At 31.6% G+C, this 60,021-nt stretch overlaps 4 protein-coding genes and 1 long non-coding RNA gene across 10 annotated transcripts in view; 4 read left to right on the top strand and 1 right to left on the bottom strand.

The window, feature by feature from the left end:
- The first annotated feature begins 15,476 nt into the window (after window positions 1–15,476).
- LOC123192710 (calmodulin-binding transcription activator 1-like) lies at window positions 15,477–19,817 on the top strand. The gene is made up of 15 exons (XM_044605355.1): window positions 15,477–15,632; window positions 15,726–15,848; window positions 15,931–16,046; window positions 16,167–16,255; window positions 16,526–16,568; window positions 16,800–17,010; window positions 17,093–17,194; window positions 17,277–17,381; window positions 17,464–17,565; window positions 17,648–17,752; window positions 17,835–17,936; window positions 18,019–18,123; window positions 18,195–18,302; window positions 18,385–18,492; window positions 19,657–19,817. The coding sequence occupies exons 1-15, from the start codon at window positions 15,596–15,598 to the stop codon at window positions 19,710–19,712; spliced, it is 1,512 nt and encodes a 503-aa protein (XP_044461290.1). The 5' UTR covers window positions 15,477–15,595; the 3' UTR covers window positions 19,713–19,817.
- Window positions 19,818–26,481: 6,664 nt separating this feature from the next.
- LOC123230370 lies at window positions 26,482–27,759 on the top strand. The gene is made up of 3 exons (XR_006505085.1): window positions 26,482–26,645; window positions 26,766–26,854; window positions 27,378–27,759. It is a non-coding gene; the product is annotated as an uncharacterized LOC123230370 (long non-coding RNA).
- A 13,802-nt stretch (window positions 27,760–41,561) lies between these two features.
- On the top strand, window positions 41,562–44,303 carry LOC123230301 (calmodulin-binding transcription activator 1-like). Of its 4 annotated transcripts, none has more exons than XM_044656468.1 (9): window positions 41,562–41,674; window positions 41,768–41,890; window positions 41,973–42,088; window positions 42,209–42,297; window positions 42,709–42,751; window positions 42,982–43,060; window positions 43,143–43,250; window positions 43,396–43,440; window positions 44,168–44,303. In XM_044656468.1, the coding sequence occupies exons 1-9, from the start codon at window positions 41,638–41,640 to the stop codon at window positions 44,221–44,223; spliced, it is 696 nt and encodes a 231-aa protein (XP_044512403.1). In that variant the 5' UTR covers window positions 41,562–41,637; the 3' UTR covers window positions 44,224–44,303. The 4 variants fall into 4 exon arrangements, 2 of the variants coding, with proteins under 2 accessions (XP_044512403.1, XP_044512402.1); XM_044656467.1 differs by having other exon boundaries at window positions 43,140–43,250; XR_006505067.1 differs by having other exon boundaries at window positions 43,333–43,440; window positions 44,168–44,182.
- A 4,081-nt stretch (window positions 44,304–48,384) lies between these two features.
- LOC123193728 lies at window positions 48,385–50,416 on the top strand. Its single transcript, XM_044606813.1, has 7 exons — window positions 48,385–48,551; window positions 48,708–48,821; window positions 49,138–49,243; window positions 49,345–49,460; window positions 49,551–49,697; window positions 49,767–49,975; window positions 50,060–50,416. Exons 1-7 carry the CDS (start codon window positions 48,390–48,392, stop codon window positions 50,262–50,264), a joined length of 1,059 nt encoding a protein of 352 aa, XP_044462748.1. The 5' UTR covers window positions 48,385–48,389; the 3' UTR covers window positions 50,265–50,416.
- Window positions 50,417–56,533: 6,117 nt separating this feature from the next.
- The window catches only part of LOC123193066 (protein SUPPRESSOR OF GENE SILENCING 3-like), a 3,615-nt gene continuing 127 nt past the window's right edge, over window positions 56,534–60,021 (bottom strand). Inside the window, exons 1-7 of one of the 3 annotated variants that reach the window (XM_044605853.1) lie at window positions 59,910–60,021; window positions 59,152–59,224; window positions 58,186–59,059; window positions 57,748–58,042; window positions 57,272–57,516; window positions 57,028–57,185; window positions 56,534–56,938 (exon numbers count right to left, since the gene is read on the bottom strand). The exon at window positions 59,910–60,021 is cut by the window's right edge and continues 127 nt beyond it. In XM_044605853.1, coding sequence (XP_044461788.1) covers window positions 56,734–56,938; window positions 57,028–57,185; window positions 57,272–57,516; window positions 57,748–58,042; window positions 58,186–59,049 — 1,767 coding nt within the window. In that variant the 5' untranslated portion in view covers window positions 59,050–59,059; window positions 59,152–59,224; window positions 59,910–60,021 and the 3' untranslated portion in view covers window positions 56,534–56,733. The remainder of the gene's footprint in view (window positions 56,939–57,027; window positions 57,186–57,271; window positions 57,517–57,747; window positions 58,043–58,185; window positions 59,060–59,151; window positions 59,225–59,909) is intronic. The other 2 variants (XM_044605851.1, XM_044605852.1) reach the window with 2 other exon arrangements.

Raw genomic sequence — 60,021 nt, 5'->3', positions numbered from 1 at the left:
AAAATATATATATTTGTAATCTCATTTAATAATTTATAATGCTAAACAGTTATTTAAAAAATCATATATGAGTTATGTTACCTGTTTAAAAGAGAAATAAATAAAAGTATATATAAAAGTAAAAAATAATATTGTGTCATACCATAAAAAAATCTAAACTTTGAATATGAATTTGCTTATTATCTTATTACATATATTGAAAAAGACATATTTAATACTATTTTCATCTTTTAATAAAGCAATTATGTAAGTTTTCAAAATATCAAGAATCGTTAAAGAAAATTATAAAGATAATAACTATGTATAATTTTAAATTTGAAATCTCGGATTAAATTATTTTTTGGCATATAATATATAACATATTAATAAATATATTTATTCCTTTTGTAAGTTGATTTTATTTTAAAATTAATTAGTTTAATATTTTGTCTTCATTAACTAAATTCTCTAGCTATGCCCTAAGTGTTAGTGTGTCATAAATGAGCTGCTTGTTTCATGCTTCTTAAACTTGAGCTCAAGCTCGTATTCTGTGTAATAAATACTCAAGCTCATGCTCATGCTCATTTATTGGTTGATCAAATTGAGTACGATTGTATCAAACTGATAAACAAACTCAAAGTCAATTCAATTCAAATCCAATCTAATCATGAACATGTTAGTAAAGGTGTAGTTATAGAGTAATCAATATAGTCACTTGACCTCGGTGGTTATTTTAATTGGCAATTAAACTCATTAAACATATAGTTGTGACCATGTTAAATAATTTATAATATTAGAGAATATATATGAGTCATGTGACACCTTTAAAAGGGAAACAAATAAAAAAAATATATAAAAGTAAAAAATATATTTTATCATACCATAAAAACTTCAGTAATATTTTAATTAACATATTGTTCTATCATATATATTGAGAGAAATATAAAAAAAAAATTATTATTTTATAGTTAAAATTTTATATTAATTTTTTTTTATTTTTGCTCATATAACCATATTTATTTCTTTACAAATTAACTTTATTGTAAATTTAGTTTAATATTTTGTCACTACTAAATAAATTTTTTATTACACCCAGAGTATTGGGCTATATGTCATAACTCTCATATCGAACTATATCTTGTTTGATCACTCAGGAACCATTCTTTCGAATTCCTGTTTGGTGTGACTATACTAAACTCGATGGAAGCATTTAATACTGAAAACAATATTTGAAGTTGTATAATAGGTTAATTGGATTAGATCGAATATAGAGATTTGGTACCTTGGTCATGTGAATTATCTCTCAATTTTATTACACCAAACTATATCTTAGTTGAGCTTTACTACAATTTGGCACCCTACTATAGGTTAAACATCCTACTATGGGCATACCCTACGATGGGGGTGTAGGGAATGTTTACTTATGGTGCCTCCTCGTATCGACCTTATGACATCTAGCATGCATGCATCTCGAGCCTAACTCACTTGGCTCACTCTCGTTTCCACCTAAAATGTATCTCTTGCCATTTTATTTCTTAACTCTTAAGAACGTGGGATATTACTACATACCTAGAATATTTATACTATCACTCGGGATGACCCTTAAATCTTTAGTCTAATTCTCTTGCTCTTTTCTTTCTTTTGTAGTATATACACGGGTATGTACATCTTGACACATGGGGGTGTGTCTAATTGCTTCATTCATACATGACTATTTCCCCATGGCTTCTACACGTGTATCACTATTTATGGACACACAGGTGTGTCCCTTCAGATTTTCCTATTCTCATCTTGACCACACTATTTCTCAAGGATATTCTGGTCATTTCACCTAACACACAATCATTCTAATACTACACACAAAGTTCATGTGTCATAGTTGACTGCTAACTGATCACCTATGTTCAATAGTTGTTGGAATACCAAGGTAACCTGACCTAAATTCTAGGGATCGCATATATAGTCGTGTGTTCCATACCACACAATTATGTGGCGAACTTAGAAAACACATCGAGAGCTCTAATCTTTGATCTCTAATAGCATTTTTGGCTATTTTATCAATCCAACATAGTTTTTCTTCCATAAGAAAGCATTTTATACCTCACAAATTCCACATTCACATTAGGAACAAGATTGTTAAACCAAAAGAAAACTAAGGGACATAAAGTAACCCTAACATATAAAGAGGCAATTCATGGTAATAACAAAGCATAAGAACACAATACTTCAATCCTCAGATTATGTTGTCTTTTACATCATTACACAGAACATAATAATGTCGTATGCATCATCCAAAACCAAAGTGCATCTAATATCATTAAAATCACACTTATGTAGCCATTCTTTATGCAAATCATACAATCCAACAATTCAATCTCAACATAATTCAACACAAGATTATAAACCCATTCTCTATGCCATCCATAATCATATAACATCATCATACAACCTCAACATGCATAAAAAAGAAATGGTAGGTCTTACTTACCTTGAATTCGCAACGAGCAGAACACACTAGCAGACCTTCTTCTTTCTTCTCTTTCCTTTACCATGTCGTTGGAATCCAACTGCTAGAATTGTTGATGGAAAGTTGGATGATCAAATTAGAATTCTTTTTCTCTCTCTTTGAAAGGCATGTGCATTTGTTTAGGGATAAAAATCTCTAAAATGCAACGAACGTGCCTTATATAAAAACTGAAGTCACGTTCAATACACATGGGCATATGTCAAAGGCACACAGGTGTATGCCTCTTAAGTTTGAATTTTACACCGAATCATCTTATCCGGTTGAAGAGACAATGACACACAAGTATAACTTTACTATGCACAGTCATGTGTCACCCAGAACTCATACTTTGACTTTCAAAGTATATTAACCCATACAAAAAGACTATTTTACCCTAAAGACATACCTGTGAGTGTTACAAACCCACATATAGAGAAATCCAACATAGGAACCACCAAACAAAAGCCCACAGAGGCAACAAGCCAATAACCCACACAAACTCCTCGCCTAAACATAACCACCCAAAAGAACACCCGACAAAGCCCAACCAAAGAGCCTAAAACATCATGCACCATACAACTTGCCCAAATGCAACCACTAAAGAGTTGCCAGTAAGATAACTTAAAAAAAAAACACTGTTCTAATGCACAACTTGTAAAAAACAAAGATTAACACTTTGACACCTCACCAAAACATGACATCGTAAGAAGAAGCAAAAGACCTCCCTCTATGAGAAATCACTATCGAACCTAAAACAGGCAAACACACTGACCTAGAAAACAAAGGAACACTAGAACTCCTCAGCAAAAAAGGCCAAAATAAGGACAACACCAAGAATACACAAACCACAACCACCAAATATAAACGCCACCCATGTAGACCCAAAATCAAGAGAAGGGCCAACCAGAAAACTGACTACCAAAAGGAAAAATAGAATAGTAGAAATAGGTAGGAGTTAGTTAAGTGAGGGAAGAGAGAGGGGGAGAGGGGAGACGGAAAGAAGAAGTGGGAGGTGCAAGATGGGGAGAAGAAGGGGGAAGAGAGACACAACTAAAAGATAGATAACACTCCACTCACTAGGATGAGCAACGAATGGAGCAGGAAGGGAAAGATTGAAAGGTGCTTGTTTTCCTACTTTACTTTATACTTTATATTCTTTTTTTCTCTTTCATAACAATTACCCTACTTTTTTTGAAAAATATAATGCCCGTGCCGAGAGATTTGGAAGATGACTAGAATTTAGACAGTTGTTTTACGTCTGTTGAGTTGTATATGAGTTATATCTCTAAATTAGGAAGCAAATAATTAGGGTGATTGTATTTTTGTAAACTAGAAAAGTACATATACTCTTTTCTAAAGTAGGATTTAGAATTTCATATAAATATTAATGTAAATTCACTCTTTTGATATATAGAATATTTTTCTCAAGGTTTTTCACATGGTATCAGAGCCAATATTAGGCTTCTAAAATTTTTTTCGATAATCTTGATTTATTTTCCAACTAAAGTTCACGTTATTTTTTAGCTTTTTTTTTTCAACCACCATGCTCCTGCCATTCTTCGGTGGTCGTGTCTATACTATTGTGATCGAAACGACTTTACCGATAATCCCCTGAAAAAAGAGTCATCATCTGTCGACAAACTTTTGGATAGCCTTCATCGTCAATCTGCTTCTCTAGCGAGCATGCGTCGACACCGTCTCTTCCAATCCATTTAGAAGACATCGGCGAGTCAGTCTGTAGTGACTTCATTGTCATCGATCACTGGAATTGGTTACACGTGTTGATTTTTTCTGCTTCAGATCATCATCTCTAATATACTTTTTTGGTATGCGTTAGCCTATACTGTCGATATTGTTAAACTCAACAGAATCTGATGAGTAATCACCTCATAGTCTCTTTACCATCCGTCACTGTCATTGTTGTCGAAAAAAATCAAACAGTGTTGAATTTGCTATTTCTTATTAATGGTCAGTTAATGATCTTCGAAATTAGGTGCATTTACTCTATTTCTCTCCCTTCTTATTATTACTATTGAAAAGTTATTAGGAAGTGCCAATTATATGTCATGGGATGCATCTATAGAATTATGGTTCATAGGACAAGGTTTAAAAGACCATTTGACCGTTCGAGCTACTAATTTAAAAGAAACTGATATTGATAAGGCTAGTTGGGTCAAAATTGATGCATTATTGTGTAGTTTGTTATGACAATCTATTGATCCATCTCTCTACCCTATTTACAAGGCTTATAGAACATGTGTTGATATCTGGAATCAAGCCAAATTGTTCTACACTAATGATATTCAAAGGTTATATTCGGTTGTCTCTAATATGGTTAATCTAAAACAACAAGATATGAGTATACCAAACTTTCTAGGGTGGATGTCATATTTAAAAGCTAAATTTAATGTTATTCTACCTGTCAGGAAGACTGTAGTTGAGGATTTGACATAACGCGACAAGTTCTTTATGGTTTTAACTCTCACTGCAATCAATCCAAACCTTGCTCCTGTTAGAGATCAAATCCCAGGAAGTGACACCATTCCAATGTTAGATGATGTATTTGTTCATCTGCTCAAAGTTTCCTCTACCACATGACCCTCATTTACCAACTCTGCTGCCCTAGTCTCTCCATCTCTGAACCATTCTAGAGAGTCAAGTGACCATGGGAGTAGAAGTGGTCGTCCAAGATGCAGGTACTATAACAAATGGGGACATACTTGAGAAATATGTTATAAGCTACATGGGAGACCTATACACAATGTCAATGTTGCATAATCAGTCCCTCAATCAGCCCTTCTTGATCATAATCCATAAATTTCAGCAAAACAACCTCAATCAGTTTCCCAGTCAGTTGCTCTCACTAGAGCTGATTACCAAGAATACCTTCAGTACCAGGTGACGAAACAATCATCTCAATCCTCTGTTGCTTCCTTCGCACAGTCTGGTAATTCGATTATTTAGTTATCACAATCCTCCACTTTAGGACCTTGGGTCCTAGATTCAGATGCCTCGAATCATATTTCTAGTAACTCTAGTTTATTTTCACATTTTAATCATTCCAAATCCTTTTCTTCTGTCACACTAGCGGATGACACAAAATCTATAGTTAAAGTCGTAGGACTTGCTAATTCATTACCTAATCTATCTTTAGATTTTGTTTTGTATCTTCCTAATTGCCCATTTAATCTCGTTTTAGTTAGTAAATTAACACGAGCCTTGAATTGTTCCTTTACATTACTAATGATGCCTTTGTTATATAGGATCAAAGTTCGGGCAAGACGATTGGCACAGGACGTAATTTACAAGGGCTTTATCACTTGTCACTTTCTTCTTCCGTTGCTTGCACTGTTATTGAGTCTCTAACTCTTCTCTACAATCGTTTGGGGCATCTTAGTTTATCCAAGCTTTAGAATATGGTCTCTCGTTTATCGAGTTTGTCATCTTTTGAGTATGAGTCTTATCAACTTGGGAAACAGTCTCATAATTCCTTCCCAAGGCGTGTCAATAATCAAGCTTCATCTCCTTTTGAGTTAGTTCACTCCGATGTGTGGGGTCTTTGTCAAGTCAAGTCTACTTTAAATTTTCAATATTTTGTGACATTTATTGATGATTATTGGCGTTGCACGTGGATATTTTTAATGAAAAGTCATTTTGAGTTATTTTCTCATTTTCAATCATTTTGTGCCGAAGTTAAAACACAATTTAATTCCTTTATACACACATTACGTAGTGATAATGCAAGTAAATATTTTTCCACTTCTTTCACAAATTTCATGTCTTCATAAGGGACTTTTCATCAGTCTTCTTGTGCTTATACCCCATAATAAAATGGGGTTGTTGAGCATAAAAATAGACACATTATTATTACATTTACATGTTCTTATACATTTTTGGGCTGATGTAGTTCTCACTGTTTGTTATCTTATTAATCGGATGCCCTCATCAGTATTGCAAAATCAGATTCCGTATTTAATTCTCTTTCCTACTGGCTCTTTATACATTATTCCTCCACGTGTCTTTGGTTGCACATGTTTTGTACATAACCTTTCCCCAAGTCTTGATAAACTATCTACTTGGTCTATCAAATGTATATTTCTTGGTTACTCTCATCTCCAGAAAGGTTACAAATGTTACTCTCCTACGACACATCGTTACTTTATATCCACTAATGTTACTTTCTTCGAGTCCTCTCTTTACTTCTTTTCATCTGAAATCTAATCTCCTGTCACTGAGAGTCTTCCATTACCTACTTTTATTCCTACTTTTGATGTATGTCCTACAGTCACCCCATAATCTACACTCACACAAGATCTAGAACCTGTTTCCTCGATCGTTGACTTTTTTGTAGGTACTGATGTCACTTATATTGCTCCAACGGCTCATGTTGACTAACTTCATGTTCCTGCATCTAACCCGACTGAGGTCATTATTGCCAATGGCTTGTAAGTATACGAGTCAATCAAGTAATATAGAAAGATGTCGGTCCCACAGAGATTGGTTGTTGCATACTAGCGTGTTTTGTAGTTTAAATTAGCTAGAGAAATAGAAATGCTATGGATTGGGATTGAATTAAAAATAATAAAATAAAACAACTAACTAAATCGAAATTAACAAAGGAAAATAATTACCTAGCAAATTAAAAGTGAAATACCAATTATAGAGAAGCCTAGGGTTTATGATTTCACTATCAATTACTCAAAAATCAGTAACGAATCCAATTAAAATCGATGATAAGATGAATTGTTGATGGATGATTATCCTATTTTACCTAATTCCTCTCTCAAGGTTAATTAGGAGTGTTAAGATTAAAAGCTTACCTACTTTCGTGGTATGTTGTTAATCAAAACCAATTAATTTCTATGACAATCAATTTGCCCACAAAAGATTTATATTTATCTCTAAATAAAATTCTAGGTTTAGTAAAGACATGAACTAATTAAGTATGTATTTCTCAATATCACACTCCAATCTACGAACTAGCATGGCATTGGGCCCTAACACCAAGCAAGAAGTTAAAATCACAATTACTAAATCAAACATTCATCATCATTAATTAAAAATCAAAACCCATTACATAATCCTTGAGAATTTATAGATTCATCATAAACCCTAGCAAAGGAAATTAGTTATTCATGGCTATAAAGTTCAAACTACAAGATAAAGTTGGAGAGAGAGACATTTTGAATCAATAAAAGAAGATAATAAGAGAGATAAGAAAAACTCTAAGGTCTTCAAATCTTGATTCTCTTGAGTCTTCTATCTTTAATCTTGGATCTTCCATCTTCTACTTGTTTCTTGAAGCTTTCTCTATCTAAAAATCCTTTGAGCTGCTGTATATTTTTGTTTTCCCTTTCGTTCCCCCTTTGGAGAAGATGTAGTTTTCTTTTTATACCTATCACTTAACCCTACTTTCTGTTTTTTTTTTTTATTTACGCCCAGTAATTATGGGCACCAATTATGACCATAAGACTGCCCATAATTACTCTCTGTCTCCTGATGTAAACCCTCCTCATTTACTTCTTTAAGCTTTCATTTTCACTCTAAAAGGGGCTTGAATGACTCCAAATCATCTACAAATATCATTCAAAGAACAAAATAAGATCAAGCCATCAAGATTAAATAAAACTTAAAGGATTTGACAAAATGGACCAAAATTCACTTTAAAACTATACTATTATAACCCTATTTGTGTGTATTTCATACACATATCAGCCCTACCTCCAAATGCCCAATTTCCTATTGTTATTCATAAAGCTGTAAAATTCTCTCATAACCCTAAAACTATTTATACCTTTCTTAGTTATCACCGTTTATCCTCACCATATTATGCATTTGTGTCTTCTTTATCCTCCATTTTAGTTCCTAAATATGTTAGTGAGGCTCTTTCTAATCCAGGTTAGAGACAAGCAATGGTGGATGAAATAACTGCGTTACATCATAATAGTACTTGGGAATTGGTTAAATTACCTCTGAGTCACTCCACTATTAGTTGTCGTTGGGTTTATACAGTCAAGACTGGTCCTCATGGTACTATTGATTGTCTCAAGGCCCTGTTGGTTGTTAAAAGTTATACTTTGGTCTATGGTTTGGATTATGGTGACACATTCTCTCGAGTGGCCAAGATGTCCTTCATTCGATTATTCTTATTTATGGTTGCCATTCGTCATTGACCTTTGTTTCAGTTAGACATAAAAAATATCTTTCTTCATAGTGAGCTTCAGGAGGAGATACTGTAGGATCGAATGGCCTAAGAGGGGGGTGAATTAGGCAATTTTAAAACTATCTTTACCAAATTTGAGAATTAAAACAATTTATTCAAATCAAATAATGTTGCCTATTTTTAATCCAATTTATGAAAATAATTAAAATATTTCAAATAATCAATACAATCAAAATAACATAACATAAAGTATAAGTTTAAGAGAAGAGAAAATCAAACACGCGATGTATAGTGGTTCGGCTCAACCCGGCCTATGTCCACTTCTCCAAGCTTTCTCCCTTGGAGTATTCCACTAATTCTTGGTTGACTAAAACCTCAACCAAGCTTTTCTTCACAACCAAAATAGCTTCCAAGGTGCTATTAACCTTTACAAATGTTAAAGCTCAATTTCTCTCACTAGAAATTTGCTAATCTCTCCAAGAGTGAACTTCACTTTTTTATAGTATGAATTTTGGTACGAAATTGAAATATGATCTCTCTCAAAGAGTGTATATGAAAGTTAAAGCTTAGTACAACCCAATGCAAATGGAATTACAAAGTGTATGGGCAAAGGTTTTGATTAGAGAAAAGAATTTGCAAGTAAATAGCTCAAAACTAATTTGCTCTCAAATATGTGAAAGTTCTCGATGGCAAAAGTTATTTTCGAACGAATTTGATTGGGTTTATATAGGGGAAAATGAGGAAATTTACCGTTGTACACAAAGATAGCCGTTTTAGTTTTCCAAAAAATGCACAATTCGATCGATCGAATGGAATTCGATCAATCGGATGTGACGTGACACTTCCGTGGAGCTTACGTGGCACTAGCCGTTGGAAAAATTCAAACCAACATTTGGTCGACCGAATTTAATTCGGTTGATCAAATTTCTGAAGCCAAAAACATGGCTTCTAGACAATTCGGAAGCTAATTCAGTCGGTCAAATTTGGTCGACCAAATTTTATTATATTTTACCTCCTAAATTTTTAAAAATCATAATTTGACCCCTAAAACTTTGAAAAGTGACAATTTAACCCATTTTTGAAATTTCTTTCAAAACCAACTTTAAGATATGAAAATATAGTTCACAAAACTTCATCATTTTAAATGAATTAATAAACTTTGGTTGGCTTAACCCAACAAGTTTGAAAAATGACATTTTAACCCAAAATGTGAAAGATATAAAAATGAGTTTTCAAGTGAGCTATCCCATGTAAATAAATATTCTAATCAAAACAAATGCTCCAAATTACAAATATAACTACCTAAACTTGAGTTTTACTTCAAATCTTCAAGAATTCTTCACTTGAGTCTTGTCTTTTATTTTCATCTTGAAACTCCTTCAAGTGCATTTGATAAATTCTTGCAATCTAAGCTCACACTCAAGTAAAATCATTAGTTAATATAATTAGGGACATATTAGTTTGTTATCATCAAAATAAGAGCATAATGACTTATTGAGTCAACAGATATATATGGAGCAACCGTCTGGTTTTGTTACTTAGAAGGAGTCTGATTTTGTTTGTAAACTTCAACACTCACTATACAGTCTAAAATAATCTCCACGTGTTCGGTTTGGACGTTTTAATATAGTTATTCAAGAATTTGGTATGACTCGATGTGAGTCGGATCATTCTGTATTTTACAGACACACGTCGTGAGGAAATTGCATTTATCTGGTTGTTTATGTCGACAATATTATTATCATTGGTGATGATTATGAGGGTATCGATCAATTAAAACAACATCTATTTAATCATTTCTAGACCAAGGACTTGGGAACACTTAAATACTTTATTGGGATAGAAGTTGCTTAGTCTAAGACAGGTATTATTATTTCTCAGAGGAAGTATGTCTTAGATATCTTAGAGGATACAGGGATGTTGGATTATAAACCTATTGATTCTCCTATGGACCCTAATACTAGACTTGTGTCAGGACAAGAGGAGCCACTTGTAGACCTTGGGAAATATCAGAGGTTAGTAGGTAAACTCAATTATCTGACTATCACAAGACCAGATATCTTTTTTCCAGTTAGTATTGTTAGTCAATTCCTCCAATCTCCGTGCAATTCTCATTGGGATACAGGTATTCAAATCCTGAGGTATATTAAGAGAGCACCAAGAAAATGATTACTCTATGAAGACAAAGGCCATACTCAGATTATTGGATATTTTGATACTGATTGGGCAAGATCTCCTTTTGATAGACGCTCGACTTCTAGATATTGTATTCTTGTCGGTGGTAACTTGGTTTCATGGAAAAGTAAAAAGCAAGATGTTGTGGCTAGATCAAGTGTAAAGGCATAATATCGTGCTATGACATTGGCTACCTGTCAACTTGTATGGTTGAAACAATTGGTTCAGGAGTTAAAATTTGCCGATATATCATAGATGAAACTACTTTGTGATAACCAGGCAGCACTTCGTATTGCTTCTAATCCAGTATTCCATGAAAGAACGAAACATGTAGAAATAAACTGTCATTTCATTCGAGAAAAAATTTTATCACGGTGTATAACTACCAACCATGTTAGCTCCAATGATCAGCTTGCAGATATCCTTACTAAGTCTCTTAGGAGTCCTCGTATTGAATTCATTTGTAACAAGCTTGGTGCATATGATTTGTATTCTCCAGTTTGAGGGGGAGTGTTGAGTTGTATATGAGTTGTATCTCTAAATTAGAAAGCAAATAATTAGGGTGATTGTATTTTTGTAAACTATGAAAGTACATATACTCTTTCTTAAAGTAGGATTTAGAATTTCATATAAATATTGATGTAAATTCACTCTTTTGATATATAGAATATTTTTCTCAAGGTTTTTCACATTCTAGAAATTCTACCCATCTTTGTCCTCAACTATAAATCCAACAATCGGTTTCTTCTCAAATTTATAGATAATTTTATTAAATATATAACCTGATTGTTAGAATAAATTGCATTTTCCAACCCAAAGTTTGGTCTAATGCATATTCTAACCCTTAATAGCATAAATAACAGTTTTCTACCCATAATGGAATCTTTTTTACCATAAACAGTACAATAAAATATACAATTATTATAATACCTTTTCTATATTAATTTTTGTTATTATTTATTTATATGATTGTGAAATATTTTTATTTTGTAATAAATTTTTCAATTACTTTTTATTGACCCTTTTCAATTTATTGGGTTTCCGGGATTTTTTGGGTTTTTTTGAATTTTTTTTTTGTCCAATTGTTTTTAATTCATCTATATATATATATTTTAACTTGGTGTCAATAGTTACTACGTCTATGATTGCCTAAGATGCAAATGCTTCAAACTATCGTTTTGATCATTTTTCCTAGATCTTTTGATCCCCCTTCTACTCTTTAATCATCACCACAATTTCTACCATTGTATCTTTTTCACTAAGTTCACTATACAAAAATGTTATAGTCTGACGAGTTTCCCATGGATGAGACCTCTACATCGCGTTTGACACCACTGCGCCTATCGATCACAAAAACCAATTCGTCAACCCAACTCAAAAACCTTAAGCCCCCAATTCTTCATCCAAATTTTGCACCACCAAAATCTCCCACTAGGCCTCAAAAGTTGCATTGCAATCACTCATCGATCTTCTTCTATGGAGAAGAAATTGAGTGAAGGCAGTCGAAGGTGGCGTTGTTTCAATCCTTGTTAATCTTCTCTTACAGAAATTTGATAGGAAGGATTTCGAGCTCATTTCTAACCACAATTGATTTTCTTTGTCAATGGATGAAAGGAAGAGTTTAATTGTTGAAGCAAGATGTGGGAATGATAATAGTGTTGAGTTATGCTAATTATTTGTACACATAGTATCATCCATAATTATTATACAATATATAGTTGTACAATATATATTATTAAATTTGATAATACAAATATTTTATGTTTATATAAGGTTGATAAAATTTGGTTTAATATATGATTATAAACCTTATTTTATATTGTCAGTAATATAAATTATATATTTTATTGATTATTCAAGTTTATTATTTGTACTATGTTATGAAATGTTATATACATAAATTTTGAAATAATATTTATTTGATAAGATATTTATCTCTCAATTATCAATTTTATGGAGTCTTAGACTCTTGACATTACGCAGTTGTAAAACTAAATGAAAAAATTTTGATACTTTATTTAAAATTTAATTAATTATAATATAAAATTGATATAATAGTATATTTATATGTATGGTAGTGGCTATAAATTACTTTATGTTAACAAGATCAATTGAAAATTGCATTTTATATATATATATATATTGAAATTGGTAATCATTATAAGTATATATAATAACATTGAAATAATAATTATTCAATAAAATGAGTACAACTATGTACATAAACAATAACATGTCAATATGTAATTGAGTGATTTTGAATTAACGACAAAATAACATCTAATTATATGATGATATATTATTGTTTGTACATAAAGTTGTACTTATTATTTATACACATAGATAAAATCTTAGAGCAAATTATTTTTTAGCTTATAAATATATAACATCTTAATGACTATATTTATCACTTTTGTAAGTTGATTTTATTGCAAAATTAATTAGTTCAATGTTTTGTCTGCATTAACTAAATTTTGTTGGGTATGCCCTATGTGTTAGTGTGTCATAAATGAACTGTTCATTTTCTATTCAGGTTTAAGCTCGAGCTCATATTTTTGTGTAATACAAGTTCAAACTCAAGTTCATATTCATTTATTAGTTGATCAAATTGAGCATGATTGAACCGAATTGATAAATGAATTTGAGTTAATTCGATTTGAATCTAATCTAATAATGAACATCTTAGTAAGGGGTGTAATTGTAGAGTAATTAGTAAAATCACTCGTATATATATTAAAGATTATATATAAGTCATATGACACTATTAAAAGAGAAACAAATAAAAGTGAAAATTGATATTATATCATACCATAAAAATTATGAGTATAATATTTTAACTTACATATTGTTTTATTATATATTAAAAGAAATATATTTAATACTATTTTATTGAAACAATAGAAAAAATATTGAAGAAATTATAGATGTAATAACTTAGGAAATTAAATTAAATGGCCTAAATTCATTCGTTAAAAGCAAAAATGCCCAATTATACTGTTCACCAGAGGCACTGTTTACAAATTATTTTTTTATATAAATTTTGTTATTTTTTTATTTGCACTCATAATTACTTATTAAAAAAATTTATCAAATATATTTTTAAAAAATATGGTTTATGATTTAATTTAATTTAACAATTATACAAACAAGACACTGTTTATTTGTGAATTCCAAACAACTTTTTTTGACAATTTATCCAGTTTTACAATAAAAAAATAGTAAAAGAGATTAATTTATCATTTATTATCATATTTTATTCAAGTTGATATTGAGATTTATACGATTAAAAGATTATTTAGTTGGTTTTTATGTTAGAATTTTCATATTTGTACAATTGATTATTGAGTATTTTGAATAAATTTGTTAAGAGTTTTGTGTTAGAATAGGTATAGATTTGATTGTTATTGTTTTGAATATATTATTTTCGGATAATTAATTTAAAAGTAATTAAGTGTACAAATAAAGAAAATAACAAAATTTATATGAAAAAATAAAGAAAATAACAGTACCTAATCGGGTGAACAGTGCAATTCGGGGAATAGTGAGCAGTGCCTCGGGTGAGCAGTATAATTAGACATTTTTGCTTGATATAAATAATATTGAATATTTTTGCTTTTAGCAAGTTTAATTTAATTTTCCTAATATCTTTTATTATTCTAATTATTATTTTTTTCTTATATAAAAGGGCATCTTACTTATTATTATATCTATTACTTCAGAAATTAATTTTATTGTAAAATAAATGAGTTTGATGTGTCATTGCATTATATTTTTATTGAGTCAATTTGGACTATTCAATTGCACATCAATTAATATATAAACCAACATTCTTTTGAGATTCACAATTCTACCCCGGGTTCACTGTTCACGCGAGATTCCACCTTCTGCACCTGAGCGCACTGTTCACGCGATACTTCACATTCGTCGCGTAAGTGTTAACGCGATGTTCGTCGTTAATTAATTTAAAAGAACTTATACGTTAAAATTTGCCGCCGTTACGTGTCCTGGTTATGAGCTCAGTACATTGCGCACCCAAGAAATTAATTTTATTGTAAAATAAATGAGTTTGATGTATTATTGCTCTTGCATAAGGTAGATTTTTTCATCATATGGAAGACAAATCGAAAACTTGCGTGGGAATGCATTCAATGATTTGGTGGTTCCCACATGTGAATATAATTTTCCCCTCCAACCAAGAAATGAGTCATTTTAGGCCGGCAATATTAACTTTGGGTGGCCTTGGAAAATTGTTTTATCTCATGGACTGGAGGCGGCAAATTTCCCCTGCTCTCTTCATTTGTAAGAGATGTCCATATATTTGATTATTAATTCGACTCCAGCCTTTCATCTTTTCTTCATATTTCTTTCAATCCTCTTTTTTGTTATATAAATTTTATAACAATTAATGTATAAACCAAGATTATTTTACCCCCTCTTCTTTCAAAGTTCACAATTCTACCCGTGATTCACTGTTCACGCGAGGCACTGTTCACGCGACACTTCACAATTGTCGCGTCCCCAGGAATGGACCTAATTGGGCAGGTGTTAACGCGATGTTCGTCGTTAATTAATTTAAAAGAACTTACATGTTAAAATTTGCCGCCCTTACGTCTCCTTGTTATGAGCTCAGTGCATTGCGCACCCAAACTTTCCTTCTCTAAAATTTCTTTCCATGTTACCACTCTTTCTTCTCTTTCTAAATCCACATTGTAAAGAAAGCACTTTGTTTCTATAACTTCTGTCTCATTTCTCTTCATTTTAACTCCTCTGTTATGGAGCTTCCAGCGACAGGCGTTCCTTTAAGATTAAGTAAGTATTCTTAATAACAAACGAGCTCCATGGTTGAGAAAATTTGAATTGTTTTGTTGGTTTAAATGACGTTGATTCATTGCATTTATACAGCTGCTGAACAAGTACGGGAACAGGCTCGACAACGATGGTTTCATACAACTGAATTATGTGAAATATTTGCAAAGCATGACACCCTTAATATACATATATCTCAACCACAACAAAGGCCGACAAGTATTGTTTCATTTTAGACTCATTTCAAACTTTTTATATATATTTTGTTAGTTTGTTAATTTGCATGCATTTCTATTTTCAGATGGTGCATTTTTTGCAATTACCATGCAAAAGCTTCGGGAGTTTAGGAAAGATGGACATGTCTGGGCTAAAAAGAAGGACGGTAAAACGATTCAGGAATCTCATGAGAACCTCAAGGTTTTTGTCATAATTTGAATTATATTTGAAAGAGATTTTAATGTGCATAGGCATTCATTTTTGTAGAATTTATATTCAAAGCTATTAATTTAGTAGATTAACAAGTTTGAATTCTTTCAGGTTAACGGTGTTGGGGTGTTGAACTGTTTGTACGCATACGGAGAAAAAGAGAACAATTTTCAGAGACGTATATATCGGATGATTAAAAAGTAAGACATTTTTCTTGGAAGATATTGTTGATGTATGCTCTGTGAAATTAACAAAAATATTTATGCTTACTTCTTTGGCAGTCTGATCTCTGTCCCTTATACCATTACCCCATCTACAGCATTTCAGTTTTCCTTTTTTTTTTTTAAGTTGATTTGGAAGTAAATGCTTCCGGTTGATTGAGTTCACTTTTTGCCTTTAATTTTGAATGAAAGTACAAATTCTTTCTAGACTGATTTCGGTGGCAAGCTAATTGAATGCTTTTGATGCAGGGAACATCCAGATATAGTTCTTTTTCATTACCGAAAAGACCAGGTTAGCTCAGATCATACTTTTCAATTGCTGTAGTTAGTCTGTTACTTATAATGAGATAAGGTTGATCCAGGCATTGTGTTAAGCATTTGATGTTGATTTCATTATAGATGTTGTGACTGTTGTTTGTAGGCCATACCCTTAAATCATGCTCCTTGACCCTTGCATATTGTCGTTATTGATAGTGAGCCATATTTTGAGTTTTTTTTATTTTATATTTTTCAATGAAAGAAGAATCAGGAAAACAGTAAAATTTGGAGACGTGGCATAAAACCCATCAAATTAAACCCTCAGTCCATCCAAGAACCTGAAAAAGTTATACCCACTTTGGCTGTGACGGGTTTTTCCTCTGACATTGTTGCTCATAGCAGTAACCAATTGTCTTTGCTTCCACGGACTGCAAATACAAGCAACCTGAACATTCAGGAAAATGTTGAATCTGCAGGTACGTTGTTGTAGCTTCTTTATGTTCTCAGGTTTTACTCAATAATCATGAATCACAAGTGTCATAAAATTGGTTATAGCAGGTTGTTCCTCCGGCATTGTCAATCATGACAACTACCAATTGTCCTTGGCTCTAAAAACTGCAGGCAGCCAGAACAGCATCCAGGCTAATGGTCAACCTTCAGGTGAATTGTTGTAGCTTCTATATTCATAGCTTTAAGTTTATAATAATGAATCATTGGTGTCATGTAATTTTGGTGATAGCAGGTACTTCCTTTGGCATTGTCAACCATGAAAACTACCAATTGTCTTTGCCTCCTCAAACTGCAAATACAAGCAACCTGAACATTCAGGAAAATGTTGAATCTGCAGGTACGTTGTTGTAGCTTCTTTATGTTCTCAGGTTTTACTCAATAATCATGAATCACAAGTGTCATAAAATTGGTTATAGCAGGTTGTTCCTCCGGCATTGTCAATCATGACAACTACCAATTGTCCTTGGCTCTAAAAACTGCAGGCAGCCAGAACAGCATCCAGGCTAATGGTCAACCTTCAGGTGAATTGTTGTAGCTTCTATATTCATAGCTTTAAGTTTATAATAATGAATCATTGGTGTCATGTAATTTTGGTGATAGCAGGTACTTCCTTTGGCATTGTCAACCATGAAAACTACCAATTGTCTTTGCCTCCTCAAACTGCAAATACAAGCAACCTGAACATTCAGGAAAATGTTGAATCTGCAGGTACGTTGTTGTAGCTTCTTTATGTTCTCAGGTTTTACTCAATAATCATGAATCACAAGTGTCATAAAATTGGTTATAGCAGGTTGTTCCTCCGGCATTGTCAATCATGACAACTACCAATTGTCCTTGGCTCTAAAAACTGCAGGCAGCCAGAACAGCATCCAGGCTAATGGTCAACCTTCAGGTGAATTGTTGTAGCTTCTATATTCATAGCTTTAAGTTTATAATAATGAATCATTGGTGTCATGTAATTTTGGTGATAGCAGGTACTTCCTTTGGCATTGTCAACCATGAAAACTACCAATTGTCTTTGCCTCCTCAAACTGCAAATACAAGCAACCTGAACATTCAGGAAAATGTTGAATCTGCAGGTACATTATTGTAGCTTCTTTATGTTCTCAGGTTTCATGAATCAGTAGTGTCATGCAATTGGTTATAGCAGGTTGTTTCTCTGGCATTGTCAATCATGACAACTACCAATTGTCCTTGGCTCCAAAAACTGCAGATACGGGCAACCAGAACAGCATCCAGGCTAATGCTCAACCTTCAGGTGAATTGCTGCAGCTTCTTTATTCATAGCTTTTAGTTTATAATAATGAATCCTTGGTGTCATGTAATTTTGGTGATAGCAGGTTCTTCCTTTGGCATTGTCAACCATGAAAACTACCAACTGTCTTTGCCTCCGAGCACTACAGATTCAAGTAACCAGAGCAACATTCAGGGAAATGCTGAATCTGCAGGTGCTATATTTGTTGTCGCTTCTTTTATGTTTTTAGTGCTTTTAGTTTGTAATTTTGTGTTGAGGAAGGTGAAGAGAGCTACTACTAAATTGGGAAAATTAGATTTAGTATTGTGAAGCCTAATTCTATGCCCGCTCGGTTTTCTTTCTCATTGAAGGCCCATTTATTGGAAAAGTCATATTTAGCCCTATCAAATTAATTAGTATCCCCACTTTTTGAGATTTTTTTATTTGACAAGAACTTCACTGAAAATCATCACTAATAATTTCTTGATACAGTCACACTTTATTTTATGATTCGGCTTAAGTTTTGGTTTTAAGTTTTTAACCTTTTATTTCTAACATAAACCGAAACTATATTTTAAATATTTCTTTTTTAATGAAAATATATAAAACAAATTAATCACACAAAAGAAAAAACTCTAAATTGAGAGAAGAAAACATTTGTTTCAATTTGAATTAGGGAAAAATTGGAGTAAACTAAGAAATCTAATTAAGTTTTAAAATGAGAGAAAATGGTATAAACAAAAACTAGTTTGAAATTGAAGAACACATAAAAAAGAAAAAACCATAATTAAGTTTGAAAACGGAAAAATATGTGATACAAACAAACAAAAAAGTAATTAAACGTAATCAAATATAATTTAAACAACTCTTTGTTTTTAGAATAAAGATGAATTTAGTACTGAGAGACATTGATTGGTTTGATAGAGACTAAAAAGTGTTGAATATCAATGTAATTAGTCAACACTCCAAAGGCTATGCAGACATAGCCACTAGAAGGGGTTGGATGAATCTGTCCAATATATAAATGAGGTATTGACCGAAGTTTACTTATATTTAGACTAAGCAACTATCAAAGGCAAAGAATTTTCAGTCAAAAATCACTTGTTGGTAAATCAAATTTTGCTTAAAATAGGTACAAAGGCTAGTATAAAGTGTTTAATGTTTTTATTTAGAGAAATAGTCATCTAGATATATAAAATCTTAAAAGATTAAACATATGAGATGTCACAGGCTTATATAGTACATATATCAAGGATGTCGAAGATAAAGGAATAGTAGTGGAATGTCAAGAATTATCATGTATTGATTGTGGTGTCTTGATTGGTTACTTATCAAGTGTTTCTACACTCTCGTGTTCCTTGTGTTGTTTTGCATGTAGGAGATGATGTTGGATTGCGGGGGATTAATGGGTCAACCATCAGGAGATTTGCATGAGGAGTGCTTTACTTTTTATTTCAGATTATGATGTCATATTTTCACTGTTGAACTGTTTTATGTATTTAAGATTATGCACACTTTGGATTATGTTTATGGATTGTATGGATGATGGTTGTTGGAAGTTTTTGGACATGTCATTCTATAATTTTGTAAAACAATAAGCGTACTTGGATTTTGGTTCGTTCGTTAGATCATTCGAATAAACTCCGAGAATCAATGCTAGTCATTTCCACGACCCCATTTGCTTGAGTATTGCACTCCAATGATCGACGCTAGTCATTTCCACAACCCTATTCAAATACACACACAACAACAAAGGTTGGAAAGGTTCTAAGCAAGTAAAGCCCAAAGGAACACCAGGGATAGTCCAATCAAAAAGGGTCTGAAATCGGATAGTAGAGGAGACAAGACCGTCAAAAGGCAATGACAGAGAAGAATTAGCAGCAACAACACCTAAAGAAATTTCAAGGAAAAGAGAGCTTGGCAACCCATCAGAATTAGCGGAGACAACCATGGCTAAGGAGGGAAAGAAAGAGCCACACACCAAAGAACTTAACTAAGGAGAAACCACCCTGAGTAGAGAGATAGAAATACTGAGTAACTTAAGCAACACACCCTATAAGAAAACCACCACCACGCTAGTAAGAGCCAAAAATCTACCCACTTTAATTCATCTTATCAAAACTAAACACCTAGACTGAAACCAACTAAACAAGATACTAGCCCATACAAGAAGGCTCAAAGAAACACACCCACCTATAGAGAAACCCAACACAAGAACCACTAGACAAAAGCCTACAGAGGCAATAAGCCAACAACCCACACAAACTTCCTGCCCAAACACAACTACCTAAAAGAGTGCCTAACAAAGCCTAGCCAAAGAGCCTAAAAAACCACACACCAAACAACTTGCCTAAGCCTAATTCAACTCAGCCACTCACAAGTCACCAGTAAGACAACTTGAAAAAAAAAAAACCATGCACCAACGCACAGAATACAAAAACCAACATCTAACACTTTGCCAACTAGCTAAAGGAGAAAAAACCCAATGTCGTAAGCAAGAGCAAGAGACCACCCTTTACAAGAAACCACCACCAGACCTAGAGCAAGCAGATACACCAACCTAGAAAACAAAGGGACACTAGAACCTCTTTAATAAAAGAGACCGAAACAAGGACAACACCAGGCACATGCCCACGACCACCAAGTCTAAAAACCACCCATGCAGACCTAGAATCAAGAGGAGGGCCAACCAGAAAATCAACTACCAAGAGGAAAATCAGAACAGTAAGAAGAGGCATAAGTCAACCAAGTTAGGGAAGAGGGAGGGGGGAAAAGGGAAGACAGGGAGAAGAAGAGGCAAGAGAGATCAACCAATGTGCAGATGACACTCTAGTCACTAGGATAGGGGACAAAGGAAGCAGAAGAGGAAGGATTGAAAGGTGCTCGTTTTCTTACTTTACTTTTTTACTCTATATTCTTATTTTCTTTTTTCATAACAATTACCTTACTTTTTTTGAAAAATATAATACTTGTGCCAAAGAAATTTGGAAAATGAATAAAATTTAGACAGATGCTTTATGCCTTTTAGAAATTCTATCCATCTTTGTCCTCAACTATAAATCAAATTAACAATTAGGTTCTTCTAAAATTTATAAATAATTCTATCAAATATATAGCATCATTTATTAGAATAAATTGCATTTTCCCACCCAAGGTTTGGTCTAATGCATTCTCTAACCCTTAATAGTATAAATAACGCTTTTTTACTCATAATGAAATCTCTAGTACCATAAATAATACAATAAAATATGCAATTATTATAATACCCTTTCTATAGTGATTTTTGTTATCATTTATTTATATGCTTGTGAAATACTTTTATTAAGTAATAAATTTTCCAATTACTTCTTATAGGCCCCTTTCAATTTATTGGGTTTTGGGGATTTGTTAAGTTTTTTTTTGTCCAAATGATTGTAATTAATTTGTATATATATACATATGTTTTACTTGGTGTCAATAGCTACCATGTCTCTGGTTACCTAAGATGCAAATGCTTCAAACCATCGTTTTGATCATTTTTCCAAGACCTTTTGATCCCCCTTCTACTATTTAATCATCACTACAATTTCTACCACTGTATCTTTATCATGAAGTTCACTCTACTAAAATTATAGTCTGATGAGTTCCTAGTAGATGAGACCTCCACATCACGTATGACACCATCGTACCCATCAGTCGCCAAAAACCAATTCTTCAACCTAACTCAAAAACCATAAGCCCCCAATTCTTCATCCAAATCATTCAAATTTTGCGCCACCAAATCTCCCATTAGGCCTGAAAAGTTGCATTGCAACCACTCATCAATCTTCTTCTATAGAGAAGAAATTAAATTAAGGCAGTCAAAGTTGGCGTTGTTTTGATCCTTATTGATCTTCTCTTGGAGAAATTTGATAGGAGGGACTTTGACTTCATTCTATCAATAATTGATTTTCTTTGTCAATGCATGAAAGCAAGAACTTAATTGTTAAAGCCTGATGTAAGAATGACAATAGTATTGAAGAAGATACTTATGATTTTTCAGGTGACAAATGATTGTATAGTGAGAATTTTGTTATCCATTTTAAGGCTCTTCACCATCACTAATGTTTTTCAAGAGATGTTGTAGATTGGCGTTGTTGTGAATTTGTGTTTGGTGCTTTTAAGTTCAATGTAGCATCAACATGAAAGACAAAGCTATAGAAATATTGAAAATGCATGCTCTCACATTGGGTCGACCATGAATTTTTAATATTAGGAGAAAAAAACCAAACCATTTAAAAATGACCTCGTTATCATATTATTCGACAACTAAAATGAAAATAATAAGAACATTTTAATATATATATATATATACAAATGCAAAAATGCTTTCTAGAAGCATTTCTCGAAAGAATAGGGAAGACAAAGGCAAAATTTAATTGAAATAAGCCCCTCATTTAAGCAGAGTTAAAGGTATATATAATTCAATTCAAATTGTAGAATCAGATCAAATCATTTAAAATTACAGTTTAATTTGATTTGGTTAGTAAAATGATTTGATTTAGGTCAATAAATTTTTGAAAAATAATTTTCAATTTAGGTTGTAGTTTTGGCGATTTTCAAATTAAATCAAATCGTAAACCGTATTTTTTTAAAATACATATATAATTACATTTAATGTTATTTTTTAATAAGTAATTAAGTGTACAATTGTATTTTTGTATTTATTTTATCATTTTTTATATGTATATTATATATATATAAAATATTTATTGTACATATTTATATTATACTCTAGAAAACTATAATTCAATTAATTTTATAATATATATTTAAAAGTGAATGATTTTAATAAATTTAAACTGTAATCCAAATCAAACTAAATTATATTTTTTTAATTGATTTGATTTTGTTTGAAAATTAAAATGATTTAATTTGAAAATTTTTGAAACCAGTTTTTAAAATTTTCTTCGAAAAGGCTTTCAAAGTATACCAAATCAAACTATACATATCTTTAAGTGGAGTTTTGCCGTAAAGCGTGGTCATGAATTCAGCCTCTTTGAAACTCTATTTGGTGTTAATATAGTCCGTCTACCCAATCTTCTCATCATATCATCTTAACAAAGAGCAATCTAAAATTCAGGGATCATAATTGAGGGAATAATGTCACTTTCACTCGCCCTTTATTTCTCTTTTTCAAGTTGTTTTCTTTCTTTTTTTTCACAACACAACAAAGGTGTATAGAAACCAGGCATGGGAAAATTGTTTCCATCCTGTTCAAAAATATATTTCAATATGAATCCGATCCACGTAGTTAATCATATTGAAGTTTACTATACTTAAGAGTTGGATTGAGTCTTGATCCAACAAAATGGTTAGTTTGCAGGTCAATCAATCTACCCAGTTGGGTAAATTGTTAATATCAATATGAAATAATTACAAGTTTAAAATAGATTTTACGCATATCAATATGACAGTTGAATTGATTTGAATTAACAATTGAATCATGATTGGATATGATTCATTTGATTTACAGTTAAATCAATCTGATATAATGATTAAAATTAATTTTAATCATGATTTATATCAAATTTGTTACCGATTCTCCGTTGAATTGATCAATCTGATTTAATTACTAAAACATTAATTAAATATCCTCCTTTTAACTCAACTCATTCATTATATGTGATATAAACATGTTAAAATATGACTTTCCCTATGAATTTGACTTGTTTACCACTTTTTATTTATTATTTTGTATAAAAATAACAATAAAATTATATACACTTATAATGATAATTCCAATTTGAGTACTAATATATCACTGAAAAATTAAGAATATAAATAACACTTAATCATATAATAATAAATTATTATTAATACCTTAATTGATAATTATTATAAATATACATAACATCACTCAAATAATAATTATTCAATAAAACTATATATACAAATAATAAATATAATTTTATACACAAATAATAATATGTGATCATATGATTGAATGATTTTGAATTAAAAATAAAATAATATCCAATTATATGATGACAAATCATTATTTATGTATACAGTTATACTCATTATTTATACACATAGTATCATTCATAATTATTATACAATACATAGTTGTACAACATATATTATTAAATTTAATAATACAAATATTTTATGTTTATGTAAGGTTGACAAAATTTGGTTTAATATATGATTATAAACTTTATTTCTATATTGTTGTAATATAATCCATATATTTTATTGATTGTTCAAGTTTATTATTTGTACTATCTTATGAAATGTTATATACTTAAATTTTTAAATAATATTTTATTTGATAAGATATTTATCTCTCAATTATCAATTTTATGGAGCCTTAGACTCTTGACATTAAGCATTTGTAAAACTAAATAAAAAAATTTTGGTACTTTATTTAAAATTTAATTAATTATGATATAAAATTGATATAATAGTATATTTATATAATAGCATAATACAGGCTCAAGCTCATGCTGAAGCTTATGCTCGTTTATCGGCTGATCATATGGAGCATGAATTAACCGAATTGATGAACAAACTCGAGTTAATTCGAAACGAATCCAACATAATTATGAACATGTTAGTAAGGGATGTAGTTGTAGAGTAACCAGTGGAATCAGTTAAACCCCAATAGTTATTTTAATTGACAATTAAAACCATTAAACATATATTTGTGACCTATTAGATAATTTATAATACTAGAGATTAGATATTACTCATGTGGTACCATTAAAAAAAGAAACAAATAAAAAAATATATGAAAGTAAAAAATGATATTACATCCTGCCATAAAAATTCTGGGTATAATATTTTAATTTACATATTATTGTATTTTATATATATTGAGAAAAATATGTATGATACCATTTTATTCAAATAATTATACAATATTTTTAGACTATGAAAAATCATTGAGGAAATTATAGAAGTAATAATTTTTATTATTTTATACTTAAATTAATATCCAATGTCACAACAGTTAACTCCAGCCCTTTTCAAATTTCGAATCCAAAAGTATCCAATGCCACACCAGTCCATCCCACCCCGCACCACCCCCCACCCCCCCCCCCCCCCCCCCCACCACCCCGCACCACCCCCCCCCCCCCCCCCCCCCAAGTTTTATGAGTTCTTAAAATCATACCTGTAAAGTTTGAAAAACCCAAAATCTCATCCATAAACTAACTTCTATTAAAAGAGGTAAAAATAAAATTATTATTTCATTAATAATATTAAAAAAATATTAAATTTATTATGTTTTCTCTCCATAATTTTAAAATCTAATACTTTTACTTCTACCTAAAGTTTTTCAAAAGTAACATTCTCCCCCTAAATCCTAGGGTTTTTTTTTTTCAGAGGCTCTCCAATCACCTGAGAAAATGCTTCAACCCACAAATTGCCAACCACCTTTCATCTCTTCGAAGGTTTTAAAAGACGTGTCTTTATCGATTCTAGAAGAATTGACAAAAACAAGTCTTCGTCAACTCCATCAATTCTTCTGAAATTGACGAAAACGCATCCTCGTCGCTTCTTCTTGCGTCAGAGAGTAAAGATCTGGTGGTTAGAGATTGTGGGTTGAAGCATTGTCGTCGGTGGTCAGAAAGCATATGGAAAATAATCTCTAAGTTTTGGAAGATAAAATGTTACTTTTAAAAGTTAGAAAACTTTACGGAATGGTGAAGTTATTAGTTTTTAAAACTTAGAGGGAGAAAATAGAATACATTTTATATTTTTTTTAATATTATTAGTAAAATAATGATTCTATCTTTACATCTAACAAAAAATTTAAAAGCAATTGACTCGTGGATAGGATTTTGGGTTTTACAAAACCCACGGGAATGACTTTTAGAACGTACTTAAACTTAGGCGGGAAATAGTCTTTTCGCCTTATTATAATTATCCCCTCTTCTCTTTAAATTCACAATTCTACCCCTGTATCGCACTGTTCACCCGGGTTTCGTTTTTTATTTTGGTTAACTGTTCACACGATGTTTGTCGTCACTCAATCTCTCTAAAATAATTAAATATAAACTAAGATGATTATTATTATTATTATCACTGTTTACGCGATGCCGCTTACCTTCATAAAATTTGCCAGGTTAATGATCATCTCCTCCTTCAAAGTCTATTACTCTCTGGTTATGAGCTCAGGACAACTGAATTATGTGAAATATTTGCAAAGCATAAAACCCTTAATATACATATAGCAAAAATATTAAGGGTTTTATGCTTTGCAAATATTTCGCATAATTCAGTTGTACTGAGCTAATAACCAGAGAGAGTAATAGAGTAGACGTGTCTGTCTTTCTTAAACTCTCTAAGCCTTTGGCTAAAAAGGACGGTAAAACAATTCAAGAATCTCATGAGTACCTCCAGGTTTTTGCAGTAGTTTGAATTGGATTTGAAAGAGATTTTAATATGCGTAGGCATTCATTTTTATGGAATTTATATTCAATGCTGTCAATTCAGTAGACTAACAAGTTTGAATTCTTTCAGGATGACTGTGTAGAGATGTTGAACTGTTTGTCTGCATATGGAGAAACAGAGAACAATTTTCAGAGACGTATATACAGGATGATAAAAAAGTAAGACATTTTTCTCGGAAGATATTGTTTCTGTTTTCCCTCTGGTTTCGTTTTACTGCAACTTTTTTTCTATAATAAATTTGCTTCTGATCCCACTTCAGGAAAAAAATAAAGAAATTGAAAGTGTTTCTTTTTAAATTTAGTTTTCCGTCGTCGACTCGAATTTATGATTGCCCCTCTCGATCTTTAGTTTAGAAGCATGTTGATGTATGCTCTGTAAAATTAACAAAAATATTTATGCTTGCTGCTTTGGCAATCTGATCTCTGTCCCTTACACCATTACCCATCAACATGCTAATGCTTAACCAAAACAGCGGATACAGGCAACCAAAACAGCAGCCAGGCTAATGCTTAACCTTAGGTGAATTGTTGTAGCTTCTTATTCATAGCCTTTAGTTTATAATAATGAATCACTGGCGTCATGTAATTTTCGTGATAGCAAATTCTTCCTTTGGCATTGTCAACCATGAAAACCACCAATTGCCTTTGCCGCTTTTAGGACTTATGTGTATGTATCATGTAGGGGGAAAAGTAAGCAAAGGAAGAAAGCAAGTGCCAATGACCCTTGACTGCCAGGGAGAGGTGCAGTTGGCTAATCCTCACATTCCTGAACCACAAAGCACAACACTCACACGTGGCAATACAGAAAGAAAGGAGGCCGCTGACGTACAAAAGCAGTGCGCAGAGGAGAGGCAAGGGCATCAGAGAACTTCGGAACAGAATGAAAAGGATTGAAGGAGAGTGCAGGCTTATCGATCGCCTTGCTTGATTTACCATTTCTAATCTAAGTAATAGGAGTAACAATAGTCATTTCCAGTTTTCCAGAACTGAACTGAATTTGTATTGCTGAATACTTTGTCATTTTACATTCAGTACTCAATATAGTATTACAATTTCCAGAATCAGTCTTATTACATAAACAGCCCTATTGATCTGTGCGTCTTGAAATATTGCTGCTTTGTTTTGAGATTTGCTGGAATTGTTGTATGTGTGTGTGTTGCTGCTGGTTGAGGAGGAACTGCAGGAAATGAATTCTTGAGAGTTCAGGAAGGCTCTGCAGATTGGGAGAAAACCAGGTACCTATCAGTTGGGAAACATGGGAGGAAAGATGGAAAATGTAAATGGGCAACTGGAGAGTGTTGAGAGTGGGATGGAGTCGGTAAGGGAATACCTCCGGGAGGTGAGCGAACTACTGGTCACCAGAGATGGTGGCGCAACTGACAAGGGAAAGGCGCCAATGGAACCACATCCATCACCGTCCCTGTCGTCGTCGGTGAGGGAGGTTACACCCCCGCCACCCGTAAATAATACTGAGACGAATCAGGAGAAGAGACACAAGGAGATGTGGTTGGCAATTACGTTGCCAAAAACCGACGCGACCTTATTCCCGCAAAGTAGAGCTACTGTTGTTAACGAGGGAGGATCCCTTGGGCTGGTCTTACACCTAAAAATGGTTCAAGTTCACTGAAATAAAAAATAATTCGATCTGATTCAAAACGAGTTTAATTCAAATTTATGGCTCAAATCAATGGTTTGAATTTTTTGGCCTAGTTCCGTTTGAATCATTGTTTGAATTCTAGCTCATTAGCAAAACTACATTGTTTTCCTTGAATAATAAGCAAAATTATCGATTTGAGCTATGAATTCTAACAAAAACAAGCTGTAAATTCGAACCACCAATAAACCAAGCCATGAATTCAAACCGCTAATGCAAACTATGAATTCAAATCAAATTTGTCCTTAACCCAATCAAAAATTCAAACCACTAATGTGCGCTATAAATTTGAACCGAACCAAGCCATGAATTTGAACCACCAATTTAAACCATGAATTCGAGTCTAACACAAGCCTAATTGAATTAAGCACCTTCTAGATCGAGTTTGACTCGATTTAGAAAACGAGTCAAATCTTTCTATTCAAATTCAAATTAAACGAATTCAACCCAAGTTGAATTGTGTTAAACCCACTTCCAAGACTAAGGTTGCTCGATTTGGATCCAACCTTACCTCAATGGCTCTACCATTATTTAGCAATCAAGTACTGAAAACTTAAAAAATAAATACCATTAATCCTTGAGTAAAGAAAATAATATAAAAGAAAAAATGCAATAACACAAGTAATTTTTTAAGTGGAAAAACCTTTTTCAATGTAAAAGGAACAAAAAAACAAAAAAAAAAAAAAACATGGGTATCTAACATTTGACTTAAATATAAATAATTAAAATGTTTACATCAGTCATAACCTACAAAAATTGTTCATAGAAATTGAAAGATCAATCACAATTCTATTACAAGAAAAATAAATAGAAGTTTACAAAAAATTTGATTAAATTTACCATAGTCGATCTTTGGGTTTTATAAAGCCAAATCCACTTATTAAATCAAAAATTAATTGTCCAAATTAAAGATTCACACATTTCATTGTATACTAATAAAAAAATCAAGTTAGAATAGCAAATTTAAATATTTGAATATTTGAATATCAATTATTTAGTTTAATAAGATTTTTTTAAAGAGTAATATTATGCATACCTACTTTGAATACACAAATGGATATACACTTATATGTGTTTATTAGAATTGTACCCTAGAACCAATCGAGTTTTGTGTATTTGTAGTTGAATATTCATTTATTTATTATTATTATTATTAAAGGGTTTTATCATTTATTCATATTTTTATTTTAATAATATGTTCATGAAAATGATATGTCCTTAGAATAGTAGAACTGTGACAAAGAAATCAAATGACTGATCATGAGAATCCTATACACACATTCTAATGGTTCATTATAAAAATGTCTATAATCCTGATATTACATTAATCAAGGACACAAGTAATGATTATAAGATTATTATAGTGTTGAGTGACCCTACTTAAAGATGGCAACAATTCCTATGTGTTGAAGCTATTAGCTAACGGTTTGGTACAACACATAGATGTACATTGTAGACGTATTCACTAGACATACCTGAATAAGGATTTCTATATAAATGGTTACTCTAGTGTACATGGAATAAATCCTCTAACTCACGGGTGTTTATTATCTTTTGACTTGAGGTCACCATACCATCTTGTACAAAGACGTTATGGTTTGACAGCACCAGACGTGCCACTGTAAAAAAGATAACCATAAAGGTAATTGTTGGCCATACCAAAATTTGTATGAAGATTGTGGTGGATCAATAAATAATTCATTACTCCTAAGCACAAGAGTAGATATCCCTAATGGGAATATTAAAAGACATCAATGACTTATTAAAATTGTGGCCACAGTAGAACTGGGTCAAAGTTGGTCCAGATTATTCATTCATTAGTAGGCATTAGTTCATATCAAGGATTTACTAAGATAGACACACTTTTGTGTCTCAGTCTTGAGAGATGTCAATTGATAAAAGGATCATATTACATGTAACTATGACATCGAAAAGCCTTTAAAATTGTTTTTTGACACTTTATTGACCAGGTGGCCATGATGTCTTGCTAGAAGTTAATGTTGGTTTATGTTTGAATTCTATACGAATCCAGACACTACTAGCTCAATAGATAGCTTATAGGTCACACACATATATGCAGTTGTTTTGGACTCAAGAAGCATAAGATTATCCAAGATGAATCCGATGTAGATACTAGATAAAGGGTTTTGAGTCTTAAGAGGTCTTAGGGACTAATATGTAATAACCCTAAAGTTTATGGGTTGTGGAAAAATTTTGATTGAAGTGGGCTTATCCATTTGGATTGAAATGGCTCAATTAGCCTTTTTCAAGAGGACAAATGAGCATTCCTCCTGCGGGATCGGTCATTCGTGTTTACTCGGATTTGGATATTTTATCCAAAATCTTATCCACATGTGCAACAAGTTTTGGGATTTGCGGATTATAAATGAGATAAGATAAAAAGTGGAATGACCATTCATCATGGATTTTATTTAAGGAAGTGCATGATCATAACATTTCTTCTTCATTCCCTCAACCAAATTACATAGAGAAAATTTATGCCCTTTAAACGCCCGCCTTTCAGATGTCCTAATAAACCAGTATGAATATCTTCCAAACTCCATTATGTCCAAGCTCTACGTGGATACTTGAGTTCCTCGCTACCTTGGTTAGAGAGCGTGTTCTTTGCCACATAAAGATTGGCGAAGCCTACAAACATTGGTATGGTCTTCTTCAACTATGTTAGGTTGATTATGCATGTTCATGTAATAACTTGTGTATAATGGGATCCGGTTTTGGAGCATTCTTGCTTATTTAAAAATTTTTTAAATTGTTCTTCCATTGTCATGGCCAGTTTTCGATCATTGAAGTGTTCAAATAATGATATCAAAGTCTCTATTAAGTAATGTATTCATGAATTATTTATAATGTATGATTAGTTGGTTGTCTATTTTATATATGTTGAATTGAGACTAATCTTGTACCATTGTAAATATGGTTTGCAATTCATGTTGTTGCATGTATTGTTGATGATCATTTGAACGTAAATGTGTTGTATTATTGAGTTTTGCTACTTTGATTTTGCTTGTTTATTTGCTTTTTTTTGGTATATGATTTTTACGTCCAATTGATGTCTTTCGATTTTGTTTTTATGCATGAAATCGCTTTCATTTTGTGTTGTAGCACATTGTGAAGGTTGTTGTTGGAATGGATTGGCTTTTTATGCCATTTTGTAACATTCCAACATGAGCTTGTTGGATTTTGGGAAGATTTTTTTACGAATGTTTCATGACATAACCTAGAAAATGGGTTGAGAACGAACGTTCATGCAATGGTGAACGTCCGTTCCTCAACTCACTGGACAGCTCAACCAAGCGTTTGGCCTTCTTGTTCGTGAAAATTTTACAAAAGAGCGAATGTGTCTTTTCGTTGAACGATTCTTCCTAGTTAAAATTTTTCTCATGCATCATCTCGTTCGTTTGTTGTTCGTGTTCATATTCTTATTCATGGCTCCGGAATTTTACTAAATTTCAAATGAAAAGTGAGGCACAACCATGTGTGTACCCAACACATCTATGTATGATGAAAATTACAGATTTTGCCCAGTTTGTTTGACATGGACCAAACTATAATTTTTCAAAGTTTTGGGTTGAATTGAAATATGTAAAAATTGAGAGAGTGAATTGTAATTTGACACTTGGATAAAATAATTAAAATTATTGTTAATTTTGATTATGGATGTATGTATAGATGTATATTCATGGTGTCCGGTGTACAATTACAAACCTATGGATACTTATTTTTCGGTATGAATGTTTATAATATTCTTTTTTGAAATAGGACATGTGTGTCCTGCCTTTTCTATCATTCTAGATGTATTTCTCTTTTCACTTAACTCTCTTTGAATGTAACTCAAGATTTATGAAATTTTATAAAAGTGTAGATTTTATATTAGGTTTGTGTTTTTTTTAATTAGAAAAAAAATGTAATTAGCATTAAGCTAAAAAGTATGACCTAGGTTGGTCTATCAAGTTCCTTTTGGCTCGAGGACTTGACATTAGATTAAGTTGTATACCGGCTCATTTACTTTACATTGTAGAAATGCATCTTTAGGTTTTATTTTACTTTAAAATATTACCTCACATGCAGACTAAAATTGGTGAGCCTTAATTTAAAATCCCTCATAAATATTAAGTCAAATTAAATAATCTAGCACCTTCCAATACAATAATTTGATTAAGCCCCTGTTCGTTTCAACCTTGTCTGCCAAAGCAAAAGGTGAAGTAATACTAGGTAGAAAATAAAATGTTGGTTACATTAGGTCCAACTTAACTAATATACTTTACTTGTTCGTCAGAGCAAATGTTAGGTTTATTAGAGGTAGAATAGGGATAACATTTGTCGATGCGTGGTGGTATATAGAATCCACTCCATTGTTACCAAGAGTCACAATTTAGGTCACATAATTTGTTAGGGACTTGAGATTATAAACAATTTAGGTCGATGCGTGGTGGTATTTACATGACTATTTCCTCGTGGCTTCTACACATGTATCACTATTTATAGACACACAAGTGTGTGTCCCTTCAGATATTATTTTCACTTTCCTTCCCTATTCTCATCTCGACCACATTACTTCTTAAAGATATTCTGGTCATTTCACCTGACACACGATCATGCTAATGTTACACACAAAGTTCACGTGTCATAGTTGATTGCTAACTGATCACCTATGTTCAATAGTTATTGGAATACCAAGGTAACCTGACCTGAATTTAGGGGATCACACAGATAGTCATGTGTTCCATACCACACAATAATGTGGTGAATCAGAAAACACATCGAGAGCCCTAATCCTTGATCCCTAATTGCATCTCTGCCTATTTTATTAATCCAACATAGTTTTTACTTCCATAAGAAAGCATCTTATGCCTCACAAATTCCACATTCACATTAGGAACAAGATTGTTGAACCAAAAGAAAACTAAGGGACACACAAAGTAACCCTAACATATAAAGAGGCAATTCCTGGTAATAACAAAGCATAAGAACACAATACTTCAATCCTCAGATTTTGCTCTCTTTTACATCATTACACAGAACATAACAATGTCGTATGCATCATCCAAAACCAAAGTGCATCTAATATCATTAAAATCACACTTATGTAGCCATTCTCTATGCCATCCATAATCATATAACATCATCATACAACCTCAACATGCATAAAAAAGAAAGGGCAGGTCCTACTTACCTTAAATTTGCAATGAGTAGAACACATAAGCAGACCTTTTTCTCTCTCCTTTTTCCTTCACCATGTCGTTGGAATCCAATCGCTAGAATTATCGATGGAAAGCTAGATGATTAAATTAGAATTTCTTTTTTCTCTCTTTGAAAGGCGTGTGCATTTGATTAGGGATAAAAATCCCTAAAATGTAGCAAACATGCCTTATATAAAAATTGAAGTCGCATTCAATACACATGGGCATGTGTCAAAGGCACACAGGTGTGTGCCTCTTAAGTTTGAATTTTACACATAATCATCTTATCTGACTGATGAGTCAATGACACACGAGTATGACCTCACTATGCACAGCTATGTGTCACCCAAAACTCATACAAAAAGACTATTTTACCCTAAAGACATACTTATGAGTGTTACAAACCTACCTACAGAGAAATCCAACATAGGAACCACCAAACAAAAGCCGCAGAGGTAACAAGCCAATAACCCACACAAACTCCCCGCCTAAACATAACCACCCAAAAGAACACCCAAGAAAGCCCAACCAAAGAGCCTAAAACATCATGCATCACACAACTTGCCCAAATGCAACCACTAAAAAGTTGCCAGTAAGACAACTTAAAAAAAAAACACTACTTTAATGCACAACTTGCAAAACACAAAGACTAACACTTTGACACCCCACCAAAACCTGACATCGTAAGCAGAAGCAAGAGACCTCCCTCCACGAGAAATCACTATCAAACCTAAAACAGGCAAACACATTGACCTAGAAAACAAAGGAACACTAGAATCTCATCAACATGCACAAGTTTTAGATATGTTAGTATGATAGTTAAACTGATTTGACTTATTAATTGAATCGCAATTTGATATGATTCATCTCAATCTAATCTAATTATTAAAACTAATTTAAACATGATTTATATCAAATTTGTTACCAATTCTTGGTTGAATCAATTGAGCCGATTTGATTATTAAAACATTGATTAAAGATCCTCCTTTTAACCCAACTCTTTCATTATGTGTGATATTAGAATAAAACTATATACACAAGCAAATTATACAATTTTTTGTGTACAAACTAATGTGATAATTTGTGATTGGATGATGTAATCATTATAAATATACATAATGTCGCTCAAATAATAATTATTCAATAAAATGAATACAATTTTATACATAATTAATGACATATCAACATGTGATTGAGTGATTTTGAATTAAAGATAAAATAACACTTAATTATATGATGATATATCATTGTTTGTATACAAAATTGTGCTCATTATTTATGCGTAGAGTACAATCTATAATTATTATACAATATATAGCTGTACAACATATATTATTAAATTTAATAATACAAATATTTTATTTATATGTAAGGTTGACAAAATTTGTTTTAATATATGATTATAAACTTTATGTTATATTGTTGTAATATAATCTATATATTTTATTGATTGTTCAGGTTCATTATTTGTACAATCTTATGAAATGTTAAATAATTAAATTTTGAAATAATATTTATTTGTAAAACTAAATTTTGTGGAGTCTTTAGACTCTTGACATTAGGCATTTGTAAAACTAAATGAAAAAATTTTGGTACTTTTTTTAAAATTTAATTAATTATGATATAAAACTGATATAATAGTATATTTATATGTATAGTATTGGCCATAAATCACTATATGTTAACAAGATCAATTGAAAATTGCATTTATAATATATATATATGTGTGTGTGTGTGTGTGTGTGTGTGTGTGTTTTTGTAATCTCGATTAATAATTTATAATACTAAAAAAAATTATTAAATAAAAAAAATCTTATATGAGTTATGTTACCTACTTAAAAGAGGAATGAATAAAATATATATGAAAGTGAAAAATAATATTGTATCATACTATACAAAATTTAAACTTTGAATTTGAATTTGCATATTGTCTTATTACATATATTGAGAAAGACATATTTATTACTATTTTTATTTTTCAATAAAGCAATTAAGTAAATTTTTAAAATATAAAGAATGGTAAAATTATAAAGGTAATTTAAAGTTGAAATCTTAGAGTAAATTATTTTTTTGGTTATAAATATATAACATCTTAATAACTATATTTATTACTTTTGTAAGTTGATTTTATTGCAAAATTAATTAGTTCAATATTTTGTCTCCATCAACTAAATTTTTTTGGCTATGCCCTACGTGTTAGTGTGTCATAAATGAGTTGCTCGTTTTCTATTTGGGTTTAAACTCGAGCTCATATTTTTGTATAATAGAGGCTCAAGCTCAAGTCCATATTCATTTATTGGTTGATCAAATTGAGCATGATTAAACCGAATTGATAAATAAATTTGAATCAGTTCATTCAAATCTAACCTAATCATGAGCATTTTAATAGGAGGTGTAGTTATAGAGTAATCAGTAAAGTCACTCATATATACTAGAGATTATATATAAGTCATACGATATTGTTAAAAGAGAAACAAATAAAAAGATATATAAAAGTAAAAAATGATATTATATCATACCATAAAAATTATGAGTATAATATTTTAATTTACACATTGTTATATTATATATTAAAAGAAATACATGCGATACTATTTTATTGAAAAAATAGAAAAATCAATGAGGAAATTATAGATGTAATAACTTAGGAAATTAAATTAAATGGCTTAAATTCATTTGTTAAAAGCAAAAATCCCAATTATACTGTTTACCTCAGGCACTGTTCACAAAATTTTTTTATATAAATTTTGTTATTTTTTTATCTGTACTCCTAATTATCTATTAAAAAATTTTATCAAATATAATTATACAGATATTTAAAAAAAATATGATTTACGATTTGATTTGATTTGAAAATTATACAAACAGGATACTGTTTATTTGTGAATTCCAAGCAGTTTTCCAATAAAAAAATAGTCAAAAAGATTAGTCTTCTTAGTATATTTTGTTTATTTTGGTGTTGAGATTTATACAATTAGAAGATAATTTGGTTGATTTTTAAGTTGGGATTTTTAGATTTATGCAATTGATTATTTGGTTTTTATATTAGGTTTTGTGTTAAAATATAAAAAAATTTGATTGTTATTGTTTTGAATATATCATTTTTGGGTAATCAATTTAAAAGTAATTAGACGTACAAGTAAAGAAAAAAACAAAATTTATATTTTATTGTAAAATAAATGAGTTTGATGTGTTATTGCATTATATTTTTATTGAGTCAATTTGGACTATTCAATTGTACATCAATTAATATATAAACCAAGATTATTATTACCCCCTCTTCTTTTAAAATTCACAATTCTACCCCTGGTTCACTGTTCACGCGATATTCCACACTCTACAACTGATGCACTGTTCACGCGATCATTCACAATAGTCGCATCCCTAGGAATGGACCAACTTCTCATCCGATCACAATAAAATATAAAGTTACATAAATAAATTAATAAAAAGAATTAATAAATGTCGTATTTAGTAACTCACAACGAAACCATTTCAACATTTGGAGTCTAACACAACGCCCCATAGATATTGAACATAATCAATAACCAAAGCATTTATAATGATTTTACAACTACATTTCCTAGCACAGGAAAAGTTCTTTTTTTTTTTGGTATATTATAATTATTATTATTATTATTATTATTATTATTATTATTATTATTATTATTATTATTATGAACATATTTATATATCTAAAGAAAGTGTGTATAATATTATTTTATATTATAATATAATTAAATATTATTTTATTTTTTAAAATTATTTAATAATATAATAACATATAAAATAAATATCCACTTAGATGTCAGAACTAAATGCACATCCGTTTATTGTATTATCATTTCATATAAACAAGTTCCAGCGTTCGCATTTTTTATTCACGCGACATTCCACATTCTGCACCTGGGCGCACTGTTCACGCGATGCTTCACAACTGTCGCGTAAGTGCTAACGCGATGTTCGTCGTTAATTAATTTAAAAGAACTTATACGTTAAATTTTGCCGCCGTTACGTCTCCTGGTTATGAGCTCAGTACATTGCACACCAAACTTTCCTTCTCTAAAATTTCTTTTCATCTTAACACTTTCCTAACGTCATCTCATCTGTTTCTGAAACTTGTTACCACTCTTTCTAAATCCACATTGTAAAGAAAGCACTTTGTTTTCTATAACTTCTGTCTCGTTTCTCTCCATTTTAACTCCTCTGTTATGGAGCTTCCAGCGACAGGCGTTCCTATAAGACTAGGTAAGTACTCTTAATAACAAACGAGCTCCATGGTTGAGAAGATTTGAATTGTTTTATTGGTTTAAATGACGTTGATTCATTGCATTTATACAGCTGCTGAACAAGTACGGGAACAGGCTCGACAACGATGGTTTAATACAACTGAATTATGTGAAATATTTGCAAAGCATGACACCCGTAATATACATATATCTCAACCACAACAAAGGCCGACAAGTATTGTTTCATTTTAGGCTCATTTCAAACTTTTCATACATATTTTGTTAGTTCGTTCATTTGCAGTTTTTCCTATTTTCAAGATGGTGCTTTTTTTGCAATTGCCATGCAAAAGCTTCGGGAGTTTAGGAAAGATGGACATGTCTGGGCTAAAAAGAAGGACGGTAAAACCAGCCTTTTCCCCAAGAGACTAAGAATGATTTCTTCACCAACCTCCCCTATCCTGCTATACCTGGTAGCCCGAGTGAATTGCCAGAGTTGATGAAGTATATGGAATAGTATTCAGAGGTGAAGCCCGGATAAATATTAGTACTTTTTTACACAAAATTTTTCTTTTTTCTTTTTACTAAAAAAATTCTGTAAATTAGGTTTACAATTTATCTTTTTATATTTATTTTATCTTTTTTTTATATATTGTATATATATTTTATATTTATTTTACATATTTATGTTATGTTCTAAAAATCTATAATTTAATTAATTTTTTTCTGTCCACCTAATCTTGTTATCTTACAGCAATTTTAACACCTGAAAAAAGGGTAATTAATTAAAATAAGCAAAATTTTAAGCGTTTATACGTTTTTAGACCACTCTAGAAAATTTTTATCAAAATAAGCAAACCGTATTTTTTTTACCCTTTTTACCCTTATGTTGAAAAACCAAGTAAAAATATTTTTTTTGAGAATGTGCGTCGGTTTATGGTGGTTACGATGGTGGGTAGGGATTTTACAGTGAAACCCTAAATATGTCGAATTATGTATATGGATGTTTTTGAATATTTCGAACGCTTAAAATAATGTAGTTTCGATGTTAATGAATGTCTGGAAGTGTAGCCGTTGAGAGACAAAAGTGTGCAAATTTACAGTGTCGTACAAACTGTGCAAATCGCGCAAACACTGTTCAACTGTAAAACCGCTTGCAAAATTGCGCAAAAATCCTGTTCACAGACTATGATATCTACTTTTGCACGATGTGAACAGTGTTTACGCAGTTTGCGCGACACTGTAAATTTGTACGTTTTTATCTCTCAACAGCTATACTTTTAGACATTCATTAACATTGAAACTACATCATTTTAAGCGTTCGAAACATTCAAAAATATTCATATACATAATTCGACATATTTAGGGTTTCATTATAAAATCTCTAGCCACCATCGTAACTATCATAAACCGATGTACATTCTCAGAAAAAATATTTTTACTTAGTTTTTCAATATAAGGGTAAAAAGGGTAAAAAAAATATGGTTTGCTTATTTTAGTAAAATTTTTATAGGGTGACCTAAAAACATATAAACGCTTAAAATTTTGTTTATTTTAATTAATTTGCCCTGAAAAAAAAGGGCAATTTAAATTCAGGGATCATAATTAAGGGAATAATCTCACTTTATTTGTCTTTTTCAAGTTTTTTATATTATATATTTTTTATTTACATCACAACGAAGGTCCATCTAAACCAGGGGTATAATTAATCATATTAAAGGTAATGTACTTGGACTGGGATTGAATTTTGATATGGTAAAAGTCAATTCGCAAGTTGACCAATCCATTCAATAGAGTAGATTGTTAATGTCAATACAACGTAATTACAATTATAAAATAGGTTTTATCCACATCAATATGATGTCGAACTGATTTGACTTATTAGTAGAATTCTCAATCTCATTTAATTATTAAAACTAATTTAAATTTGATTTATATTAAATCGGTCACCGATATGATTATTAAAATATTGATTAAAAATCGTTTTTTTAACCTAACTCATTTATTATGTATGATATTAGAATAAAATTATATATATAAATAAATTGTACAAGTTATTATGTATAATTTATTTACTTTTTCTCTCATTTTAAATTCACCTCAGGTCTTACACAAAAATTCGTATAATTTGTTTATACATATAGTATTTTTAATAATATAAACATATTAAAATGTGTCAACCCCTTTATTACCACTTTTTATTTATTATTTTATATAAAAATAACAATAAAATTATATGCTCTTATAATAATAGCCAATTTGAATACTGATATATCACAATAAGATTGAAAATGTTAAATTAAGAATGAAAATGTTAAATTAATTAGTTCAATGTTTTGTCTACATTAACTAAATTTTTTTGGGTATGCCCTATGTGTTAATGTATCATAAATGAACTGTTCGTTTTCTATTCAGGTTTAAGCTCAAGCTCATATTTTTGTGTAATACAAGTTCAAACTCAAGTTCATGTTCATTTATTAGTTGATCAAATTGAGCATGACTGAACCGAATTGATAAATGAATTTGAGTTAATTCGATTCGAATCTACTCTAATAATGAACATCTTAGTAGGGGGTGTAGTTGTAGAGTAATTAGTAGAATCACTCATATATATATTAGAGATTATATATAAGTCATATGACACTATTAAAAGAGAAACAAATAAAAAGATAAATAAAAGTGAAAAATGATATTATATCATACCATACAAATTATGAGTATAATACTTTAACTTACATATGGATTTATTATATATTAAAAGAAATATATTTAATACTATTTTATTGAAACAATAGAAAATTCATTGAAGAAATTATAGATGTAATAACTTAGGAAATTAAATTAAATGGCCTAAATTCATTCGTTAAAAGCAAAAATGCCCAGTTATAGTGTTCACCCGAGGCACTGTTTCAAATTATTTTTTTATATAAATTTTGTTATTTTTTTATTTACACTCATAATTACTTATTAAAAAATTTTATCAAATATATTTGTATATATATACTTTAAAAATATGATTTATGATTTGATTTAATTTAATTTAATAATTATACAAACAAGATACTGTTTATTTGTGAATTTCAAACGGTTTTTTTCCAACAATTTATCCAGTTTTACAATAAAAAAAATAGTAAAAAAGATTAGTTTATCATTTTTTATAATGTTTTATTCAAGTTGGTGTTGAGATTTATACGATTAAAAGATTATTTAGTTGGTTTTTATGTTAGGATTTTCAAATTTGTACAATTGATTATTTGAATTGATTCTTGGGTATTTTAAATAAATTTGTTAAGAGTTTTGTGTTAAAATAAATATAGATTTGATTGTTTTTGTTTTGAATGAATTATTTTTGGATAATTAATTTAAAAGTAATTAGGTGTACAAATAAAGAAAATAACAAAATTTATATGAAAAAATAAATTATAAACAGTAACTAATCGGGTGAACAGTACAATCGGGTGAATAGTGAGCAGTGCCTCGGGTGAGCAATTTGGACTATTCAATTGCACGTCAATTAATATATAAACCAAGATTACTATTACCCCCTCTTCTTTTAAAATTCACAATTCTACCCTATTTCACTGTTCACGCGACATTCCAAATCTTACGCCTGGACGCACTGTTCACGCGATGATTCTCAACTGTCGCGTTAATTTCGTCGTTAATTATTTTAAAAGAACTATATATTCGAATTTGCCGCCTATGGTTTCAGTTAACGCGACGTGCTCAGTACATTGAGTCATCTCATCTGTTTCTGAAACTTGTTACCACTCTTTCTTCTCTTTCTAAATCCACATCGTAACGAAAGCACTTTGTTTCTATAATTTCTTTATCATTTCTCTTCATTTTAACTCCTCTGTTATGGAGCTTCCAGCGACAGGCGTTCCTATAAGACTAAGTAAGTACTCTTAATAACAAACGAGCTCCATGTTTGAGAAGATTTGAATTGTTTTATTGGTTTAAATGACGTTGATTCATTGCATTTATACAGCTGCTGAACAAGTACGGGAACAGGCTCGACGACGATGGTTTAATACAACTGAATTATGTGAAATATTTGCAAAGCATGACAACCTTAATATACATATATCTCAACCACAAGAAAGGCCGACAAGTATTGTTTCATTTTAGACTCATTTCAAACTTTTTATATATATTTTGTTAGTTTGTTAATTTGCATTCATTTCTATTTTCAGATGGTGCATTTTTTGCAATTGCCATGCAAAAGCTTCGGGAGTTTAGGAAAGATGGACATGTCTGGGCTAAAAAGAAGGACGGCAAAACCATTCAAGAATCTCATGAGAATCTCAAGGTTTTTGCAATAATTTGAATTGGATTTGAGAGAGATTTTATTATGCAAAGGCATTCATATTTATGGAATTTATATTCAATGCTATCAATTTAGTAGATTAACAAGTTTGAATTCTTTCAGGTTGGCGGGGTAGTGATGTTAAACTGTTTGTATGCATACGAAGAAAAAGAGAACAATTTTCAGAGGCGTATATATAGGATGATTAAAAAGTAAGACATTTTTCTTGGAAGATATTGTTTCTGTTTTACCTCTGGTTTCTTTTTACTGAAATTTTTTTTCCATAATAAATTTGCTTCTGAGATTGAGGCTTTGTAAATTTAGTTTTCAGGCGTTGGCTCGCATTTGTGATTGCCCCTCTCGATCTTTAGTATAGGAGCATGTCGATGTATGCTCTGTGAAATTAACAAAAATATTTATGCTTACTTCTTTGGCAGTCTGATCTCCGTCCCTTATACCATTACCACATCTACAGCATTTCAGTTTTCTTTTTTTTTAAAGTTGATTTGGAAGTAAATGCTTCAGGTTGATTGAGTTCACTTTTTGCCTTTAATTTTGAATGAAAGTACAAATTCTTTCTAAACTGATTTCGGTGGCAAGCTAATTGAATGCTGTTGATGCAGGGAACATGGAGATATAGTTCTTTTTCATTACCGAAAAGACCAGGTTAGCTCAGATCATACTTTTCAATTGCTGTAGTTAGTCTGTTACTTATAATGAGATAAGGTTAATCCAGGCATTGTGTTAAGCATTGATGTTGATTTCATTATGGTTGTTGTGACTGTTGTTTGTAGGCCATATCCTTAAATCATGCTCCTTGACCCTTGTATATTGTCGTTGTTGATACCGAGCCATATTTTGAATATTTTTTATTTTATGTTTTTCAATGAAAGAAGAATCAGGAAAACAGGAAAATTTGGAGACGTGGCATAAAACCCATCAAATTAAACCCTCAGTCTATCCAAGAATCTGCAGGTACATTGTTGTAGCTTCTTTATGTTCTCAGGTTTTAATTAATAATCATGAATCACCAGTGTCATAAAATTGGTTATAGCAGGTTGTTCCTCCGGCATTGTCAATCATGACGACTACCAATTGTCCTTGGCTCTTAACACTGCAGATACGGGCAACCAGAACAGCATCCAGGCTAATGCTCAACCTTCAGGTGAATTGTTGTAGCTTCTTTGTTCAGAGCTTTATGTTTATAATAATGAATCATTGGTGTCATGTAATTTTGGTGATAGCAGGTTCTTCCTTTGACATTGTCAACCATGAAAACTAACAATTGTTTTTGCCCCCAAACACTACAGATTCAAGTAACCAGAGCAACATTCAGGGAAATGCTGAATCTGCAGGTGCTATATTTGTTGTCGCTTCTTTTATGTTTTTAGTGCTTTTAGTTTATAATTTTGTGTTGAGGAAGGTGAAGAGAGCTACTACTAAATTGGGAAAATTGGATTTAGTATTGTGAAGCCAAATTCTATGCCCATTTGGTTTTCTTTCTCGTTCAAGGCCCATTTATTGGAGAAGTCATATTTAGCCCTATCAAATTAATTAGTATCCCCACTTTTTGAGATTTGTTTATATGACAAGAACTTCACTGAAAATCATCACTAATAATTTCTTGATACACTCACAATTTATTTTATGATTCGGCTTAAGTTTTTGGTTTTAAATTTTTTATCTTTTATTTCTTACATAAACTGAAACTATATTTTAAATATTATATAAATGAGGTCTTGACCGAGGTTTATTTATATTTAAACTAAGCAACTAACAAAGTCAAAGAATTTTCAGTCAAAATCACTCGTTGGCAAATCAAATTTTGCTTAATAGGTTCAAAGGCTAGTATAAAGTGTTTAATGTTTTTATTTTGAGAAATAGTCATATAGATATATAAAATCCTATAAGATTAAATATATGAGATGTCACATGCTTATATAGTACATATATCAAAGATGTCGAAGATAAAGGAATAGTAATGGAATGTCAAGAATTATCATGTATTGATTGTGGTGTCTTGATTGATTACTTATCAAGTGTTTTTACACTCTCATGATCCTTGTGTTGTTTTGCATGTAGGAGATGATGTTGGGTGGCAGGGGATTAATGGGTCAGCTATCAAGAGATTTGCATGAGAGTGCTTTACTTTTTATTTTAGATTATGATGTCATATTTTCACTGTTGGACTGTTTTATGTATTTTAAGATTATGCACACTTTGGATTATGTTTATGGATTTCATGTTTTGATGTATGGATGATGGTTGTTGGAAATTTTTTGACATGTCATTCTATAATTCTGTAAAACAATAAACGTACCTGGATTTTGGTTCATTCGTTAGATCATTCGAATGCACTCCGAGAATCAATGCTAGTCATTTCCACAATTTGCCTGAGTATTGCACTCCAATAATTGATGTTAGTCATTTCCACAACCTCATACAAATACACACGCAACAACAAAGGTTGGAAAGGTTCTAAGCAAGTAAAGCCCAAAGGAACACCAAGGATAGTCCAATCAAAAAGGGTCCGAACTCGAAAAGTAGAAGAGACAAGACCGTTGAAAGGCAATGACAAAGAAGAATTAGTAGCAACAACACCTAAAGAAATTTCAAGGAAAAGAGAGCTTGGCAACCCATCAGAATTAGCGGAGACAACCAAGGCTAAGGAGGGAGAGAAAGAGCCACATACCAAAGAACTTAACGAAGGAGAAAACACCCTAAGTAGAGAGATAGAAATACTAAGTAACTTAAGCAACACACCTTATAAGAAAACTAACACCACACCAGTAAGAGCCAAAAATCAACCCACTCTAATTCATCTTACAAATGTTATATAATTAAATTTTGAAATAATATTTATTTGATAAGATATTTATCTCTCAATTATCAATTTTATGGAGTCGTAGACTCTTGACATTAAGCATTTGTAAAACTAAATGAAAATTTTTTGATACTTTATTTAAAATTTAATTAATTATGATATAAAATTGATATAATAGTATATTTATATGTATGGTATTGGCTATAAATCACTATATGTTAATTGAAAATTACATTTATAATACATACATACATACATACATACATACATTCATATATAAAATTTCATCTAATAATTTATAATATTAGCAAATTATTAAATTAAAAAAATCATATATGAGTTATGTTAACTATTTAAAAGAGAAATGAATAAAAAATATATAAAGCAATGCTATGTCTACTCACTTTTGGCACATAATTTATGTACACAGATGATGTATCATCACGTGATTGAGTGTTATTTTATCTTAAATTTAAAATAACCTATTAAATATATAATTGTGACTTTGCTAAATAATTTATAATATTAGAGAATAGATATGGGTCATGTGACACCTTTAAAAGAAAAACAAATAAAAAGATATATAACAGTAAAAAATATATTATATCATATCATAAAAATTTGCATAATATTTTAATTAACATATTGTTTTATTATATATATTGAGAGAAATATAAAAAAATTTATTATTTTATAGTTAAAATTTTATATTAATTTTTTTTTCTTTTTTGCTCATATAAAACAGCATCTTAATAACCATATTTATTTCTTTAAAAATTAACTTTATTGTAAATATAGTTTAATGTTTTGTCTCTACTAAATAATTTTTTTTATTAGACCCTAAGTATTGATTCATGTATCATAAATATATAAATTTAATAATTCTGTCATCTTAATATTTGTATTATGTTAATTCAAATTTTGGATTGAAAAATATCTAATGTCACCTCAATCAATATTTAAACCAAATGACTACTACTATTACTATTATTATTATTATTATTATTATTATTATTATTATTATTATTGTCCCCTGTTCTCTTTAAATTCACAATTCTACCCCCTGGAACGCACTGTTCACGGGATGATTCACTGTTGTCCACCCCTTGGCTCACTGTTCACCCGCTGCTTTTATTTTTTATTTTGGGTGAGCGTTAAGACGATGTTTGTCGCTACTTGATTCCTTCCAAAGAAACTATATATTAAAATTTGCCGCTGTTGAATACAGTGTCTCCTTCTTCAAACTCTACTACTCTCTCTGGTTATAAGCTCAGTACATTGTACACCCAAACTTTCCTTCTCTATAATTTCTTTTCATCTTAACACTCTCCTAACGTGATCTCATCTGTTTCTGAAACTTGTTACCAGTCTTTTTTGTCTTTCTAAATCCACTCATTCTAAAGAAAGCACCTTGTTTCTGTAACTTCTGTCTCATTTCTCTTCATCTTAACCCCTCTGTTATGGAGCTTTCAGCTACGGCCGTTCCTATGAGACTAAGTAAGTATTCTTAATAGCAAATGAGCTCCATAGTTGAGAGGATCTTAATTGTTTTATTGGTTTAAATGGCGTTGATTGATTGAAATTATACAGCTGTTGAAGAAGTGCTGGAACTGGCTCAACAACGATGGCTTCGTACCCCTGAATTATGTGAAATACTTGCAAACCATGAAATCCTTAAAATACTTTTTATATCTCAACGACAAGAAAGGCCGACAAGTATTGTTTCATTTTAGACCCCTTTCAAACTTTTTATAAATATTTTGCTAGTTCGTTAATTCGCATTTCTTTCTATTTTCAGATGGTGCATTTTTTGCCATTGGCATGCAAAGGCTTAAAGAGTTTAGGAAAGACGGACATGTCTGGGCTAAAAAGAAGGACGGTAAAACAATTCAAGAATCTCATGAGAACCTCAAGGTTTTTGCAATAATTTGAAAGAGATTTAATATGCATAGGCATTCATTTTTGTAGAATTTATGTTCAAAGCTATCAATTCAGTAGATTAACAAGTTTGAATTCTTTCAGATTGACGGTGTCGATATGATTATCGGTTTGTATGCATACGGAGAAAAAGAGAACAATTTTAGGAGGCGTATATATCGGATGAAGTAAGACATTTTAGTTTTCAGGCGTTGACTGGCATTTGTGATTGCCCCTCTCGATCTTTAGTATAGGAGCATGTTGACGTATGCTCTGTAAAATTAGCAAAAATATTTATGCTTTCTGCTTTTGCAATCTGATCTCTGTCCCTTACACCAGTACCCCATCTATGTCTTTTCAGTTTTTTTTTTTTTTCAGTTGATTTGGAAGTAAATGCTTCAGGTTGATTGAGTTCACTTTTTACCTTTAATTTGAATGAAAGAACAAATTCTTTCTAGACTGATTTCGGTGCCAAGCTGATTGAGTGCTATTGATGCAGGGAACATCCAGATATAGTTCTTTTTCATTACCGAGAAGACAAGGTTAGCTCACATTATACTCTTCAAATGCTGTGGTTAGTTGAGACAAGGTTGCTCCAGGCATTTTGTTAGAGCATTCATGTTGATTTTATTAGGGATGCTGTGACTGTTTGTATGCTATACCCTAAGCTCATGCTCCTTGACACTTGTATATTGTCCCGTGCAGATACAGAGCCATACATTGAGTCTTTTTAATCTTTTTTTTTTTCTGAAACAATCAGGAAAACAGGAAAAATTCTAAACGCGGCAAAAAAATCACAGCAACAGGTTCTTCCTCTGGCATTGTTGATCATAGCAGTAAACAATTGCCTTTGCCTCCACAAGCTGCAGATAGAAGCAACCTAAACATTCAGAAACATGCTGAATCTGCAGGTGCATTGTTGTATCACAGCAGTAACCAATTGGTGCATCGTTCTCAGGTTTTACTTAATAATCATGAATCATTAGTATTGTGTAATTGGTTATAGCAGGTTGTTCCTCTGGCATTGTCAATCATGACAGCTACCAGTTGCCTTTGGCTCCAAAAACTGCAGATACAGGCAACCAAAACAGCGTTCAGGCTAATGCTCAACTTTCAGGTGAATTGTTGTAGATTCTTTATCCATAGCTTTTAGTTTATAATAATTAACCACTGTGGTGTCATGTAATTTTGGTGACAGCAGGTTCTCCCTTTGGCATTGTCAATCATGAAAACTACCAATTGCCTTTGCCTCCAAAAACTACAGATTCAAGTAACCAGAGCAACATTCAGGCAGATGCTGAATCTGCAGGTGCTATATTTGTTGTGGCTTCTTTTATGTTTGAAGTGCTTTCAGTTTATAATTATGAAACACAAGTGCTATTGGTAAGTGCTTTTTTCTCATTATCTCTCAGATTTACAGCAGGATTTGATGCAGATAATAGAAAAAGCAAAATTTTGTGACATCTTTAAATCATTAACAGGTAATCAGTTAATTTGCTTTGATTTATTAAACGATGTGTGTGCCAAAACACCTCTTGCTTACTTTCAGTTTCAGGAGATGGCATGCTACATTATGATTACGAGTTTGAAAACCAGACTTCTCCTCAAGGGACTACAAATGATTTCTTCACCAACCCTGCTACACCTAATTTCCTCCCCAGTCCTACACCTGGTAGCCCGAGTGAATTGTCAGACTTGATGAAGTATATGGAACCGTCTTTGGAGGTGAAGCACCAATAAATATTAGTACTTTTTGACATGAAACTTTTCTTTGTTTACTAAAAAAATTTAGCCTGTAAATCAATCTCATTGTTCCTAGTTCTGAATATGGCTCCATATTGTACAGTCATGTTTTAGATTTTTTTTTTTTTAATTTGTTAGGGAAATAAGAAAAATCTTAAACGAGGGAAGGAAATTCTGGGAGAGCTTCCAGCCGACAGCCCTGGTGAAGGATATCAAGATCACATGAGTTTTCAACAGAACCCAGAGTTGCAGGTAAAGAATGAATGATAGAGCTTGAACCATGTTGCTTTCAAGTCTCAACCGACACATACTCCATTCACATACATTTCTCACTTCTTTTGGTTATACCATGTTGCTCCCACTGCCAAAATGAAAGAATAAGCCAAAGAAACACCATTTATAAACACTTTAAGTAATAAAAATGCATGGAATTAGAACATTGATGTTAATGTTAGTAGAAATGCTATGACTGCTGTGTCATTAGCCTATATCTTAAGCTCATGCTCCATACAGATACAAAACCATAAATGTGATCTTACTTTTTACCTTTTGTTCCTGAAACCATCAGGAAGACTGGAATAATTGTAAACGCAGCAAGAAGTTGCATATCTTGGCGATGCCATGTTCTCTGCCTGACACTGTTCATCATAACATTCAAGGATCTGCTGCATCAGGTTCATTCTTGTAGCACCTATTTTTTCTCAGAGCTTTTAGTATATAATTATATTCATATAACTTTATATCATTTACATCTGTTGTTTATTTTTTGTTTAAGGAGTTCGTGTGCCTTTTGAAAAAGAGATTGAGAATGATTTCCTCCCATGGGCTGGTATACCTGCTATACCTTGTGAATGGCCGGAGTTGATAAAGAATGTGGAGCAGTTTCCAGAAGTGAGATAATAAATATTAGCTCTTTGACACTTGAGCATAATTTGTTACTAATATTTTCTAACTTGATATTTTTTTTCCTTTCACAAGCAGTTTATTTTTCCTGCTGTGAACCCTGTTGATTATTTTGGTGGCATAACAAATGAAAGTCTCCTTATAAGATTTGAAAACATGTTATCTCTAAGCTTTGTCCATCCAAGTGGTCTCGAGAGCAATATGGGCAAAATTTCATTAGAAGAGGTATCAGAAAAACTTCTGTTGTGTTAAATTAATCATTCTTTTAATTTGAATAAAATTTATATGTTGCAGAAATTTCATTTCTGGCTCCAGGAGAAGGCATCTGAAGGTGAAAATGGGGTCACTGTTTTGGATGAGGGTGGTGCAGGTGTGATACACCTAGCAGCTGGTCTTGGCTATGATTGGGCCATAGAAACCTTAATTGTTGATGCTAAAATTGATATCAATTTCAATGATAAAAACGGATGTACTGCACTTCATTGGGCAGCATATTGTGGCAGGTAATAGCTCAGATTTTTCATTTATTTATGGGTTTGATTAGGTATGTTTTCCTTTTTCTAACAAGGATGTGTTTGGATAAACAGAAAGAATACAGTTGAGTTTCTCATCTCTAAAGATGCAGCTCATGCATTACCATCTTTTCCACCTGGTTCCGGGGAAAACACACCGGCGAATTTGGCTTTTGCCGCGGGGCACCAAGAAATTGGTCATTATCTTGAAGAAAAAGTAGAGGCGGCTGTGGCAGCCCTGGAATTTCACTTGGATGAGGACGACTTTTATAAATTATAAATTAAAGATAGCCTTTAAAACTGGTTTTTCTTTTTTTTAAGTTGTTTGGATGAAAAGACTAAATTGTTAGTATATCGCTGTAATAATTTGTTACCATGTGAAAATTGACTGTAAAACCATTATCGTCAAGTTTTTACTTTCTTTTTACCCCACTCGTCCTTCTTTTTTTTTTTTGTTTTTTGTTATGCTCCATCATCAATGTATGTTGACGAAGGTCAAGACTTAAGGGAGCTCCTACCAAATTAGGAAAATTAGATTTGGTATCGTGAAGCCAAATTTTATGATTATGGTTTTGTTTCTTTTTAAGGCCCATTTATTGGGAAAGTGATTTTTAAGCCCTGTCAAATTAATTAGTATCCCTATTTTTTTAGGCCAAAAGATATATTCCCGTTCAAGGTTTAATTAATTCTCAAACATTAACTTAAGTTTTAAAACTTAAATATTCATTCATTAGTTATTAAAAATTAATAAAATTTGTTAAATTTAGAGGTAAAAATACCATTTAACTAGTAATATTAAAATAAATAAAATTTTATCTTATTTTTTCATCTTAATTTTAAAAACTCACGATTTTTCTTCAACCTAAGTTTTGAAAAATTATATTTTCCTTTTAAGGTTTTATTCTTTTTCCTTCCTTCTCCAACAATCATTCTCCGATCATCCTTTCATACCGAGGCTCCCTTCCATCTCCAAGATGAAGACCAATTGTTAGACAACCAGAGGCTACTTATACATCTCTCTCAAGTTGATCAAACTACGAAAAATTAGGCCTCCAAACAAAGCAGTGTCATCTACTCCTTTAAGCCCATCCTCTTCCTGATATCCACCACCAGTTGCATTGTCAGCGATCCACCCGCCAACAGATCCGCCGACATCATGTCCCAGTGATTAAACACACACTGAGGGAACGACTATCCCGAGGTAGTCGTCGTCAATATACTCGAGAATCCGAATGACTTGATCATCGGGAAGTAAGCTTTGATGTTGTAAAGCAGCATTCTCGACCTCTAAATTTCCTCAAACGCATGGCCACGTTTCTAATTAAGAACGTTGTCAATTCCACCTAGGGCTTTTTCTGACTTTTGGATTTCCACCAAGAAATTAAGTTCCAGAAGCCTCGGTTTAGCAGTCAGCTAAGTGGCCTTTGGTTGGCTGAGGATCGGTCTTCGTGTGGAGATGGGAGGGAGCAACGATATGGGAGGTTGTTCAGAGAACAATCGTTGAAGGAAAGAAAATAAATAAACCCTTAAAGGAAAAATATAATTTTTTAAAATTTAAAATAAAAAAATTATAAATTTTAAAAAATAAAGTAAGAAAATGAGATTAAATTTTATTTATTTTAATATTACTAATTAAATAATATTTTTACTTTTAAATTTAATAAATTTTGTTAACTTTAATAGTTGATGAATTAGTATTTAAGTTTTTAAAACATGACAGACAAAAAATTTGGAAATCAACTAAACCTTACGAGGGAAAAAGTCTTTTTGCCCTATTTTAAATATTTTTTTATTTGACTAGAACTTTACTGAAAATCACTAGTAATAACTTCTTAATATATTATTTAAGCTTAAAAGAAAAAAGGGGGACTTCTTAATATACTCATATTCCGGTTTAAAGTTTTTAACTTTTATTTCTTACATAAAAAGTAACTGATTTTCCCATATTTCTCTTTTTAATGAAAATATATAAAAATAATAAATCACAAAAAAAACAGAATCTAAATTTAAAGAAGAAAACATTTTTTTCAATTTGAATTAAGGGAAAATGAGTGTAAACAAAAAAAAAAATTATGCAGTTTGAAATTGGGAGAAAATGGCATAAACAAAAACCCTAATAAAGTTTGAAACAAGAGAAAACATAAAAAAATAATAATAATCAATAAAGTTAGAAAATGGGAAAATATGAGATGAAAACCAAAAACCAAAAACCAAATTAAGTATTATTTTTAAATTAAATAAAGATGTACTTTGTGTTAAGAGATGCTCATAGGTTTGGTGGAGACCAAAAAGAGTTATTATTTAAAGGCCGAAAGACTTATTCCCAGCTAAGGTTTGGTGAAAACGCAAGTTTACATTTGTTAATTTTCAAAATTTTAAATATCATCTATTTATTAAAATTCATTATTAGAGTTAAGAACAAAAATATCATTTAACTAAAAATATTTAAAAAATTAAAAATTTATCACATTCTCTCCTTTTAATTTAAAAATCTAATAATTTTTCTCTACTCAAAGTTTGAAAACTTACTTTTTTCCCACTACGGTTTCATTTTTACTTATCTAAGCCTTCTTCCGTTGCCACTAACGACTACCAATACCAGCTAAAATGGATGGCCCGAAGATCGATGTTTTCTGAAAACTTTGTCAACTCTTTTTCATGACAAAGAGCAATGAAGATCGATGTGAAACATTGATCTTCAATGTCCTTCATCTTCGATAAATGCCAACTAGAGTGTAATTGGTGTGAGATCGGCCTAACTTAAAATAACTTTATTTGGAAGAATGTGTATGTAATTAACCAATAATCCAAGAATTATATAGGCATAATCACTTAAAAGGGTTGGACTTATCTGTCTTAGTATATAAGTGAGGTTTTGATCGAAATTGATATATCTATAAACTAAGCACCTAACAAAGTTAGAGAATTTTTAGTCAAAAATAACCCCTTCTTAAATTAAATTTTACTTAAAATAGGTTCAAAGGTTAGTATCAGTGGCGGACCTAGAATTTTTGTTGATGAAGGGTCTTTAATAGGGGTGGATACAAACCAAATTGAGCCTAAACACCTATTGGTTCTAGTAGGGTTATTTTACCTATACTCAAATAATTATTAAAATTAAAATACCTTTATTCTAAATTAAATTTACTTTTCCACCACCCACGCCATCACCTGATAACACCACTACCATCACCTGTCACCACCCACGCACTTGTCAGAGTGAGACCAAAAGGAGATTAAAGTTGATATGATCTAAGATGTTGAACTTGTACATCATGGAAGTCACACATATTGCCCTTAACGACACCTTGTTGCCACCTATGTGCAGTTGTCACCTTTTAGATATCCTAAATCACAACACACTTTTAGATTTGGATATTTTGAGCTAGATTTTCCTTACTTCCTTAGAAGTTTTGCTACATCATCGACTTGTAATGGGAGCCAACCCTTGTCGCTAATTCACTTGTGTCGATCATTGAAGATGTTGACAACAACTTTCTTGTAATAGTACCTAGAGTTTTTTGATGTGGTTTTATCGTTCTCATTTACTATAGTTTCCCCTTGCCTTATCTCATATGACCTCTTCTCACTTTTATTTTATTGCAATGTTAACCCTACTTGTCACTTCTATTTTATTGCAATTTCAAGCCAACCTTTCACTCTCGTATTACATCTAACATTTGATTTAGTTTAACATAAAAGAAAATTTTAAATTATATCTCAATATTCATTAATAGCTGCCAACATACTAATTTTACCAAATATATGTTACTTTATACCTAACAATCTTTGAGGAACTCTATATTTATGATAATTTTTCATTTTTTCAATCTAGTTAGTAAATACGAAAATGGAAAAAAAAATAATACAAGAATTATATTGGTATAATATAGCAAATGATAAAAAATACATTTGTAAAAAACAATCATAAAATTCAAATATGGAAAAAATACGAAACGTATATATACCAGTTTAATACAACACATCGTCGATAATACATTTTTAAAAATATGATAATATAAATCATAATTTTAATATTTTTCATAGATCACCTAGTTAAAATTAATAATATAACAATTCATATATAAAATATTTAATTGACTATTAAAACTAATATAACATAATACATCATATTCAACCACTGCACCACCAAATGAATACGTAACAAAATTAATGAAAGATTAGTGTCTCAAATCGGTTTATATATTAGACATTAAAGGAATTATAAACATGACAAAGTTACAAACAAACATAAGAACAGATAATAAAAGTTTACCTTTTCGGAGAATAACAAATATGAAGAGTTGAGCTCGACAAATAGAAAAACAACAATCTAGTGTAAAAAAATTATGTAAAAAAAATTGTTGATATTATTATGAGCATGAACCTAAATTGATGAACGTAGAGGTTAGGGATTTGAAAAATAAAAAGTTTTTCTTTATCAGTATTATGGTAATTAATTAAAAATTAAAACGACATTTTCGTATTTTAGATTTGAGCATCGAAATGATGTCATTTTGAATTACTTCAAAAATTAAAAAAAAAAACGAATGAAACAGTTGTTTAATATGCATTTGATATGGGAAACATGTAAAATATGCGTTTAATATGTTTTAGGTTCAAAAATTTAAAATGTCATGTTTAATATGCGAATTAAATGGGAACGTGAATTAAACACAAATTATTAACACTTTTATTAACTAGGTTTTTTTGTAATAAGATGACGCAAACTAGACACATCTAAGGTATTTAATTATTCTTTCAATACTCCACATAAATTTAAAAATAAAAGCAAAAACAAAAGCAACTTTTTCTCAAGCCCTAAGGCCTTTATTTATGTAGTTTTTTTCCAAAGCATACTTTGAAATAATGATATATGCTAGACAATAGATTAACTGTTGTTGCTTCAAAATTTTAAGTTTAAATCATGGATGAACTTAGAAGTCAAATCCTTTGTTAATTTCCTACTGTGCATGAGAACTACGTGACATGGAAGAAAAAAAATTAATAAGTTTTACTTCTCCATTACTGATAGATAGAAGTGGATTCAAATCAAATCAAGTCTGAATATAGATTAACTCGAATTCAGCTTGAAAAGTTTTAAAGGTGGCTCAAGTTGGTGGAGCCACTATGAAGGAAGTTCGGGTTTGGCTCGAAAAGAAAATTTGAGGTGCGTAGCTTGATTTGAGTTCGTGACTTAAATTTAAAAATTCGTAGCTCGAGTTATATACATGTCTTCTTTCACTATAAAGGCCAAATATGTTTAGATATTTTGTTAAAAACAGAATTAAATGCCAAAATTTTCAGACTACAAGCAGAGTGTTTATGTTTCATAAGTCTGGAAATTTAATCTATAGAAAGAGTAATTGAATCATAATTAAATAAAAAAAAAAATTTTAAGTCCAAGATACTGCATAGAGGATGCAAGCCACATTCATTAACTTAGATTACAAATTCAATAAAATCACATGACATCAGCATCCCTAAACAGCCCAACATAATCTTTGTCATTTCATCCAACATTCAGCTAGTTAAATGCAACCACCATACTTACGAAAAATCATACGAACTCCATCACAAATCTCTAACAAACTAATTAACAAACAAAAACATTAGAGATTTTACCATTGAAAATGAAAACTCGAAAATATATGGGACACCATCTAGTGACAACAAGACAAAGATGTGTAATCAGAATCATGACAGGCAAGACGAACTTTGACCAGTTGTAATGACCGTCAATCTAGAGAGACAATGAGAGGAAAAGTTTGAAGGAGAGAGATCACAATGGATTTATGTTCAATTGCTTATTTTTAATCTTAAAATGGTGATGTTTGAATAGAAGAATTGACGATAGAGATTGGATGAAGGTGAGATTTTATGAGTTGTATGTGTGAAGGACAAAGTCTGAGAGAAAATGTTGAACAGAAGGAGAAGGTTAAGAGAAAATGCCGAAAGAAAGGAAAAGGGGTTTTTATATTATGTTAATATACGCAATGTTTTATGTTTCCCAAGCCAACTCTAGACGAATTGTGACTCAATTCGAATTAAACTGAATTGATAGTTGGCTCATGAACCATTTCAAGTCAAATCCTATTTGATTCAAGTTTAACTCATTTTCCAACTTGTATATTGTATGTTGAATTCAATCTGAATTTGCAAAAAATGAACTTGGACCAAACAAAATCGAGTCGAACAATCTTGACTCAAGTCCTAGCCTACTGATTGATAGACTTTGTGAAAAAAATATATTTTAACTTCATTACTAAAGAATTTTTTTTTTTTTTTACTTTTTCCGAACCAGTAACTATTAAATACGAAAGACCTCCCTTCCTTTCTTTTCAATTTTTTAATTAGATTAGTTTATAAGTTCAATAATAAAAAGAACAAACATACTGTTGTGAAGAAAAAGGAAAGGATATGAGAAATCATATTTGGATTCAACTGAATAATTTTTATGTATTTTTAAAAATCAAATTAAAGAATAAACTAAAAGTTTTAAATATTCTAAAAAATATAAAATAAAATAAGAGTGTAATCATAAAAGGGTGAAGGCTAAAAATCACTGCCCATAATGTTGAAGCCCATTTAATATCTGTAGTAAATTTTTAAGCCCATATTAGTTTTTTGCCAAACAGTTCAAAAGAAGTATCAAAAAACTATGTCATAGCTCATCAAACCCTGACAAATGGCGGCGTTTGAAAAACCTTTCTTCTTTTTCCTAACACAAATTCATCATTCAAAAGCTACTAATCCTGAACACGGGCATATTCCTCCATCAATCTGCTCAACATTGCACTGCATTCATTCTCTATCTCACACTGTTCTTCGTAAAACCTGCGCTTCAATGCTGCCATTTTTTCATCGCGGATTTTGAATAACTCCTCTCTCTTCTTCTCAAACATTTCCATTTCTTTGTCTTGTTGATTTATGAACTTTGCCATTCTTTCAGTTCTGTGTAAGATAAACTCCATCAATCAATGCCCAAAACAAAAAATAAACTGAAGTCAAAATATGCAATCTCTGTTTATAATTATATGAACCTTTGGCTTATGTCTTCAGTGTTGGAGGCGATGTTGACTGATTGCTTCACTTTCTCCCGCTCACCCTGCTGTAGCCTTTCAAAATCCTCCTCTTTAGCATCTCTTGCTTCCTGGATTAATCTGATTTGCTCCTTGAAAAACTTCTCTTGGAAGTCCATCTTCAGGAGAATAATCAACCAGTTAAGACAAAATAACTTACTTCGATTTCATCATGGGAAAAACTCATAAGCAACTAAATTTTTACCTCTTCCTTGCTTTCTTCATGCTGCATTTTTGACCTTTGTTTAACAATGCGATTCTCTTCTATTGTCTTTCGCAGCCTCTCACTCACAATACTGAAGGATTCCTCGAGTGTCTTCGAATGCCTTTGCACCTTATCCACTTTGTTCTTGAAATAGATGAGCTGCTGGTTGTCCTCACTCATTTGTCTTATTTGCTGAACGACCATCTCTTGATATGATCTCAACTCATATTTCAGCTTAGATTTTCCTGATGGAATGCAAAGCATGTTAAACAAAGTCAAGCATCATATTTGCAGAATTCTTTATGTATAGATTCTGAAAATACATAAAAAAAAAAAAAAGATATGCTTTAATGGGTCATGTTATCATAAATGTTCACAGTATTTATGCATGTTTCTTACCAAAACCTCGCCTCTATGAATTTCTGTGTATGCAAGATACACACAAACACAAATAATTAGAAAGATATAGAGAGAACCTTGAGCATGCTGATTGAACAGATCGAGATCTTCCTTTATTGCCATAAAACCATATAACTGGCGCTTCCCTCCAGGGATGAATAGTACCTGCTTCCTATTCCAAGAGTCTCTATCTGTTCCTTGATCAGAAAAATGTTTATGCAGACGTTCCGCTTCCAGGTATCCTGCCGCAGAACTTTCAAAAATAAGAACACTCATTCCACGGTGCCCCTGTGGACCATATGAATGTCGAGCCCTCACAGCATCATAAGAGCTGAAGTACTCAAGAAGTTCCTGATTACCCATCCCAATCCACTGAATCCAATACAATAAAAGAATTAGCATGATGATCCAGCAAATGTATTTATGAAATGACTGCACAAACAAGCTGCAGCTATGACCAAATCATAACATTTTAACATTAAATAGCATTTTATTGTAACCTCTATTAACCATACCTTATCATGCTCATCTTTCTCCAACCTGGTATTCAATATGACCACCATGGGCGGCCACACAATCTCATGATCCTTCTCTTCATCAATCAACCCTTTCCACCGACCAAATGATTCAGCAGCAGGAACCACTGAAGTTCCCCGCTGCTGCAACTCCTCATCAAGAAGCTTTGCAAGTTCCCTGTGGAGCTTCACCCTCTTTGCTCCTTTTGTTTTTGCATGGGTCATTAAAGGTTGAAGGCCACGGTACCAGTCAATGGCACCTGGACCATGCTGGCATGCTGGACAGTGCCACTGCCTTTCTGGCTCATTTATCTCTTCAATAGTCAAATTATCCAAACTTTCAAAGAATTTTCTGAACCATCCACTCTTCTTGCGAGTCTCATGACTCTTTTGACTGGTATCTGAATCAAATTCATCACTAAAAAGTTCATCCTCTGAATCATCCAGAATATCAGAGTTGTTGTCGCTGTCATCATCATAATTTTCATCAGCATTATCCTCACATTCATTGTGGACACTTTTGTATTTTTGGCTACCTTTTGATGAAGAACCAACTCTGGATGGCCAGTTCCAACCACGCTCCAAAGGAGGGGGAATCACTGGTTGGGAGGTCATAAAATTTCTTTCAGGCATCCTCTTGGGCAACTGGGGCCTCACACCCCCCCAGATGGGTTGTGTCCTAGATTCTGAAGTATGTGCCCAGGTTTCCACAGGGCCCCTTCCAGATCCATTAAAGCTAGGTTTCCCGGCACTGGTTCCAGCTCTGTTTTTAGACTTCCTTGAAGCCACCTGCCACACACCATCATCTTCAGCTGCGCCTCCAACAACTGGGTTTTCACTCCCTCTTCTTGAACTCATATTCATGCAAAATTCTCTGCCAATCATTGTAACATTTAACAGTGATTAATCCAGGGGAAAAAAAAAAAAGAAACAGTAATATCTATGAAAAGCAACTGCAAGACTAACCCGTCAAAAGATTATAACACCTGAAATCATAAGAGCAAAAAATTAGCGAGCGTCGGCTATTCCCACCTTTAAGCTAAAAAATTGTTATATCACGGTCAAGCTTTTACACAGAAGATAGTAAATATTGTCTTCTGATAGAATGTAATATTACGGATTTTTCTAAGAAATAAGCGACGGAGAGTGATGTCTTCCGAGAAACCGTTTAGTTTCCAATATACAAGTAGGAAAATCTCAATTTCTTATTAATAATCCATAGTTTTTTCTCGGCAACCAAACAGAGGCGCAATAACACAACATTCTTGTGATTAGGTCAGGAAAAATCGTTATATCACAAAAGATTAAAAAAAAATTCAAGACTAATAAACAAAATTGTAAAAAAAGAAAAAAAAAAAAAAGCAGCAAGACTTCATATTTATTCCAGAGCAAATGAAAGACTACCTCGTTAAAAGATCTTAACACCTAAATAATAATAAACATTTATTACTATCTTCTGAGCTAAAGATAGTTCATCACAATCAAGCTTTAACACAAATGATGCCGCAGACAAACACGGAAGATATAAATATTGTCTTCCGATAATAGCAAGAAAATCACAATATTTTTGTGATTGCTCGGTAACCAAACAAAGGCACAAAGACATAACATTCTTGTGATAAAATTAAGTGGAAAAATAAAACAGAAATACTGAACAATCAGAATGAATAAACAACTTAAAAAAAAACAAACAAACAAACAAATCATACCAAAGAGTGTCTCACCTTCCTCAGGCTACCTTCAACAACAATGTCGAGAGCGGTGAAGCACCGGGATTGATTCTATAAAGAAAAATCTGGAAGCAAAAACATCACGCTTCAAACGAAAATGAGATTT

Source organism: Mangifera indica, chromosome 12 (genome assembly GCF_011075055.1).
Source record: "Mangifera indica cultivar Alphonso chromosome 12, CATAS_Mindica_2.1, whole genome shotgun sequence".
Classification (NCBI taxonomy): domain Eukaryota; kingdom Viridiplantae; phylum Streptophyta; class Magnoliopsida; order Sapindales; family Anacardiaceae; genus Mangifera; species Mangifera indica.
The sequence above is the reverse complement of the archived record's forward strand: the minus strand, read 5'-3'. Positions and strand labels throughout refer to the sequence as shown.

What these genes read in the sequence shown, in the direction of transcription:
- LOC123192710 (XM_044605355.1), top strand. Translation starts at nt 15,596, where the DNA reads ATGGAGCTTCCAGCGACAGGCGTTCCTTTAAGATTAA. An exon ending in AATCTCATGAGAACCTCAAG is followed by an intron (nt 16,047 to 16,166) that starts GTTTTTGTCATA and finishes GAATTCTTTCAG; the next exon opens with GTTAACGGTGTTGGGGTGTT. An exon ending in GGAAAATGTTGAATCTGCAG is followed by an intron (nt 17,382 to 17,463) that starts GTACGTTGTTGT and finishes TGGTTATAGCAG; the next exon opens with GTTGTTCCTCCGGCATTGTC.
- LOC123230301 (XM_044656467.1), top strand. Translation starts at nt 41,638, where the DNA reads ATGGAGCTTCCAGCGACAGGCGTTCCTATAAGACTAA. An exon ending in AGGCGTTCCTATAAGACTAA is followed by an intron (nt 41,675 to 41,767) that starts GTAAGTACTCTT and finishes GCATTTATACAG; the next exon opens with CTGCTGAACAAGTACGGGAA. An exon ending in TTCATTACCGAAAAGACCAG is followed by an intron (nt 42,752 to 42,981) that starts GTTAGCTCAGAT and finishes CAATGAAAGAAG; the next exon opens with AATCAGGAAAACAGGAAAAT.
- LOC123193728 (XM_044606813.1), top strand. Translation starts at nt 48,390, where the DNA reads ATGCTACATTATGATTACGAGTTTGAAAACCAGACTTCTCCTCAAGGG. An exon ending in ATGTGGAGCAGTTTCCAGAA is followed by an intron (nt 49,461 to 49,550) that starts GTGAGATAATAA and finishes TTTCACAAGCAG; the next exon opens with TTTATTTTTCCTGCTGTGAA. An exon ending in GCAAAATTTCATTAGAAGAG is followed by an intron (nt 49,698 to 49,766) that starts GTATCAGAAAAA and finishes TATATGTTGCAG; the next exon opens with AAATTTCATTTCTGGCTCCA.